At 42.3% G+C, this 72,089-nt stretch overlaps 1 long non-coding RNA gene across 1 annotated transcript; it reads right to left on the bottom strand.

Annotated features, from left to right (window-relative positions):
• Positions 1 to 21,486: 21,486 nt before the first annotated feature.
• Positions 21,487 to 64,535, bottom strand: LOC118966731. Its single transcript, XR_005053611.1, has 3 exons — positions 63,976 to 64,535; positions 62,828 to 62,880; positions 21,487 to 22,477 (listed from the first exon to the last, which is right to left on the bottom strand). It is a non-coding gene; the product is annotated as an uncharacterized LOC118966731 (long non-coding RNA).
• Positions 64,536 to 72,089: the final 7,554 nt, after the last annotated feature.

Below are 72,089 nucleotides of genomic sequence, written 5' to 3'. Positions count from 1 at the left end.
CCGTTAAAATGGCATCACAGAGAAAGGGACAGGGTTTTATTCTTTCTGGATTCCATTAGAATGACATCACAGAGAAAGGGACAGGGTTTTATTCTTCCTGGATTCCATTAGAATGACATCACAGAGAAAGGGACAGGGTTTTATTCTTTCTGGATTCCATTAAAATGGCATCACAGAGAAAGGGACAGGGTTTTATTATTTCTGGATTCCATTAGAATGACATCACAGAGAAAGGGACAGGGTTTTATTCTTTATGGATTCCATTAAAATGACATCACAGAGAAAGGGACAGGGTTTTATTTTTTCTGGATTCCATTAAAATGGCATCACGGAGAAAGGGACAGGGTTTTATTCTTTCTGGATTCCATTAAAATGACATCACAGAGAAAGGGACAGGGTTTTATTCTTTCTGGATTCCATTAGAATGACATCACAGAGAAAGGGACAGGGTTTTATTCTTTCTGGATTCCATTAAAATGGCATCACAGAGAAAGGGACAGGGTTTTATTATTTCTGGATTCCATTAGAATTACATCACAGAGAAAGGGACAGGGTTTTATTCTTTCTGGATTCCATTAGAATGACATCACAGAGAAAGGGACAGGGTTTTATTCTTTCTGGATTCCATTAGAAAAACATCACAGAGAAGGGGACAGGGTTTTATTCTTTCTGGATTCCATTAGAATGACATCACAGAGAAAGGGACAGGGTTTTATTCTTTCTGGATTCCATTAGAATGACATCACAGAGAAAGGGACAGGGTTTTATTCTTTCTGGATTCCATAAGAATCACTTCACAGAGAAAGGGACAGGGTTTTATTTTTTCTGGATTCCATTAGAATGACATCACAGAGAAAGGGACAGGGTTTGATTCTTTCTGGATTCCATTAGAATGACATCACAGAGAAAGGGACAGGGCAACAAGTCTTACAATTCCAACTGTTGAATCGTGTATCTGTTCCTAGTATCTGTTCCTAATTATACATCTACCCTTTTTGGCAAAGCAGAGATGCTGAATTTGTTTGTTGTTGCCCGCCCTACAGAAGTCTATATCAGTCCGCTAAAAGTAGTAAAGACCAGCTATTTTTATAAAGAAAGAAAATTCAGCAAAAAGTAATACATATTTGAATATATTTGTTATTTATTTAGATTTTTCAGGGAGTGCTGCAGCACCCTCAGCTCCCCTACTCCCCGCGGCTATGCTGATGAGCACCTACATTGGAACGCAGTGGCTGTACAATAAAATGCTATACATGACGTCACAGCTCTGTATGGGATTCAACTGACAGCTGTTTTAAACTTGAGAAACTCCACAAGAAGATGCCCCCATCCCTCCCACTAATTGGGCTGCTTTTGCACATTTTTTGTTTTCTGAGTGAGGGAGATTCTGTAAATCAAGAGGATTCGATGTGTTAGGAAAGATGAAATGTGGAGTATTATAGTAAATATCGCTTTGATGTCACACAACCATAACCAACCACAACCAACTAGGTACTTCACGTTTCCATAAAATAAAACCTATACAATTTACAGTATCAATGTTTATGATCGCTATGTTTGTTGTACAGTAACAAGGATGAAATGCTGCCTTACCTTATGTTGTTCTGAATAGAATGAGCTTATGTTTGCCGTATTGTGTAGAAAATTTGCCACAGAACACTCATCTGAATGCTGTCATGACTCCATTCTATGCGCATCAAAAGTACTATCTCTGAAGTGCCTTGTGAAATACTTTTTTTTTTTACTTAGCCTGTCATGTTGGTAATAGAACAAGCTTTCAAATGATGCCCACCTGATCCAGATTGTGATTTAAAATGATGATGGCAATGCAGGGCTTTTTTCCAAACAAAAAAACGACAAGTGTACTTGCTTTAGTTTCTCAACGGCACAGCTAGGAGAGCAAAAAAAACACACCTAATAGTTGAAGGCTCTTTCCTTGAGTCATAAAAGTGCATTTAAATTACTTAGGAAGTGCAGACTTTGGAGAGGTGTGTGACCACTTGGAGACACCATTTAGACCTCTCACTCAAACTCTTGTCATAGTTTTTGTCACACCCTGATCTGTTTCACCTGTCTGTGCTTGTCTCCACCCCCATCCAGGTGTCGCCCGCCTTCCTCATTATCCCCGTGTATTTATTCCTGTGTTCTCTGTTTGTCTGTTGCCAGTCTGGTCAAGTTTACCAGCATGTTTTTCCGTGCTCCTGTTTGCCTAGTCTGTTTTTCTAGCCCTCCCGGTTCTCACCCATTCTGCCTGCCCTGACACTGAGCCCGCCTGCCTGACCATTCAGCCTGCCTTGACCTCGAGTCTGCCTACCCCCACTGTACCTTTCAGACTCTGACCTGGTTTATAAACTTCTGCCTGTCCCCGACCTGCCCATTGCCTGCCCCTTGTATTTCAATAAATATCAGAGACTCGAACCATCTGCCTCCTGTGTCTGCATCTGGGTCTTGCCCTGGGTCGTTATAGTTTTGTCTTATGATGCACTACCCCACATTTTAATTATGTTACTGAATGCATCCAGAATATTTTCAGATTCCGTTATCAACAAATGCTGCAAAAAGTACAGTATGTGTAAAATGCACATAAAATCAACAAAGTCATGTTTGGATTCAGTCTTGTGGCAGGTGAACTGTTGTGTCCTCACCTTTGGTCAAATAATTTCTGCATAATCTCCCTTTCAATTGCTACCATCGTTATGCATATGCTTCATATATTTCTTCTGAAATAAATATTTACATTTAGCCCTATCCATATAGGCCAATTCCCACGTGTGTAAAGGGTTAACCAATATGGAGAATAAAGATATTTTTATTTAACATTTTTGCTTATTTTTCTCCTATGAGCTCTCTGAAAGAACATGATGCAGGGGAAATGATGCTCTCTATGATGCTCTCTATGATGCTCTCTACTCAGTCAACATAAACAGCTTCTGATGCAAAAACAAATATCAGGGGGAAAAAGTAAAAGGGACTGACATTGTCTGATTAATAATTCCCTCTCATCAAACCGTCACATTCGAAACCAAAGATGGGAGAGAGGAGCCCAAACATATAAACACTTTATATATTTTATTTTATTTATACCCGTTTTTAATTATGCAGTGGAATAGTTGCATTTGAAACGGAAACCACAAAAAATAAGTGTCTGTTGCTATTGGGATGAGACATGATTCTTTGGCAGTTTGTCTCAGTCTCGGGCCAGACATTATATTTAATGCTGTGTTCAATATTAATTTTAGGACTTGTTGAGGCCAGGAAACAATCATACGTCAAGTTGAATGCTAATATTCCCCAGAAAACACTCTCCATTAGACATTCATCACAGGAAATAGTGAAGGGATGATACACATTTGTGAGAAGGGTGCCTTGATATGACTATACGGGTTTGCTACCATCATTTAATCAGTCTGTTGTCTCAGAAACATTTCCTGTGCAGCAGGAAATGCAAATTGTGGTGTATTCAAGGTTTAAAAAGGCTTCTAACAATTGTAATTTCCACTTAAAGATGATCCACATAATAATTCACATTTTCTGGTGCTGCAGGATTGTTTTCCTGCTGTGAGAATCAGTGTAATGTGTATCCACACCTTTACAGTTCATATTTCTTTATTGATCCTAACAGTCCACTCACCTTCATGCTACAGAATTATTGCATAAGAGTTGGTTTGCACGCGTTCAAATATTGTAATAAGCTTAGCTATTCCTGCAAGATTATTTCTGAGTCCGTTTGTTTTGCAGTAGTGGATTAGGTACTGAGGAACTCACTAAGTCAAGCTGCCATCAAAATATTTCCTGACATTTCTGAATGGTGTGAAATTTAAAAAATGTATGAATACATTTCATCCTTCGGGACTCATCACCAGTTATATTCTTTCACTCTCTTTATTTCTGCTGAGGCTGAGAATTTGGGTTTTCACCCAGACTCTTCCTTCTGTTCCGGCCATCATCCTCTGTAAACATCAGTCTGCAGGCGTTTAATTATGCCTGGCACTGGAGAGAGAACCCAGAGAGAGGGAGAGGGAGAGCAAGGGAATGAGGGGGAAAGAGAGAGAAGAGAAGATAAATAACACCCCAGTGCCTCCTTGCCCATATATTCCTACCTTCCTGTCTTTTACACAGAAAAAGGCACACATATTTCAAGTCAAATAGAAGGTGTTTTAAATAAAGCTTCAATATATTATTAATCAAAACCAAGTGATGCAGGCCCACCTCCAACTCTACCAATATCTCCCAGTGCCAAGCAAGCTCTGGGGTGCTGTGTGTGTGTGTGTGTGTGTGTGTGTGTGTGTGTGTGTGTGTGTGCGTGCGTGCGTGCATTCGCGTCTGCACACACACAGCCTTGCAAATAGTTCAAAGTCTGAGTCTCACCCACAGCCTGGTGGGTTTCTGTGCATTTTGACATAATAGAGCATAATAGAGCATTTGCCAGGATGGAGACATACTGTAGTTTGAACCACATTTACTGATATAAAGTATCAGGCACAAGAGTGTGAATACAATGAATATGTCAATGTGAAATTTTCCCATTACTTTAAAGTTTCAAGTTGTATTGTCACATACACAGGATACAGCATGTGTAAAACAGTACAGTGTTTTACACAGTGTTGTACTGCCCTCAGAACAGCTTCAATTCTACAGGGAATGGACTTCACAAGGTGTCGAAAATGTTCCACAGGGATGCTGGCCCATGTTGACTCCAATGCTTTCCACAGCTGTGTCAAGTTGGCTGGATGTCCTTTGAGTGGTGAACCATTCTTTATACACACAGGAAACTGTTGAGAGTGAAAGACCCGTCAGTCAGCGTTGCAGTTTTTAACACAAACCAGTACATCCTGGCACCTACTACCATACCCCGTTCAAAGGCACCTAAATCTTTTGTCTTGCCCATTCACCCTCTGAATTGCACACATACACAATCCATGTCTCAACTGTCTCAAGGCTTAAAAATCCTTCTTTAATGTAACACTCGTCTGAAGAAGAGGACCAAAGTGCAGCGTGGTACGTGTTCATGATAATTTATTCAAACTGAACACTGACACAAAATAACAAAGTGGAACAAAACAAACAACTTCTGTCTGGTGCAGACACACTCCGGCCGCAACACCTGACTCTAAAGGGGAGGGTCCGGGTGGGCTTCCTTTAGGGCGGCGGCTCTGCGCACTGTGTGTCCGGTGCGTCTGCACAGCCCAGTGCATCCTGTGCCTGCGCCCCGCATATGCAGGGTGAAAATAACCATTCAGCCAGGACGGGTTGTGCAGGCTCTACGCTCAAGACCTCCAGTGCGCCTCCACGGCCCAGTGTATCCTGTGCCTGTCCCCAGCAGGACAGGGCCTCCTGTATGTCTCCCCAGCCTGGTGAGTCCTGTGGCAGCTCAACGTAAAAGACTGCCCATACGTCTCCTCCCTCCAGTGATGGACCATGGCAAAAAGCCTCCAGTGATAATCAATGGCAAGAAGCCTCCAGTGATGATCCATGGCACGAAGCCTCCAGTGATGATCCATGGCACGAAGCCTCCAGTGAGGAGTCATGGCACGAAACCTCCAACGAAAGCCTCCAGTCCAGAGCCTCCAGTGAAGGCCTCCAGTCCGGAGCCTCCAGCGAAGGGCTCCAGTCTGGAGCCTCCAGTGATGTCCTCCAGTCTGGAGCCTCCAGCGACATCCTCCAGTCCGGAGCCTCCAGCGACGTCCTCCAGTCCGGAGCCTCCAGCGACGTCCTCCAGTCCGGAGCCTCCAGCGACGGTCTCCAGTCAGGAGCCTCCAGCGACATCCTTCAGTCTGGAGCCTCCAGCGACTTTCTCCAGTCCGGAGCCTCCAGCGACAGCCTCCAGTCCAGAGCCTCCAGAGACGGCCTCCAGTCCGGAGCCTCCAGAGATGTCCTCCAGTCCGGAGCCTCCAGAGACGGCCTCCAGTTCGGAGCCTCCAGAGACGGCCTCCAGTCCGGAGCCTCCAGAGACGGCACCCAGTCCGGGGCCCGCAACGAGGGTTCCCAGTCCGGGGTTCGCAACGAGGGTTCCCAGTCCTGGGCCAGCAGCGAGGGTGCCCAGTCCGGGGCCCGCAGCGAGGGTGCCCAGTCCGGGGCCCGCAACAAGGGTGCCCAGTCCGTGGCCCGCTACGAGGGTCCCCGCTACGAGGGTCCCCAGTCCGGGGTCGACGTCGAGGGTCCCAGCACTAGAGGTGTCACCAAAGTAGGGTGAGCCAGTGGTGGAGCGGGGTCTGCGTCCCGCACCTGAGCTGCCACCGCGGATAGATGTCCACCCAGACCCTCCCCTATAGGTTTAGGTTTTGCGGTCGGAGTCCTCAACTTTGGGGGGTGGGGGGGGGGGGGGGGGGGGGGGGGGGGGGTACTGTCACGCCCTGACCTTAGAGATCCTTTTATGTCTCTATTTTGGTTTGGTCAGGGCATGAGTTGGGGTGGGTATTCTACGTTCTATGTTGTGTAGTTCTATGTTTTGGCCGTGTAGGGTTCTCAATCAGGGACAGCTGTCTATCGTTGTCTCTGATTGAGAACCATACTTAGGCTGCCCTTTTTCCCACCTGTTTTTGTGGGAAGTTGACTTTGTTTAGGGCACATAGCCTTTAGCTTCACGGTTTGTTTTTGTAGTGTTTATTGTTTTGTTCGGCGTCATTGTCCAAATAAAGAGAAAATGTACGCTTACCACGCTGTACCTTGGTCCTCTTCTTTTAACGGCTGTGACATTTAACCTGTCTCCTCCCCTTCATCTACACTGATTGAAGTGGATTTAACAAGTGACATCAATAAGTGATCATAGCCCAGTGCATCCTGTGCTTGCCAAAGTAACCATCCAGCCAGGACAGGTTATGAAGGCTCTACGCTCGAGACCTCCAGTGTGCCTCCACAGCCCAGTGTATCATGTGCCTGCTCCCAGAGCCAGGCCTCCCGTGTGTCTCTCCAGCCCAGTGATGATCCATGGCAAGAAGCCTCCAGTGATGATCCATGGCACGAAGCCTCCAGTGATGATCCATGGCAAGAAGCCTCCAGCGAGGAGTCATGGCACGAAGCCTCCAGGGATGATTCATGGCACGAAGCCTCCAGCGAGGAGTCATGGCACGAAGCCTCCAACAACAGCCTCCAGTCCGGAGCCACCAGTCTGCACCTTTTGGGGGGGTACTGTCACGCCCTGACCTTGGAGAGCCGTATTATTTCTCTATTTGGTTAGGTCAGGGTGTGATGTGGGGTGGGCATTATATGTTTTGTTTTCTATGTTTCTTTATTTCTATGTTTTGGCCGGGTATGGTTCTCAATCAGGGACAGCTGTCTATTGTTGTCTCTGATTGGGAATCATACTTAGGTAGCCCGTTTTCCCTACTTTCAGTGTGGGTAGTTGACTTGTGTTAGTGGCACTTAGCCCTCATAAGCTTCACGGTTATTTATCTTGTTTCTTGTTTTGTTGGCGTCATTCCATAATAAAGGAAAATGTACTCTCACCACTCTCCACTTCTTTCGACGGCCGTGACACCCCCCTTGGCATTTCTCCTATTTTGTTGCCTTACAACCTGGAATAAAAATAGATTTTTGGGGGGGTTTGTATAATTTGATTTACACAACATGCCTACCACTTTGAAGATGCAAAATATGTTTTATTGTGAAACAAACAAGAAATAAGACAACAAAAACAGAAAACGTGAGCAGGCATAACTATTCACCCCCCCAAAGTCAGTACTTTTACGAGCCACCTTTTGCAGCAATTACAGCTGCAAGACTCTTGGGGTATGTCTCTATAAGCTTGGCACATCTAGCCACTGGGATTTTTGCCCATTCTTCAAGGCAAAACTGCTCCAGCTCCTTCAAGTTGGATGTGTTCTGCTGGTGTACAGCAATCTTTAAGTCATACCACAGATTCTCAATTGGATTCAGGTCTGGGCTTAGACTAGGCCATTCCAAGAAATGTACATGTTTCCCCATAAACCGCTCGAGTGTTTCTCTAGCAGTATGCTTAGGGTCATCGTCCTGCTGGAAGGTGAACCTCCATCAGTCTCAAATCTCTGGAAGACTGAAACAGGTTTCCCTCAATAATTTCTCTGTATTTAATTTCATCCATCATTCCTTCAATTCTGACCAGTTTCCCAGTCCCTGCCGATGAAAAACATCCCCACAGTGAAGCACGGTGGTGGCAGCATCATGCTGTGGGGATGTTTTTCATCGGCAGGTGTTCTCGGGGTGATGAGAGTTGTTGGGTTTGCGCCAGACATAGCGCTTTCCTTGATAGCGCTTTCGCTTTCCTTATGTTTGGGGAGTCTTCCACATGATTTTGGTGAACACCAAACATGTTTGCTTATCTTTTTCTTTAAGCAATGGCCTTTTTCTGGCCACTCTTCCATAAAGCCCAGCTCTGTGGAGTGTACTGCTTAAAGTGGTCCTATGGGCAGATACTCCAATCTCTGCTGTGGAGCTTTGCAGCTTCTTCAGGGTTATCTTTGGTCTCTTTGTTGCCTCTCTGATTAATGCCCTACTTGCCTGGTCCATGAGTTTTGGTGGGCGGCTCTCTCTTGGCAGGTTTGTTGTGGTGCCATATTACTTCCATTTTTTAATAATGGATTTAATGGTGCTCCGTGGGATGTTCAAAGTTTCTGATATTTTTTATAACACAACATTGATCTGTAGTTCTCAACAACTTTGTCCCTGACCTTTTTGGAGAGCTCCTTGGTTTTCATGGTGCCGCTTTCTTGGTGGTGCCCCTTGCTTAGTGGTGTTGCAGACTCTGGGGCCTTTCAGAACAGGTGTATATATACTGAGATCATGTGACAAATCATGTGACACTTAGATTGCACACAGGTGGACTTTATTTAACTACTTACGGGACTTCTGAAGGTAATTGGTTGCACCAGATCTTATTTAGGGGCTTCATAACAAAGGGGTTGAATTCATATGCACGCACCACTTAAAATATTTCTCCGAATTGTTTGAAACAAGTTATTTCTTTCATCTCACTTCACCAGTTTGGACTATTTTGTGCATGTCCATTACATGAAATCCAAATAAAAATTCTTGAAATTACAGGTTGTAATGCAACAAAATAGAAAAAACAGGGGATGAAGGGGGATGAATACATTTGCAATGCACTGTACATCCATACAACCACAGGGTAAATAAAACTAGACACTGGTGGAAATTATACTGTACACTGAAACTTTGGTTTTACATAATAGTTACATAATAATAATAATATTTTTTTTAGTTGGATAAACACTCCAAACAGCCTACCTGACCGCTTGGAGGTGTCCACATGGTCCTAAAGCAAACCATTGCCTCATTTTGTATCACATTCCAGTGATAAAACTGGGGGGGGGGGGGCAAAAATGCAATTTCACAATGTGGGGCGTCCCCACTGGAAGTTGCACCCCTGGCTGAAATGCTAAATGTCTATTACAGTTGCTAGCTTGCGGTAAAAATGCTAATTAGCATAATAAAGAGGAGTTCATCCACAGTACATGAACGGCAAGAAATATGAACTCACATTTCTGTAGGACGCACACTGGCCTTGGCTAAAACAAAGTATGCTTGGTAAAGGTAATCACAGGAGATGGCTGGAACTTGGCTTGTGTACTTTCTCTAGTTACTTCCATCTCCTCAGTTAGAGCTCACCAAGCATGCTCTGCTCCACATCACCGGTGGGCGGAGCTACAGCTCTCCTATGATGAACTAATATTTACTCTCGATAGTCTTTCGTACAGGTAGTGTGTTGTTTAAGAACACTTTAAATACAAGTAAGTACCCCTCAAGATACACTTTATTTTGCCTAGCTAAATCATGTGTAACACCTAGTAATTACATTGAACTTACATGTACTATGCTTTGAAATAGTGTGTTTTTCCTCACCTGGGATGACCAAGTTAACCCAGATGGTACACTTTATTTTGGTGGCAAGTACTAGCAATAATGTTGAGTGAAGATATATTTTCTACAGTGCACATTCATGGGTAAGTCATTCGAGCCTATTGAGCATAATCTCTTGGACACCCAGCGCATCCACGAGGGGTCACAACCTTTGTGACAGTTGTTAATGAATTGGATGCTGCCGAGAAGAAACAAAACACACAGTTGGTGAATTTAGTGGAAACCTGTCCATTTGTAACAAGCATGGTAACACGCATTCATACACCTTTGTAATTACAGACTGCAATTATTACCGGCTACATGTTGCTAATACAGTGTAACTATTGGTTGTTACAGTTAACTACAAGGATGAAGCACCAGGCCTGGAAATGTCTGCCAAATAAGAAAGGCACTGTCACTGTAGCATACAATCACACCAGTAAAGGATGGACTATCTGCACAATAAGGATGCAAATGTGAGATAATGGCATCAGACTGAACAGCCCCCATGTTACCTTAACATTATCATTAGCAGTGGGTTACAATTATTTAGCAAGCTAGGCAGGTCATGCAAACAAATGATTAGCCTAGCAAGCAAAGGAACATACATGAGTACAAACACCCATCCCTGCAAACATACTTTACTGTCAACACTGAAACAGGGCTACTTACAGTGCCTTGCGAAAGTATTCGGCCCCCTTGAACTTTGCGACCTTTTGCCACATTTCAGGCTTCAAACATAAAGATATAAAACTGTATTTTTTTGTGAAGAATCAACAACAAGTGGGACACAATCATGAAGTGGAACGATAATTATTGGATATTTCAAACTTTTTTAACAAATCAAAAACTAAAAAATTGGGCGTGCAAAATTATTCAGCCCCCTTAAGTTAATACTTTGTAGCGCCACCTTTTGCTGCGATTACAGCTGTAAGTCGCTTGGGGTATGTCTCTCAGTTTTGCACATCGAGAGACTGACATTTTTTCCCATTCCTCCTTGCAAAACAGCTCGAGCTCAGTGAGGTTGGATGGAGAGCATTTGTGAACAGCAGTTTTCAGTTCTTTCCACAGATTCTCGATTGGATTCAGGTCTGGACTTTGACTTGGCCATTCTAACACCTGGATATGTTTATTTTTGAACCATTCCATTGTAGATTTTGCTTTATGTTTTGGATCATTGTCTTGTTGGAAGACAAATCTCCGTCCCAGTCTCAGGTCTTTTGCAGACTCCATCAGGTTTTCTTCCAGAATGGTCCTGTATTTGGCTCCATCCATCTTCCCATCAATTTTAACCATCTTCCCTGTCCCTGCTGAAGAAAAGCAGGCCCAAACCATGATGCTGCCACCACCATGTTTGACAGTGGGGATGGTGTGTTCAGGGTGATGAGCTGTGTTGCTTTTACGCCAAACATAACGTTTTGCATTGTTGCCAAAAAGTTCAATTTTGGTTTCATCTGACCAGAGCACCTTCTTCCACATGTTTGGTGTGTCTCCCAGGTGGCTTGTGGCAAACTTTAAACGACACTTTTTATGGATATCTTTAAGAAATGGCTTTCTTCTTGCCACTCTTCCATAAAGGCCAGATTTGTGCAATATACGACTGATTGTTGTCCTATGGACAGAGTCTCCCACCTCAGCTGTAGATCTCTGCAGTTCATCCAGAGTGATCATGGGCCTCTTGGCTGCATCTCTGATCAGTCTTCTCCTTGTATGAGCTGAAAGTTTAGAGGGACGGCCAGGTCTTGGTAGATTTGCAGTGGTCTGATACTCCTTCCATTTCAATATTATCGCTTGCACAGTGCTCCTTGGGATGTTTAAAGCTTGGGAAATCTTTTTGTATCCAAATCCGGCTTTAAACTTCTTCACAACAGTATCTCGGACCTGCCTGGTGTGTTCCTTGTTCTTCATGATGCTCTCTGCGCTTTTAACGGACCTCTGAGACTATCACAGTGCAGGTGCATTTATACGGAGACTTGATTACACACAGGTGGATTGTATTTATCATCATTAGTCATTTAGGTCAACATTGGATCATTCAGAGATCCTCACTGAACTTCTGGAGAGAGTTTGCTGCACTGAAAGTAAAGGGGCTGAATAATTTTGCACGCCCATATTTTCATTTTTTGATTTGTTGAAAAAGTTTGAAATATCCAATAAATGTCGTTCCACTTGTTGTTGATTCTTCACAAAAAAATACAGTTTTATATCTTTATGTTTGAAGCCTGAAATGTGGCAAAAGGTCGCAAAGTTCAAGGGGGCCGAATACTTTCGCAAGGCACTGTACATTACTTAACGCACACAGTACCACAACAACAACTTCTTTGTTATCAGATTAGCCCCACCCAGTAGACAGGCACCAGCAAGGTAATTAGAGGACACACAGGAGCAGCTAGTGCTTCGTTGGCATCTCAATCGCGGTCTGTAAGGGCCTTTTTTATATCCTGACCCTACACACCCTACTTAGGCAGTAGTGCTGACACATAACATTGGGAGTACAGTACAGCGTTTCTGTACCAGTGACTGGTGAGATATGGTTCTCCTCCTCTTTAATAACCAGCTCATGTTTAAATCAAATACAATATGTAAAAACACCACTGGAAAACTCACCACTGGGCCTCTGCTCTAGACATTATGTTTCCCTCCCTGTTGTGCTGTCTATCTGCCTCAGCATCTTCTCTCTGTGCTTCTTTTGTTGTCTGTCTGTCTATCTGCCTGTCTGATTATGCCTTATACTTTATAAAAACCACGCTAACAACTTAGTCTATATTAGTAAGTTAGTGTCTGTCATATGTGTTTCTCTGAATCAACACCTACCATAATTGTTAATTACTGCAGGGCTCCAGATGAACCTTTTCCCCTGTTGGTACTGGTGCCACTAACGTTTACAGTTGATGGCACCAGCCCATGTTAAAAAGTAATTCATAGTGCTTTATTAAGGAGTGTAATAATTAGACTACTGAGGTATTCAAGAAATAAGTTGTTTAATTTCATCTAACACGTTCAAGCAGGAATGCATGACTCAAGATATGTTGATGTGCCATCTAATCAAGTGACTAACATTCATTTTGGGTTGACAATTAAACAACAGTTGCTATATTTTATTGTCGATTGTGATTGTTTATTGTGATAGAGATGAATTACATACGTCTTTATATGCACTAACTAACATCATAGGCTTATTAATTTGGGGTTCAACACAATGAGGAAGTGGAAACTCAAAACATATTAACTAGATTGCTAACTCTAAATATAATAGACTACCCACTGCTAGTAGCCAAGCATTCATCCAACAGTAAATGTAATGTCCTAAGAAAAACTTTGCAGTTGCAGGCTACTACCCATGAGACCTATAGGCAATTTTGGTATTGTCACGACTTCCGCCGAAGTCGGCTCCTCTCCTTGTTCGGGCGGCGTTCGGTGGTCGACGTCATCGGCTTTCTAGCCATCGCCGCTCCATTTTTCATTGATCCATTTGTTTTGTCTTGTTCTGCAAACCTGGTTTGCATTTCCCAATCACCCTGCATGTATTTATTCCTCTGTTCCCCCTCATGTCTTTGTGTGATATTGTTTGTGTTACGTGTCAATTTTGATGCGCCAGACTGGTTTCGTATTATTCCATGTTTTGTCACGAGGTATGTTTATTTGTTTGAACATAATTATTGTGACTGTTTGCGCTTTTTTGCACTTTTGCCAATTGTCTGTTGGCTTCTCCTGCCTCAATAAAGTGTGCGCCTGTTCACAACTCTCTGCTCTCCTGCACCTGACTCCGCTACCAGTACGCACACCCTTGACAGATATCTTGTAGTTGTCACTGTATTAGACTCAGCAGAGGTGATTAGATGATGTTCAAATGTTGAAGGTGAAATGGTGCAGGAATGGTGGAGGCAGCTTCTGTTTTCTTTGCGACTTGTGGTAACTCTCTGTGGTAACTCTAAATCAATAGTTGTTCAGTAGTCCAAAAATGTCGGACTTGTTTGACCATGTTGTAGGTTATGTAACTGTTTGTTACATGCAATATGTTTCATGGACTTCACCGAACAGATGTTGCTCTCCGGTTTTATGATGAAGCAAAGGTGTGGTTAAATGTATTCTGCCACTGTGTCTTCTTATTGTCTCAGCCTTAGGCCTATATATCAGTGTCAAAGCATAACAGGTTATAGAGTAAGCATCGTACAACAAAGGTTGTAATATGGCTTTTTTTCCCTGGCTTGCCTTCCCTAGTGATTTTTTTAAATTTTCTCCACTACTACTGTTCCATTCAGAAAAAGTCTTTATAGCATAGTATTACTGTTGTATCGTATTAACTCTTCCAATGTGGATTAGAGAACATTTATTGAATCTCCCTCCTATTCTTATGAATGGCTCACACAATGGTTATTGTTGCTGTATATGAAAAGCCTGAGATGATCACATATGTGAGCACAATGTGGACGGTACATAAAGACAGGTGTTTTTAAAGGATGATGGAGCAGTTCAGTAAAATAATGAGGGCCAACAGGATTTCTGAGGGAGCTGGGAGCCCAACCTATCTCCAATGAACTGCATGATCTTTCTTTATGCTAAACCACATGTGTCATCATCCATCCTCACATTGTGTCTGGTTACTTATTTCACTGAGCTTTTTCTCTAGGGCCAAAATAAGATGGTTCTCAGAATGGTTCTTGCACAAATGGGCTCTGTGCTGCCCAGGATGAAGATACTGATAGCAGTGGAATGGAATATGAAGGGCATGCTCTTTGCAATTTGAGTGTGCGTGTGTGCATACGTGTGCGCATGTATGTATTGTAAGTGTGCATGTACAGTGGGGGTCCATAATTATTGGCACCCTTGATTAAGATACTGATGCAAAAAATACTGTATAAAATAAACAATACACATACTGAGCTATTTTGTATGCTCAATACATTTTTTGTGAAAATGATATTATAATATACTAATACAATTGCTCAGAGAAAGAGATTTTGTTTAAGAAATAATACAAAACGTCTAACAAAGATAGGGGTCAAAGTGATTGGCACCCCAGTATTCAATACTCCAGCACCCTCCCCTTGAGAGGACAACGACACTGAACCTTTTTTCTACAATGTTTTATGAGATTGGGGAACACATTAGGAGGGATCTTAGACCATTCCTCTATACAGAATCTTTCCAGATCCTTGATATCCTTTGTCTGTGCTTATGGACTGCCCTCTTCAATTCAAACCACAGGCCATGAGACACAATTTAGATGTTGTGGTCAATTAACCATTTCTTTATGGATTCTGATGTGTGGTCAGGGTTATTGTCTTGCTGGAAGACCCAGTTGCTGCCAAGTGTCAGTTTCCTTGCAGAGGCAACCAGGTTTTTGGCAAAAAAAAGTCCTGGTACTTAGTAAAGTTCATGTGTGGCTGTGGCTCGTGTCTACTATGCAACATAACACAGTGAAGTACCAGCAAAGTCCATTACTGAAGTGCCGCATATTTGCCCACGACCTTCTCACCATGGACCAAGTAGGAGAAGTGTGTGGGCAAATATGCTGCACTTCTCCCCACACACTTCTCCTACTTGGTCCATGGTGAGAAGGTTGTGTGTGGGCGTGTGTGGCTGGTGGGTGTAATGTAATGGAGAGATTGCAATAAAAGCAATAGCAGCTGACCTTACATTTCCTGGCAACTCCAACAACACAAGTTGTGTAACCTCTCTGAGGTTCAGGTGAGAGACTTTATTTGAGTTTTGTAGGGTTCTGATTTGTGATGGTAATCAAGATATGGAGAACAAATGTCAAAACACTTGAATCCAATTAAAGTCTTTCATTTACATCGCGACGAAAGGTTGTTGCTCAGACAAACACCTCACCAAACCTAGGTTTGTCATCTCCTTATTTACTGTCAACTTACACAACATGTACATTCTCATTGGTCAGTACAGAATCACTTTGTGAATTGGTCAACATGGCAACATATGGCTTCTAGATAATACTGAAGGTCATGTATGAATTGGTATATCTTATCCTCTTTGTTTCCCATGAGAAGTGCAAAGAGGCCCATACCTTTCCGAGAAGAGTTATCTAGCACACATGCAATGAACATACTACTAGGTGATGTATCCAAGCATCTTGTATGTTAGAGGGAGAAGCATGTTTTAGCCCTGTTTAAGAGATGTACATATAATCACTTCCCATCCGACTGTCATGGCAGGATAAAGTTCAAGGTCACATGGATTTAGAAGTATACGTTAAGGCAGCCCACATAGCACTGAAAGTCTTCATATTCTTCCTTATTGAAGGGTATCTGCAATATTTAATGCAACTCTTTTGAAAACGTTCAGAGAGAAAATCCTTCTCTAATGATGCATGTACTTCAGGTAACCTGTTTTGCAGGGATCGCCATATTCATTGTGACATTCTGGAATGCCACCATTTTGAGAACAATGTGCCATTTGGAATGGTGATCCAGGCCTTCATTACACAGTCATACACCCTCGTTGGCTACCCCTATCCTAAAGCTGTGCATGCATCTTTTAAAGTGTCACACACTCCATAGAGAGGAGAGCAAATGCTGTATACATGGAGTGTTGAATATGTATTAGTTTCAGTTTGTCACCAGTGTTGATCTTGGGGGTTGTGTGTGTATGTGCGTGCATGATTGTGTACTGTACACGTGGGTGCATGTGTGTGCACACTGCGGCGTGCGTGTTTTTGTGTGTGTTGTGAGTGTGTGTCTCGTGTGGTGGCAGGGGCACTTCAACAGGCAGCAGCAGGAGCTGTCATAGCAGCCTCTCACCCAACCCCATGCCTCATTACTACCTTGGAGAAGCACTGGGAGCTCTGCATGGCACTTTCGACCTTGTTCAACTCACAAAACTTCCCTCAAACTGTCGAGTTACCCCACAGTTTGACTGGTGTTGACTCTCATGGGTAAACTCTGTGGCTTCTCTTCGGTGTGAAAAACTTTAAAGTTGTCTGCAGTGTAAATGCATCAACTACTCTGCAACCGACTCACCGTGACAGAGAGAGTTTGGCACATTTGAAAAGAAAACAACATTTGACTTCCAGTATTTTCCCATTTTCAGTTGGAACTGCTTGAATCAAGTCACACTGAATAGAAAGGCATGGAAAGGAAGAGTCTAGGTAGGACAGTTATGGTATGTTTATCATTACACTGATGGTCCTGTGAATAGGCCGTAAGTGTCTCTTGGATGTACAGTATATGGATAGAGACTTTTATCAAGCTCTAAATCCATTCTCTCCTCGGGTATTATGAGAGACAAGACTGTATTCTAATAGGATCCCATGATGCCAATAGCCTGCGTGTGTCACGTTCTGACCTTAGTTCCTTTGTTTTGTCTTTGTTTTAGTATGGTCAAGGCGTGAGTTTGGGTGGGCAGTCTATGTTCTTTTTTCTATGATTTGGGATTTCTGTGTTTGGCCTGGTATGGTTCTCAATCAGAGGCAGCTGTCAATCGTTGTCCCTGATTAAGAACCATACTAAGGTAGCCTGTTTTCACCCTTGAGTTGTGGGTGGTTATTTTCTGTTCTGTGTTTTGTGTATTCACAGTACAGGACTGTTTCGTTTCGTTCGTTGTCACTTTATTATTTTGTTTCCGTGTTCGATTGTTCTATTAAATCAATATGGACACTTACCACGCTGCGCATTGGTCCTCCTCTTCTTCCACCAACAACGGCCGTTACAGCGTGTAATGAACTCTCCAGCCTGAGGCTACACCTTCTGGGTGTCTAATGTGTGCCACAGGATGTTCACTCACTCACTCCTTCTCTCTCTTTATACTCTCTGCATACATACGTTTGGTTTGCTCATGGCAGAACTAGGCTTGGTGAAGCAACCGTCTGTACTCCCTAAAGACCTTCGCTTGAAAAATAATAAGAAAAAAACACTTAAAATAGTCTGAATTAATGTAAGATAAATCAAGAAATCTGTCATTAATTTTGATGTTTTTTTACAAGGTCTTAGCTGCACAATTTTACCTCTAGTTAAGATGTTTGGTGCAGTATTTCTCAAGTTAATAAAGGTGCATGAAAACTTGTCGTCTCTCGTTGAATGACAACACTTCATGTTCCCACTCCTACTAGGAGTAATACCTGTCACGTCCCGACCTTAGTTCATTTTTTTATATCTCTATTTTAGGTTGGTCAGGGCGTGAGTTGGGGTGGGCATTCTATGTTTTTCATCTATGTTTGTATTTCTATGTGTTTGGCCTGGTATGGTTCCTAATCAGAGGCAGCTGTCAATCGTTGTCTCTGATTGAGAACCATACTTAGGCAGCCTGGTTTCGCCCTTGAGTTGTGGGTAGTTGTTTTCTGTCTCTGTGTCTGCACCAGACAGAACTGTTTCGGGTTGGTTTATTTTTGTTATTTTGGTCTTAGTGTTCTGAGTTTAGTAAATATGAACATGGACACTTACCACTCTGCATATTGGTCCGATCCTTCCTACTCCTCCTCAGACGAAGAGGACAGCCGTTACAATACCGTTGTCCAATTCACAGACGAATGGGCAAGAACATCCAGAAAAAAAAACTGCCGAAGACCAAAACATACAAAAATGTCATCATAATACATGCGCAAACTGTTTCGACTGGAAAGTACAGTGGCTTGCGAAAGTATTCACCCAGCTCGGCATTTTTCCTATTTGATTGCCTTACAACCTGGAATTAAAATAGATATATTTTTTTTGTATCATTTAATTTACACAACATGCCTACCACTTTGAAGATGCAAAATATGTTTTATTGGACACAAACTAGAATTAAGACAAATAAACTGAAAACTTGAGCATGCGTAACTATTCACCCCCCCCCCCCCCCCCCCCCCCCCAAAGTCAATACTTTGTAGAGCCACCTTTTGCAGCAATTACAGCTGAAAGTCTCTTGGGGTATGTCTCTAAAAGCTTGGCACATCTAACCACTGGGATTTTTGCCCATTCTTCAAGGCAAACCTGCTCCAGCTCCTTCAAGTGTTGCTTTAGCAGTATGCTTAGGGTCATTGTCCTGCTGGAAGGTGAACCTCTGTCCCAGTCTCAAATCTCTGGAAGACTGAAACAGGTTTCCCTCAATAATTTCTCTGTATTTAGCGCCATAGATCATTCCTTCAATTCTGACCAGTTTCCCTGTCGCTGCCGATGAAAAACATCCCCATAGCATGATGCTGCCACCACCATGCTTCACTGTGGGGATGGTGTTCTCGGGGTGATGAGACGTGTTGGGTTTGCTCCAGACATAGCGTTTTCCTTCATGGCCAAAAAGTTCAATTTTAGGGGAGTTTGGGGAGTCTCCCACATGCCTTTTGGCAAACACCAAATGTGTTTCCTAATTTCTTTAAACAATGGCTCTTTCTGGCCACTCTTCCATAAAGCCCAGCTCTATGGAGTGTACGGCTTAAAGTGGTCCTATGGATAGATACTCCAATCTCCGCTGTGGTGCTTTGCAACTCCTTCAGGGTTATCTTTGGTCTCTTTGTTGCCTCTCTGATTAATGCCCTCCTTGCCTGGTCCGTGAGTTTTGGTGGACGGCCCTCTCTTGGCAGGTTTGTTGTGGTGCCATATTACTTCCATTTTTTAATAATGGATTTAATGGTGCTCCGTGGGATGTTCAAAGTTTCTGATATTTTTTATAACCCAACCATGATCTGTACTTCTCCACAACTTTGTCCCTGACCTGTTTGGAGAGCACCTTGGTTTTCATGGTGCCGCTTGCTTGGTGGTGCCCCTTGCTTAGTGGTGTTGCAGACTCTGGGGCCTTTCAGAACAGGTGTATATATACTGAGATTATGTGACAGATTATGTGACACTTAGATTGCACACAGGTGGACATTATTTAACTAATTATGTGACTTCTGAAGGTAATTGGTTGCACCAGATCTTATTTAGGGGCTCCATAGCAAAGGGGGTGAAAACATACACACGCACCACTTTTCCTTGTTACATTTTTTTCAGAATTTTTTGAAACAAGTTATTTTTTTCATTTCACTTCACCAATTTAGACTATTTTGTGTCCATTACATGACTTCCACATAAAAATCTATATAAATTACAGGTTATAATGCAAAGAAATTGGAAAAACGCCAAGGGGGATGAATACTTTTGCAATGCACTGTATATAGTAAGCTTTACCCCTCTTCCGCCTCTTTCTCATATCTTTAATGTCTTTTCAATACTGTCTGCTAGCCTTTACACTGCCATAGAATTGCAAGGGGGAGTAGAGGCTTCAAGAGGAGAAGGCAATAGGACATCCATTTTACACCAGAGTAGAATGTTGTTCTTTGGCTAAAGTTCAGCGTTCAACACCATAGTGCCCTCCAAGCTCATCACTAAACTAAGGAACCTGGAATTAAACATCTCCCTCTGCAACTGGATCCTGGACTTCCTGACGGGCCACCCTAAGGTGGTGAAGGTAGTTAACAACACCCGCCACGCTGACTCTCAACACTGGGGCCCCTCAGGGGTGTGTGCTTAGTCCCTTCCTGTAGTCCCTGTTCACCCATGACTGCGTGGCCGCGCATGACTCCAACACCATCATTAAGTTTGCCTATGACATGATGGTGGTAGGCCTGATCACCGACGACGATGAAACAGCCTACAGGGAGGAGGTCAGAGACCTAGTGTGATGCCAGGGCAACAACCTCTCCCTCAATATCAAAAATAATAAGGAGATGATCGTGGACTACAGGAAATGGAGCGCCAAGCACGCACCCATTCACATCGACAGGGCTGTAGTGGAGCAGGTCAAGAACTTCAAGTTCCTTGGTGTCTAAGGACCTATCATGGTCCAAACACACCAACATAGTCGTGAAGAGGGCACGACAACACCTCTTCCCCCTGAGGAAGCTGAAGAAAAAGATTTGGCATGGGCCCTCAGATCCTAAAAAAGTTATACAGCTGCACCATTGAGAGCATCTATAGCAACTGCTTGGCATCCGACTGCAATGTGCTACAGGGGGTAGGGCGCATGGCCCAGTACATCACTGGGGCTGAGCTCCCTGCCATCCAGGCCTTAAACATATTCAAAGACTCCAACCATCTCTTCTCTGTGCTAGCACATGGCAAGCGTTACTGGAGCACCAAGTCTAGGTCCAAAAGGCTCCTGAACAGCATTTACCCCCAAGCCATATGACTGCTGAACAATGAATCAAATGGCCACCTGGACTATTTGCATTGCACCCATTGTTTTGCACTGACATTCTTGTACTGACCCTATGCACACTCACTAGATTCTACCCATACACCAACACATACTACACTGACACTCCAACACACACATACACATGCACACACACACACTACATACACTCTCACATACTGTCCATACATGCATATTGACATCACACACACACTCAATCAATCATAAAAATAGTTTCACACTCTTCACATACGCTGCTGCTACTCTGTTTATTATCTATCCTGATTCCCTAGTCACTTTTACCCCTACCTACAGTACTGTACATATTACCTCAAATACCTCACACCCCTGTGCATTGACTCGGTACGGGTACTCCTTGTATATAGCCTCATTATTGTTATTTTATTGTGTTACTATTTCCTTTTTTTTTCTTTTATTTGCTATTTTTTAATTCTTTCTAACACTGCATTGTTGGGAAAAGGTTTGTAAGTAAGCATTTCACAGCAAAGTCTACACCATTTTATTCAGTGTATGTGACAAATACAATTTTATTATATTTGATCATCAAAGAGATTAGACGAACCAAAACAAGGTTCTTGAAAGGATGCAACTAAAACGTCTGAAGGAGCCTCTGGAAAAAGAAAGAACCCCAATTTAGTTTATTGGGAGCTCTCATACACAGTATGTGGTAAACATCGTAGAAGGTTCATGTCTGTTCGACTAATGGAATATCGAGAACAAGAAATGCCTCAAGAGTTGCTTCTCAGTGCTCAAAATAGACTGACACAACAATACTAACTATCACAAATAACTGTGGACATATCAATGTTTAGTAATGAGAGATGTCTATTGTCAGCATGATATAAGTCAGCACAATCTCCATCCCATCTACAGTATTCACCCATGCCAGACCCCCTCTATGACTAGATACTGTACATCATTAGGGCCAAGCTTTTCCCTTTCATACTCAGGAAAACCTCCTGTCCCTACACATCACACATGCATCCAAAATGTGTTGGTATTTGTTCCCCCCAGATAAGACATTCAGAAGAGAGGTTGGTTGAGCTCCAGTCAGTACTCTCAGTCAGTGGCCTACATAGGTCCCAGCCCGGAGGAGAATGTTCCCTCTCCACATCTGGCCTGCTCATAATCTCCCAGTTTATTACGGGAAGCAACAGATAGCCAGCAGGGGGAAGTTAACAGAGATACTAGAGACATGCTCCACTTTCTCATATTTCTCAGTGCATTTTGTGTCACTTGGCTTGGTGTAGTTAAAGGATATTCCCAACGCATTGGATTGCATTGGGAGCGGTTTAGGATTCTGTAGGTGTTTCTATTTTAGTGGAGGAGAGCATTGATGTGACCCTGAGGGAAGGTTGCTAGTATTGCTGCCAGTGATCCTGTCAAACCCGTGTCCACCCAGTGGTTGATGATGAAGAGAGACCCTGGTACATCCGTGCCCTGTAGCTCCACAGCACTCTTCTGCAGCTAGCTCCTCTCTACATGGACCAATGTAGAGATGCCATGTCCTCCACTGGGGAGGAGAGAGGGAGAGAGAGAGAGAAAGGGAGAGAGAGTGAGAAGAGAGAGAGAAAAGAGAGAGAGAGAGAAGAGAGAGAGATAGATTGACATTTAGCCAATATTATAAATCCAGTGGTGTGTATTCATAAATGCAAAGGGAAGCCAGGCTTCCCCCCAAAATGTACCTACAAATAGAATAGAATAAAAACATAAAATAATCTATGTTTCGTCTCTCTGTTTCATAATTTTCCTTCAATTCACAAGAGGCTGAATGTATCTCACCGGAGAAAGCAAACAAACAGCGCCCCTCTGTCTCTGTATGTGTAGCCCATCTATCTGATGCTGTCTGGTCAAAAAAGAGTATGACATTGTTGCTGTCCATAGCATTGAATGCAAGTGAAGCCAGTGAGCATTTGGCCTCACTTGATAAAAAGTATAAAATAATAGCCCATCAACATTGAGCTAAACTGAGTGAGCTCAACCGTGAATGGTCCTGGAGCACCAAAAAAAAGTGTCAAAGGAAGCCAGTTTGGATTTGGCTTCACACCAATCACATCACATTGAGAGCAAAACGTCATTGACAGAAAAAACTTGAATTGTTGCATCTCGTTGTGTTGTTGTTGTCTTCCCGTGGCCAGCTAGCTAGCTAAAATGGTCCCTTTCCTAAATTAGCCATGGATGGAGATAGGGATTTCGACTTTGGTTTTACTTAATCCGACCTACTGGCCAATGATTGTAATGACGATTCTGATCCAACCATAAATTCATACATTGTGCCCCTGGCCTGAGTGGATTGATATATTCAATATGTAGCTAGATCTAGGTAGGCTAATGTAAACTAGCTGAAAAGAGTGTACTGTATGACAGAGTCATAGACCGTTTAGGCAACATGAAAGAGAAGAGGATGGCATTGGCACTTCTCTACAAGTAGGGCGAGTCAACATGTTTTTTCCTACTCGCACGCACACACACACACACACACACAAATGCTTGACCATGCTATAGGCCATGTAGCTGTTTGTTACATGCAATATGCTTTGTGGACTTCACCGGACAGAGGTTGCTCTCTGGTTTTCTGATGAAACAAAGGTGTGGTTGAATTTATTCTGCCACTGTGTCTTCTTATTGTATCAGCCTTAGGCCTCTGTTTCACGGTGGCAAGGCATATAAACTAACAGGTTATGGAGCAAACAACGCAATTATCACAACAATTTTATTTTAAACAATTTTTTCACAAAATTTTATTTTGGCTTGGCTTCCCCAGTGACTTTACCCATGCACCACTACTGTATAATAGATGATGGTGGAAATTAACAAGCATACATAATTATTTATCCTCATCCTTATAACCTAGAGCTTTAGAGAGGGAGGGAGAGACAGAGAGGGAGAGAGAGAGGGAGGGAGAGCATTGATGCACATCCTGTACCGCATTCACTGTGAAGCACCGTCTGTACGTAAGGGAAAGGGATGGCAGTGGCAAAAGGTGCATACAGGCATGCACTGTGAAGCACCGTCTGTACGTAAAGGAAAGGGACGGCAGTGGTTAAAGGTGCATACAGGCATGCAGTGTGAAGCACCGTCTGTACGTAAGGGAAAGGGACGGCAGTGGTTAAAGGTGCATACAGGCATGCAGTGTGAAGCACCGTCTGTACGTAAGGGAAAGGGACGGCAGTGGTTAAAGGTGCATACAGGCATGCAGTGTGAAGCACCGTCTGTACGTAAGGGAAAGGGACGGCAGTGGTTAAAGGTGCATACAGGCATGCAGTGTGAATGCTGACGATAGGTTGCACTGGCTGGCAGCAGAAGGGGATAAACAACACCAGAGCAAACAAGTAAACATTCTGCTGCAGTTTACAGAGACAGAATCAATGACAATAAGATCAAAGAAATACATGTATTACTAATAATTAATAAATAAAGAGTTTATTATCAATATATGTGCTCTTAATGTGAATACAGTAGCCTAGTGGTTAGAGTGTTGGGCCAGTAACCGAAAGAATGCTGGCTCAAATCCCCGAGCGGACAAGGTAAAAATCTGTAGTTCTGCCCCTGAACAAGGCAGTTAACCCACTGTTCCCTAGTAGGCCGTCATTGTAAATAATAATTTGTTCTTAACTGACTTGCCTACTTAAATAAAAAAAATTGATAGGTAAGATAAAAAAAAATACAGTGATAGGCTACATATGATCAATGGCATGAAAGGAACTAAACTTTTAGACTAAATTTCAAACTATACTGAATATCTCAAGGCGCTGTAAGTCTGAAGTGTGTGTGTCTTTCCATTGAGAGGCAGCCAGGTAGTGTTGTGTTGTTTACTGTAAGACAGACAAGCAATGAGAGGGTAAAGTGGTCTGGAAGTGGAGGCTGTTCGGTGTTGGCCCTCTACCCTTCCTGCCGCTGATTTCCCCCTGGATGCTTATGGTGGGCGGTGGTTGGGAAAAGCAAGGAACTTCTACAGACCACGCAAAGCCAAGTAATAAGAAATCAATCTATGCAAATGCTATCTCCATCCACTACAGTGCTTACAGTCGAGTAGTTTAAGACCCTGATTTGTCTGGATGAGCTGCTCAATACCGACAGTGAGGTAAAACACAAGGTAGTGGTGTTTTTGGCATTAACAAACTTACTTTATCTAGCACGTAGAGCCAACGCAAAATTCATATTTTCCCTCACACAGTTTCACAATTGTCAAGCTTAATTGATCACTACAATCTTAGAAGAACGCAAATCTCGACGCAGATCTGAAATTACCTTCCCAGCTTGTCTGGGACAAGGAAAAGTACAGAGAACGATTGCCCAGGTGAGCCTTCCCTGACCCCCACAGCCCTGCTGCTGCCCAGTGGAGAGCAGAGACTCTATCTCTATGGCCTAACTAAGATTACACATTCCCTCCAACACCACTACATCCTTCCGAACTCCTCTTTGTCTATTCCCAGGCTCCTACAAGCTGTCAATGTTAATCAAATCGGCAGGGAGAAAATTAAAGTGTCTGTGTGAGCAGGGCCTATGTGTGTGATGACCTACATCACCTAGAACCACTGTTGCTCGGACTGGGGACGACCTGACCAAGAAGGATGAAGAGGAAGATGAAAACATTGCCCTGAGATATTGAGGGGGACAGGAGAAAGAGAGAGAAAGAGGGGGAAAGAAAGAGCAAGAGATTGATAGAGAGGGCAGGAGAGAGAGAGGGAAACCCATACACAGAGAATTCAAGAGAATACATTTGGTATTGTATGTGAGAGAGAGAGACAAGAGATTGAGGAAAGAGTGGGAGAGGGAGGACAAAAAAATCTAGGACAAGAATGATGAAGTGAAAGGTTATTGTGAGCATCAGGTGAAAGAGGGAGGGAGAGAAAAGTGAGAGACAGAGGCAGAGAAAGAAAGATGGGGAGTGTTTCAGCTGAGGAAAACAGATAAACAGTCCATGACCTTTTCAAGAATTCCATCTGTAAGAGCATCATGAGCTGTCTCTCAGCTGGTATGCTTTGTGCCACTGTCACCTGTATGTTTCCCATTTCAATTCTCTCTCCCATTCTGCAGAGACCTCAACCTGTGTTTGCTGCCTTCCCGAGTATTTCTACCATATTACATCAGTCACGGTCAATAATGACTTATTCCCTGTAAGACAGGAATATTTTGTTTTACAATGGTGAGACTGATGTCCAACCAAAATACTATATGTGATTAGCTGAATATATGATGTCTACGATGTACTTCATAATAAAAAAACTACTTTTTTGTAAATAGCACTAAACACATGACATGAATACAATCACAATTTTCTCACACTGATAATGACAATCCACAGCCCTGCATGGGTAAGAAAATACAGTGTTGTCCTTTAAATCTACCACATACTATGCCTTCGGAAAGTATTCAAACCCCTGCACTTTTCCCACATGTTGTTATATCAGCCTTATTAAAAAATGTTTGAAATTAAAATGTTATTTTACCTCATCAATCTCCACACAATACACACTGACAAAGCAAAAATGTGCAAATTTGTTCCTAAGTAAAACCTAAATAAAACCCAAAATATCACATTTACATAAGTATTCAGACCCTTTACTCAGTACTTTGTTGAAGCACCTTTGGCAGCAATTCTTCTTGGGTATGATGCTACAAGTCTTCTTGGGTATGACACTACAAGCTTGGCACACCTTTATTTGGGGAGTTTCTCCCATTCTTCTCTGCAGATCCTCTCAAGCTCTATCAGGTTGGATGCGGAGCGTTGCTGCACAGCTATTTTTAGGTTTCTACAGGATCACATCCGGGCTCTGGCTGGGCCACTCAAGGACATTCAGAGGCTTGTCCCGAAGCCACTCTTGCGTTGTCTTGTCTGTGGGCTTAGGGTCATTGTCCTGTTTGAAGTTGAACCGTCGCCCCAGTCTGAGGTCCTGAGTGCTCTGGAGCAGGTTTTCATCAAGGATCTCTCTGTACTTTGCTCCATTTATCTTTGCCTTGATCCTGACTAGTCTCCCTGTCCATGCCTCTGAAAAGTACCCCCACAGCATGATGCTGCCACCACCAAGCTTCACCGTAGGGATGGTGCCAGGTGTCCTCCAGACGTGATGCTTAGCATTCAGGCCAAAGAGTTGAATCTTGGTTTCATCAGACCAGAGAATCTTGTTTCTCATGGTCTGAGAGTATTTAAGGTGCCTTTTGGCAAACTCCAAGCGGACTGTCGTACCTTTTTAATGTTTTTTATTTAACCTTTATTTACCTAGGTAAGTCAGTTAAGAACAAATTCTTATTTACAATGATGGCCTACCCCGGCAAAACCCTCCCCTAACCCGGACAACGCTGGGTCAATTGTGCGCCTCCTTATGGGACTCCCGATCACTGCCCCCCCACATATACACACTGCTGACACGGTCTATTATCTCTCCTGTTGCCTAGTCACTTTACCCCTACCTATATGTAAATAGCTACCTCAATTACCTCGTACCACTGGACATCGACTCTTGTACTTTTATTTTTACTTGTTATTGTTATTCGTTATTCACTGTGTATTTATTCCTCGTGTCACTATTTATTTCACAGTTAGTCTACACCTTCTTTTTTACGAAGCATGTGACAATTACAATTTTATTTTATTTGACTCGTAAACCAAACCCAGAAGTTTTCTGAGAAGAACATCCTCAGACCACGGGATGGTTTGAGGATGTGGTCTCTGTTCCACAACATGAAAACATGATCTTGTAAGCCTTTTTCGGATTTCCCTGTGCTGTACCCTGGCTGAAGAGCAGATAAGTTCGTCTCTCTGTGTTGAATGTGAGAGATAGTAAGCTTCACACACCTGTTACTCTGCCAAACAGATGTGCTCATGACAGTCTCACCTTTCCATAGAGGGGTCATAAACGGTTTTATAGGCCAAACCATTCGAACGCTACAGATGATTTTGTGAGAAGACCGATTTTTAGGATGTCTCATGATCTGACTAACACTGCTCTAGTTCTGCCACCTTCACCGCAGATGTGGAAGAGTGACATGGGTTGAGACACATCCAACTGAAAAAAAACGATATCTCTAGCTTAAACTGACACGGACATCGACCTTAGTTAAAGGAGATGTTTTCACTACTTGCATACTATTCCATAATATGGGGCTTGTGAAAGGGGTATTTTTCTACACATGAGAGGATCCTGACAAGAAAATCGTCACAAAATTGTTTGTTTCACTCTATGTCATCCAGCTTTACGGCAGTCGTTTGAACTCTCCGTCCCAGACATCCTAATTTCGAAGAGATCTTCTCACAAAACCAACTGTCCAGACCGAACCTTTAGAGCTACAAACTAACCTGTCAGCAATATCGAAAGGGGAGACTGTCACAAACACAAAGGTGTTGGTTGTTTTGTTCTACAACGCACAGAAGCTTCAGGGGAGTAGTCTGCAGGTAACCTAGCACTGGGATGTAAAACTGGGGGTAACACTTTACTTGACACCCAGTGTCATAACACTGTAGCGACCCGCACAGACAGCTGTGTGTTATGTGTTAGGCTAGTGGGTGGTTGTGTTGTACTTACCAGTACCCAGTGTTCGCGGGGTCCGACATGCCAATCAACCTGCTATCTGCCAATCACAGGAATGCCTGGAATGTTCTGATGCCTGGCATCCTGGCGGTTGGCGGAGTGGCGTGGAGGGGGGTTGGGCAGGGGGATGGAGCATTGAAAGTTAAGACCAGGTTTAGCCTTTCTTCTCTCTCTTACGTCTGGGCTTCACAAGAGAAGGTCACGATTACCTTGTGGGTTATCTATCATTTATTTGGCGTGGGCTACGGCCAAACAGTAGCCTGTGTAAAATTGGTTTAATAAACCGTCAATTTGTAAACTCAATCCTCTGTCTGGACAATTGTTCCTTTATGAACTAGTCAGGTCATTACAACACGTTAAGTGATAAAGCCGTGTTCATCTAATAGCACAACCAAATGACCTGGATTGCAGTTGAGATTAGGCTACATTAAAAGTACATGTAAGTGATAATGCCCGAGAAGCCGGTGTTTGGAGGATATTTGTCTTCGGCCAGGAAACCATGCCAATATATCCTCCGAACACCGACTTTGAAGGCGTTATCCCTTTTCTACAATGGGCTACCAACATATTCAAATAATGATTGATATATTTTCATTAAAAACGTTATTTGGATTCATTTATTCATACTATTTCATCCTTCCACAAGATATAGTCCCGACACAAATCTAGGGTTGCTACACAAGCCGGCTAGTGATTCGTTCTATCGGTTCGGTTGCCAGAGACGCGTCCCAGTCGTTAGGTCTCTTTCTAGTTCCATATCTACAGTATGGACGCAACCCAGTAATTTACAGTCACGTCAAACAGTGCAGCCAGAATAACAACAAAGTAGCTACATTTGCATTTGTTTAAGCTGTTTTCGAGTGACATTTATTTGGATACATCCATAACAATGAGCTAATGATGCGCGATTTCGCCTGGCACAGAAAATGTGCTCTCTTGTCAGGACACTGTTGTTCAGAGGGACTAGCGAAAAATCACTTCAAACTGAAGCTAGAAAGACTGCAAACTAGCTTCATTTCACTTTGTTTTACCTGTTTTCTATTGAGATTTAGTTGAAGATATTTATAAAAATGATTTCAACTCATGATTTCAACTGGCTGAGAAAAGCTACCTGCCTGTCTGTCTCATTCCGACTCCCGACACAATCATGCGACAGCTGGAGATCTGAATTGAATATTGAAACAATGTTGCAAATGTCGGAGAGGCAGACTGCGAGGTTTATACAAATATCCACTGTTGAAAACTAAATGTTAGTCTAAAAGAAATGTGAGATAATGTCTAGATGATTTTATAGTGGAGATCAAGTTTATAATTTGCCTGACCGGGTTGATAAAACAGGAGATTGCGCAGCCAGATGGAACAAGTAAATAGAAATTTTAACGTCATAGATTTAGCGGGTGGTAACTTGTAGAATGGACACCGGCTGGAATGTGCTTTTAACCAATCAGCATTCAGGATTAGACCCATCCGATGTATAATATGTTATAATAGCTAACATAACTTGTCATAACCTATCATAATATGGTCATAGCACTGTCATGACCCATATATTTACACCTGTTGTGACATATATTGCGTTATTTTTTGGCTGGTCATGACACCCACATTTATTCAAAATATGTTTTTTCCCAGCTAAGGTTCCTTTCGTTTGAAAGTTAGTTTCTTAAATCTTTTGTTGTTGTTGTAATGAATTATTTTCATAATATTTTAAATAACTTGAAGAAAATATATTTTATGACACTGTCATGAAGCATTATGACCATCCTGTGTCACTTTACTTGGACTACCACGTACAGTACATGCCCTTATATCAGTCATCAGTCAAAAAGAGGGTGTCTTGTCCTGCTCCTGAAATCTGCTCCAGCATTCATCACAGGCATCAGCAACAGAGCATTGAGGTAGGTGCATGCCTGACATCAATGTATGCACAATTACAATGATAATTTAATATGGTCAATGCCTTTTGTGTTAGGTTTTGTGTGTATTGACACTCTTATGTAGCGGATGCCTGGTTATTCTTTAAAAGTGCCTTCTTCACCATCTTAAATAAGCATGCCCCATTCAAAAAAAATTGAACCAGGAACAGATATAGCCTTGGTTCACTCCAGACCTGACTGCCCTTGACCAGCACAAAAACATCCTGTGGCATACTGCATTAGCATCAAATAGCCCCCGTGATATGCAATTTTAGGAACCAATATACACAAGCAGTTAGGAAAGCTAAGGCTAGTCTTTTCAAACAGAAATGTGCATCCTATAGCACAAACTCAAAAAAGATCTGTGACACTGTAAAGTCCATGGATAATAAGAGCCCCTCCTCCCAGCTGCCCACTGCACTGAGGCTAGGAAATACTGTCACCACCGATAAATCCACGATAATTGAGAATTTCAATAAGCATTTTTTTACGGCTTGCCATGCTTTCCACCTTGCTACCCCTACCCCGGGTCAACTTCCCTGCACCCCCCACAGCAACTCGCCCAAGCCTCCCCCATTTCTCCTTCACCCAAATCGAGATAGCTGATGTTCTTAAAGAGCTGCAACATCTGGAACCCTACAAATCAGCCGGGCTAGACAATCTGGACCCTCTCTTTCTACAATTATCTGCCGAACTTGTTGCAACCCCTATTATTAGCCTGTTCAACCTCTCATTCGTATCGTTTGAGATCCCCAAAGATTGGAAAGCTGCTGCAGTCATCCCCCTCTTCTAAGGGGGAGACACTCTAGACCCAAACTGCTTCAGACCTAAATCTATCCTACCCTGCCTTTCTAAGGTCTTCGAAAGCCAAGTTAACAAACAGATCACCGACCATTTCGAATTCCACCGTACCTTCTCCGCTATGCAGTCTGGCTTCCGAGCTGGTCATGGGTGCACCTCAGCCACGCTCAAGGTCCTAAACGATATCATAACTGCCATCGATAAGAGACAATACTGTGCAGCCGTATTCATCGACCTGGCCAAGGCTTTCGACTCTGTCAATCACCGCATTCTAATCGGCAGACTCAACAGTCTTGGTTTCTCAAATGACTGCCCTGCCTGGTTCACCAACTACTTCTCAGATAGTGTTCAGTGTGTCAAATCAGAGGACCTGTTGTCCGGACCTCTGGCAGTCTCTATGGGGGTGCCACAGGCTTCAATTCCCAGGCCGACTCTCTTCTCTGTATACATCAATGATGTCACTCTTGCTGCTGGGGATTCTCTGATCCACCTCTATGCAGACGACACCATTCTGTATACTTCTGGCCCTTCTTTGGACACTGTGCTAACTAACCTCCAGACGTGCTTCAATGCCATACAACTCTCCTTCCGTGGCCTCCAACTGCTCTTAAATGCAAGTAAAACTAAATGCATGCTCTTCAACCGATCGCTGCCCGCACCTGCCCGCCCGTCCAGCATCACTACCCTGGACGGTTCTGACCTAGAATATGTGGACAACTACACATATCTAGGTGTCTGGTTAGACTGTAAACTCTCCTTCCAGACCCACATTAAGCATCTCCAATCTAAAATTACATCTAGAATCTGCTTCCTATTTCGCAACAAATTATCCTTCACTCATGCTGCCAAACATATCCTCGTAAAACTGACTATCCTACCGATCCTCGACTTTGGCAATGTCATTTACAAAATAGCCTCCAACACTCTACTCATCAAATTGGATACAGTCTATCACAGTGCCATCCGTTTTGTTACCAAAGCCCCATATACTACCCACCACTGCGACCTGTACGCTCTCGTTGGCTGGCCCTCGCGTCATACTTGTCGCCAAACCCACTGGCTCCAGGTCATCTACAAGTCTTTGCTAGGTAAAGCCCCGCCTTGTCTCAGTTCACTGGTCACCATAGCAGCACCCATCGCAGCACGTGCTCCAGCAGGTATATTTCGCTGGGCACCCCCAAAGCCAATTCCTACTTTGGCCACCTTTCCTTCCAGTTCTCTGCTGCCAATGACTGGAACGAACTGCAAAAATCTCTGAAGCTGGAGACTCTTATTTCCCTCACTAACTTCCTGCACCATCTGTCAGAGCAGCTCACAGATCATTGCACCTGTACATAGCCCATCTGTAAATAGACTCATCCCCATACTGTATTTATACATTACTTTTGCTCCTTTTGCTCCTTTGCTCTTTTGCACCCCAGTATCTCTATATGACATATTATAACAGGTTATGACAAGTTATGATAGCTGTTATGACATATTATGACATGGTTATGACCATGTCATAACGTGTTATGATGCTGGGTGTCAAGTAAAGTGTTAACAAAATAGCAGAAGGTGTATAGGGGCACAGATTATCCATTATATTGACCAGATACTCCCAGTTTGCGTATGAATGTCAATGAGAGAGTGTTCGAATTTGGTTGACAAAAAAATGTAATGTCTTAGTTGATAGAATTCTAAGTTTCGCAGTGTTTAGGTTGTTACGAGTGTACTGATAAGTAGGACACATGACATCCCGGCAAAAAAATAATAAAAACACTTCATATCGGAGTTGTGCTTGTTGTTCACACCCGTATCTGCCCTCTCATTGGCAAGAGTCCCACCTGATCTTGCCTCCTCCCAGGCTAACTGCCTTCCATTTTTTAAGACATTTATTTTCATTGTTAGATCGGCCACTTCAGTATCTGCTCAAAATAATGGTTAATCGGGGGCACTGCATAACTCGTGAGGGACAACATGTTTAGTGTTGCCTTGTACTTTTGTTTGTTTTTTATACCTACATGGGTCCTAAAATAAAACATTCTAAATGGCTAAATGGTCAATTTGATGATGTAAGGGATTTCCTCCTCTTCTTCCGAAGAGGAGAGGCGAGAAGGATCGGAGGACCAATATGCAGGGTGGTTAAAGTTCATAGTTCTTTAATCAGAGAAACTATACATGAACAGAATACAAAACAAGAATCGTGAAAACCCGAAAACAGTCCCGTGTGGCACAAACACTGACACAGGAGACAACCACCCACAAAATACCCAAAGAATATGGCTGCCTAAATATGGTTCCCAATCAGAGACAACGATAAACACCTGCCTCTGATTGAGAACCACTCCAGGCAACCATAGATTTACCTAGAACACTAAACTGAACACAACCCCATAAATCTAATAAACCCCTAGACAAGATGAAACACAATAAATCACCCATGTCACACCCTGGCCTAACCAAAATAATAATGAAAACACAGATAACTAAGGCCAGGGCGTGACAGATGACCATCTTAAAACAATTCCATATTTTAGATTAGTAGATATTGTGATCTAAGGGCTTAAATTTACAGGGAGGAACAAATGCAACATATTTATACAAGGTTTGTCTATTTTGAAATTTGGTTACCATGATGACATAATCCTGTGATAGAAATGTCACCCCGAAAACAACATGGACTCCTGGCCAGAGCCTGTGTTCCTCAGAAGGACTGTGGTGCCCCACTGGGGTATTGTCACTCACAGATTCCACTGAGCAATGTGAATAGGTTCTATTACATGGAGCCAGCCAGGGAAAAGCAGGGAGAGCGCTACTCTCCCCTCTGGAATTTGTCAACTGAAATTAATCAGATAAATCTTTCCCTCCATGTATCTCTGATTCATTCTATTACACAATTCACAGCAAAGGCTTTTTCAGTCGCAAACATGTTTTTTTATTCCCCAGACTGCACAATGATTGGTTGTGTTGGCCGCAGTGAAATATACAAAAAACATAACAGTAACAGTTCCTAAGAAAAATAGCTGCCTCAGCCTTGAAGGCTCCCTTTGTTGGTTGTTTTTCAGACAAGGCACTTGAGCAGGCAGGAGCAGTCAACCATTGCCTTTCCCCATAATGACAGTTCCAATATGCCCCCTCCTCACTGTTATTTTACTTGTCACATGTTTACTTTTGCATATAATTTACATTTCTTGTACAGTATATGGGTGATTGCTCAGTGTAAAGGCCTCAGCAAGTCAGTCGCTGCTCTCTACGGGCTCCTGTTCTGTTGCACTCCACAGTAGCTTTCTTGTCTTCTGCTGTTGACGTGATTCTTTTTTTTATAATAAAAATAAATCGGAAGTATTTTACACGTAGATTCAACATCACAATAAGTTGACAAATGGATGAAACAATGTTGTTTCAACCAGTTTGTGCCCAGTGGGGAGAGTAGCTCTCTCCATGCTTTTCCCTGGCTAGCTACATGTAATAGAACCTATTCATATTGCTCAGTGGAATCTGTGAGTGACAATACCCCAGTGAGGCACCACAGTCCTTCTGAGGAACACAGGCTCTGGCCAGGAGTTCATGACCCAGAATAATCCCTTTAGCCACATGAATGAGTAAAGTTGGACTTTTAAGCCCCCACCCCGTTAGAATCTTGATCAAACTAAACACATCAAAGTCAAAGTGCCAAACAAATTTCCATATGCTCCTGTGAGGGGGAAGTCGAAGGAGAGGCATGGATAAGCCCACAGCTGCAGTTGTGAAACTGTATTTGGGACTTTGCTGGAATTCATCAGATACATCTCTCTCTCTCTGTTTCTCTGATTCATGTTATTACTGTGACATTCGTCGTCAGAATGAGACCAAGGTGCAGCGTGGTAGGCCTACATTCTTCTTTAATATAAATGTACACCAATAAACAATACAACGACCGACCAGCTTCGTTGTGCAAACTACATGCACTCAAAACAAAGACAAGATCCCACAACATAGGTGGGAAAAATGGCTACCTAAGTATGATTCCCAATCAGAGACAACGATAGACAGCTGCCTCTGATTGGGAACCACACTCGGCCAAACACAAAGAAATACAACACATAGAATGCCCACCCAAATCACACCCTGACAAAACCAAATAGAAACATAAAAAGGCTCTCTAAGGTCAGGGCGTGATAATTACAAACCACAGTGTGTCCTGCAGGCTTTTGACTGTTTTTGTTTTAACAACACCCTGAAAAATAGATCCAATGTAATTGCAGAATTTTTGTTTAATCTTTCACCAATTGTTTTCATGAAGATACAATGCTTTTATGATCTCCAGTAAATATATACTATTAATTGAGATGAAATGAGTAATGAAAGAAGTCATGATATCAGCCTTCAAGTTATCAATAACTGTAGAGTCTGCAGAATTTACAGCAAAGGCTTTTTAAATCGCAGACATGTTTTCCCCCCAGACTGCACAATGATTTGTTGTGTTGGCCACAGTGGAATATACAAAAAGCATAACAGTAACAGGTCATAAGAAAAACAGCTGCCTCAGCCTTGAAGGCTCCTTTTGTTGGTTGGTTTTTCAGACAAGGGACTTGAGATAGCAGGAGAAGTCAACCATCGCCTTTCCACATAATGACATTTCCAGTGTGCCCCCTCCTCGCTGTTATCTTACTTGTCATATGTTCACTTTTGCATATGATTTACATTTCTTGTATGTGGATGATTGCTCAGTGTAAAGGCCTCAGCAAGTCAGTCGCGGCTCTCTACGGGCCCCTATTCTGTTTCATCCACACTAGCTTTCTTGTCTTCCGGTGTTGAAGTGATTCATTTTTTTTACTTGTTTTTCCACTGCCAGGCAATTAAATCACAATATTAATTCAAACAGCCAGACAGTGTAACTGAAGTAAAAATATTATCCTCTTATAAGCACCAGATAATGAAGCAAACTGTTTCTCTCTGAAAAACAACAATGCCTGGCTTAATAAAAATATAATGCATTGTGCTTAGATCAACAAGAGCTCCGGTCTGACACAGTCTGACTTCAGTATTCAATGTTTGTCCAGAGGGGGATAAACATCAAGTTGTGACTGTTAAGTTTAGGCAGTCATTCTGATTGGTCAAGTTAAGGGTAAAGGTTTGGGATAGGGTTCAAACAGAAACAACTTGACAGTTAAGTTTAGGTATTAATTCAAACTGGTTAAGTTAAGGGTTAAGGTTTGGGATATGGGTCAAAACCCTAACATGTAAACAAGTGCCTAGCACTGGAATTGAATTTACAATCCTCAGAGCTGGAGCTTGTGGCTTATGCCCATCGACTATCTCCACCCACAACACCCTAGCAAGCCGCGAGCCAATGGTAATAGTGCTCACCGTTGCCCCTAGTGGCCAGTATTGAAGGCTTTCCCAACGTCCTGGGGACCTGGACGAACGTCAAATACTGCATTGGATCTGGTGTGACCTGGCTGCATTAGATTATGCCTTGATGGCGTATAACAAAGGTGAAGTCAAAAGAACAAAAGTATTTTGACGGCTCTTGTCAATGATTTAGAAAGTCAAATTACAGGCATTAAATCTGACTCATCATAACTTTGGCTCATAATTATGTCCTCTTTTCCTCACCAACCGTCGGGGAACAACAGTCGCTCTTCTTTCTGATAATTTTCCAATAGCAATCTCTGGTCGGGAGCCAAAGTCCGTCAAGCTCTGTATCAATGTGGTGCTAATCACTTCATCAAAGCCAAAAAGCATTCAACACTGCCTGAAGTGTAGTTCAACAGTATCTGATCAATTCTTGACAAAAGGTGACGACCCAGGCTAAGGAGGAGGTGTAAGACAAAAGGATTTTTAACAGCTACACTCATCGAATAGATGAAGGGCACGCTTTTTCATTGACTGAGAACTCCCGAAGATGTCATTATGAAGCTCAAGCTGGAGATCTGAGAGTATTAATTAAGATTCCATCAGGACAAAGAAGACGTATTGGGAGGTCGAGGGGAGGTGAAATTATGTTTCTCAAGGTGAAGGAATACTGAATTCATAAAATTCCTCAGTAACAAACTTTTCAAACTCGTACTGTAGGCCTAGTTCTCCAATGGTGACGGTTTAAAAGACATGGAGATATCTCAAGGTCAATAGACCCCAAAGCTTGTTTTACCACTTATAGCAATCCAAGTTCTACAGTACCAGTCAAAAGTTTGAACACACCTACTCATCCAAGGGTTTTTATTGATTTGTACTATTTTCTACATTGTAGAATAATAGCGAAGACATCAAAACTATGAAATAACACATATGGAATCATGTAGTAACCACAAAAGTGTTCAACAAATCAAAATATATTTTATATTTGAGATACTTCAAAGTAGCCACCCTTTGCCTTGATGACAGCTTTGCACACTCTTGGCATTCTCTTAACCAGCTTCATGAGGTGGTCACCTGGAATGCATTTCTATTAACAGGTGTGCCTTGTTAAAAGTTAATTTGTGGAATTTCTTTCCTTCTTAATGCGTTTGAGCCAATCAGTTGTGTTGTGACATGGTAGGGGTGCTATACAGAAGATAGCCTATTTGGTAAAAGACCAAGTCCATATTATGGCAAGAACAGCTCAAATAAGCAAAGAGAAATGACAGTCCATCAGTACTTTAGGACGAGAAGGTCAGTCAATCCGGAGAATTTCAAGAACTTTGAAAGTTTCTTCAAGTGCAGTTGCATAAACCATCAAGCACTATGATGAAACTGGCTCTCACGAGGACCTCCACAGGAAAGGAAGACCCAGAGTTACCTTTGCAGAGGATAAGTTCATTAGAGTTACCAGCCTCAGAAATTGCAGCCCAAATAAATGCTTCACAGAGTTAGGGTTAGGGTTAGATCAGGCCTTCATGGTCGAATTGCTGCAAAGAAACCACTACTAAAGGACACCAAAAATAAGAAAAGACTTGCTACCTCCAGGCTGTGTAAGGGCTATTTGACCAATAAGGAGAGCAATGGAGTGCTGCATCAGATGACCTGGTCTCCACATTCACCCTACCTCAACCCAATTGAGATGATTTGGGATGATTTGGACCGCAGAGCGAAGGAAAAGCAGCCAACACGTGCTCAGCATATGTGGGAACTCCTTCAAGACTGTTGGAAAAGCATTCTTCATGAAGCTGGTTGAGAGAATGCCAAGAGTGTGCAAAGCTGCCATCAGGGCAAATGGTGGCTACATTGAAGAATCTCAAATATAAAATATATTTTGATTTGTTTATCACTTATTTGGTAACTACATGATTCCATATGTGTTATTTCATAGTTTTGATGTATTCACTATTATTCTACAATGTTAAAAATAGTACAAATAAAGAAAAACCCTTGAATGATTAGGTGTGTTCAAACTTTTGACTGGTACTGTATATCGACAGTAATGACAGGGAGATGTCACCTCCCCTGCTTAATGCTAGTGTGCTTGACAGAAGAAGCACTTTAACAGTGAATAGACATTTATAGCAGGTGTGAGTGACTGGGTGTATGTCGTCAACATAATGAGTTGGCGTTCGTAGAGGGAGCACCCAGAGCATCAGGAGCAGCAGGTCTGATTCCTAGATTGTGGATTAATCAGAACTAAATGTGCTGAGCCACACCCGGCCACGACCCCTGCCACTGACCCCCTCCGAGCCTAATGAGGTCACTTCTGTTGGCCCGCTGGAGGCGCCTGGCGTGGGATAGGCTACCTTTATCCTCCACGCTGCGTCCTGTGACATCTCCATAATAGATGGCTTCCAGACGATGGCAGGAAATGAACTAATCCACCAGGACCCAGGCGGGCAAGCAGCAGGCAACCTTGACTTGCCTGCAACACAGGAGAGAGAGGAGCGGCAGGCCGTACGCCTGTCTCATTGTCTCACTGTCTGCACAGCGCAGTTTGGTACCGGTGAATGATTATTAATGTACAATACGGGTGCCATAATAATATTATTGTGATGGATAGCAGGGAAAGGGTAGATTTATGCTGTTGTGTGCTGGCGGAATTAATGGCAAATTGTCAATCAGGCAGTCTGTGCTGATGTCACTGCTATTGGTTGGCAGGGTTTATCAAAATTGTTAAAGCGAGACAATTGTCCTTCTGCCTCAGGGCATAATGGAGATTTGAACGAGGATGGGTAGGATTAGACGTAGGATTCTCTTGTCCTTCGCTTGTAAACAACTTTACATGTAATGACGTTGGCCATCCATGTGTAAAAATGGCCAAAATATGTCAACTGCAAGTTACAGCTAAAAGATGCATACTGAGACCAAGCAACCACCAGATTTCAACATTCACAGTGACAATAGTCAATCATTGCTATAAGTGTAAAACATTTCTAGATATTGTATGTATTTCCCCCTCTTTTACTATGAAGTGACTGGCTTGGCCAATCTAAATTGATGTGCAATTCTACATGGGCAGTTAATTCATGGCCAGATGGCCGGGTTGGGTAGGTTTCTTTCTAAATGTAATCCTTGCAGTTACTTATCCAAAATTGTAATCAGTAAGGTAATCTGATTAGTTTCCATTACTTTTGGATTACTTTCCCCTTAAGAGGCATTTGTGAACCCAACTGTGGTTAGTGACGACTATGATTTCCCATAGCTTTGTAGCCAATTCAGTTGTAGAAATTCCATTACCGATTTTCAGAATTTTGCATTTTAGTCACTTAATAATTTATTAACAAAATTTATATCAGTAAACACACTATCACTAATTGATAGGTCTACCTTTACTTGTTACTTCTGTGAACTTTAATTATCCTTCCAGAAATGAGAAAATATCTTAAATATGTGGGTTTTTGGTAACGGAATTACAAGGCAATGTTTCTTAAACTTACAGAAGGCAGAAAAACTTCTCCAAAACGAAATATAAGTGTTGATAAAAGTTGTCAGTGGTCTTCAAAATGATTGTGTTTTGATGTATTTCTAATATATATATATATATATATATATATATATATATATATATATATATATATATATATATATACCCCTTTTTCTCCCCAATTTCATGGTATCCAATTAGTAGTTACAGTCTTGTCCCATCGCTGCAACTCCTGTACGGACTCGGGAGAGGCGAAGGTCGAGAGCCCCCAAAACACAACCCAGCCAAGCCGCCCAATTAACCCAGACGTACTAATGTGTCTGAGTAAACACTGTACACCTGTGACCATGTCAGCATGCATTGTGCCCGCCACAGGAGTTGCTAATGTACAATGGGACAAGAACATCAATGCCATCCAGACCGTCCCCCAACCCGGATGATGCTGGGCCAATTGTGCGCCGCCCCAAGGGTCTCCTATGTCGCGGCCGGCTATGACAGAGCCTGGACTCGAACCAAGATCTCTAGTGCCCTAGACCACTGAACCGTTTGGGAGGCCCTTATTTCTAATACCTTTAAGACGTTTTCAAGTAGATGTTTTCTAAGGCCCCTTTTCCATCTGTCGGAACAGAAATCAAAGCCTTTGCTTATTCCTAGTTTGCAGGCTGGAAAGAACTGAAATATAGATTTTTTTGCTTTCATTTGACACTAAATTTGACATGCTCCATGAATTTCACATGTTGTTGGGTCCTATTTTTGCTAGTAACATAACTGATTACATTTATGTTTTTTTAAATCAGATTGCTTGTAATCAGTTACGCCCCAACCCTGACAGATGGTAACACCTTTCATTTGACCTAAAGTAACACTAAAGTAATTTACTGTAATAAGGGATTTTTTAGTATGACTGGGATTTACACTCAAACATGGTATATTTTGCCTAATAACCAACCCAGCTAAAACCCAGGTGTTGCTCATTAAAGATCCATCTAATTGCTCATGGCTTTCACAAAGTAAACATTTACATTATGCTACAATTAATAACATGCAAAGTTGGGCTGGATGAAATGCCCAAAATATATCATTTAAGGCATCTCTTATTTAATGGTTTGTAACGGCAGTGAAGCAAAAATAATCACTTCAGTGCACCACTGCTGGGGGACAACTCTCCCACTCACTCATTCACACTCATTCATTGGGGTGGCCAAGATCGAGTCCCCTGGCTGACAAGGTAAAAATCTGTTGTTCTGCCCCTGAACAAGGCAGTTAGCCCACTGTTCCTAGGCTGTCATTGAAAATAAGAATTTGTTCTATACTGACTTGCTTAAATAAAGATAAAAAAAACACATGTCTTGTTGCTGAGTGAACTCTTATTTGTTCATGGTGTTCCTCAGACATGAAGTTGTAGTTTAAGATTGTAACTCTCTACAGGTGAATAAAACTACAGATGCATTTGAGGTCTATGTTTTCCAGGGATTTTGCCTATCCCACTATATTGGTAGAATGCTAAACAGCCAGTTAAAAACAAGAATGTTATAACTTTACCATCGAGAGCCTGTAGCTGTTGTAATAGATGGCTTCTACCACAGCGTATTAGCCCCCTCCTTTAATTGGAGTGGAAGTGGTTGTGGGAAACACATCAAACGTGGTTGTGTGTGTGTGTTTGTGTGTGTGTGCACACATGTGGAGGAAGGCCTATTTAGAGATGCACTGAGCCCACAGGAACACAACACTGTACAGGTGGAGCACCTCAGGAGGCTCCCCCCTCACACAGGCAGCCTTTGAAGATGCTTTTGGAGTAAAGTCTGAATAGGTATTACCAATGGGAATGTATGTACACAGTGCAGGCATGAATACTCATACTGAAACACTGCTGCATACACAGAAAGTGTGATTTGCAATACAAATTGATGTCCAGTCAGATGTATGCATCCAGTACATGTATTGAGGCACAGTGACGTGCACAAAAGCAGGATAATCCTAGATTTTGTCCTTGAATGAAAGATGAAAGTTTTACACGCTTCAGTTCATACTCTGTGTCCCCTCTCCCTCTCCTCTCTCCCTTCTTCCTCTGGTGACAGATACGGACAGATGGTGGCGATCCAGAGCGCTCTGCTTTTCCATTTCATCCCAGGTGAATCCGTGGGTTAATAAGCGGTGGCGAATCGATAATCCAATCGAAGGTGGTCAAGTAAAACAAGATCTGCTCCAGTTGGGATGCAGCTGAGGTGATTGAATGTGACATGTTTTATTACCAGCCTTTATTACCACTGCTTCGGAGCTCAGGACGAATTAGGGGCTCTCGCCCTGGACCCCTTTGGGACAGACACTATCTGTAATGCTGATGAGCTGGCATTGACCTGCATCCCTAATCAGGGGCCCATCCTGGTGCTCTCTGGCCCTCAGGTCGCCAACCTTTTAACGGAGGAGGCCCAGTCCAGGAAGCAAAGCCTCAGGCTCAGCCATGTCAGAGAAAATGGTGCTGGAGGAAGGAGAGAGGGGAGATGCGAGAGGAGAGAGGAGCTAAGGTTATCTCTCTGGCACAGAAACACCTGAAAGTAATACAACTTTTTCTCATGACAATGTACCTTCCACATTATACTTCTCTCATAACTGAATAACAGAATTGTCATGCAACTCTGGTTTCCCTTGAAGCACTGTAAGAAAAAACAGAAGATCAATATCAGAGTTTATAGTAAAGGTATGATTATTCTACAGATCAAGTCTCTGAAATGGGAGTGTTATTGCTCCAAAACATTTTTTGGTATCTTCCTCATTTAATAGAGCTATAATCTCTTCATAAGGAAATATTACAAATACCTCCCTGTACCTCTACAATAATACTCTGAACTGATAAGAGACAATGTTTAAAAGAACATTACTCAATAATCAGACTAAGTGCTTAGCATTGCTCCATTACTCAATTTCTCTGATGTTAAGAATACCAAAATCGAAAAATCTCATTAAAATAGGCCACCACCTGCATATTGGTGATGAATAGCACAAACCAGGGCTTATTTTATTACCCATAATGATGTTGTGCTTTTGCCAGGGGTAAGAGACTCAGGCAGGCACACAAATGAGAGAAGAAACCAGAGAAACTTCCTGGGAAAGCACCGTCTGCACTTCAGTCTGCCACGTGCCTGCTGCATCTGCTCTCCCACACTCCGGTGTGGTGCTGAGAGGGGCTGAGAGGGACTTGGCAAACAGTGGCATCTGTTGGGTTTCAGGCAGAAAAAGCGCTTTGGGTCCCCTGCTTTCGTGTGCTATGTTCCCTGATGTTTGGAGAAGCAAGGTGAGCTGTGTTTAATTAATGAGAAAGAAAGGCGATCAAGTTGTTGTGGGCTTTTTCTCACCACGTACAACAGCAGGGGTTTCCTGTCCAGGCTGCATCTTGAGGAAGGCAAACACAGTGACGGGAACTGAAGCTGAAGCTACAGAAGCCTTGTGTTTCTGTCATCTCTGGAGTCTTTCTCTCTCTTTTTCTCTGCATAATCCTGCCTGCTCTTCATGTACCATGTGTCACTTAAACCTCTTTGTTATGTCTGGTTGATTTGAAAGTGTTTATGAAAATCTTTCTGCCTGCCTTTCATCCTCAATTGTCAGGTGTGGGAGTGCTGCATGTAGTACCTGTACTTTACAGACATATGGCTTTGATGAGAATGTAAACAACAACAAATTAGCCATATGTCCATTCAACAGGTGCTGTTGACGTATTGGGAGGCTGTAATGTTATCAAACTGGTCACACACTGGTTTAATCAATGTTGTTTCCAAGTACTTTCCATGAAAGTGTTTGTCTTTGATCTTAGGCTGTGTTATTTGGGGGGATGGGACGTGTGTCCTGCCAGTGTCTCCTGCTGATGGGTAATTAGGTTCTGGAGGGGGGTTGGACAGTCCCACACTGTGCTCTGCTCAAACACTCTGTGACAGTTCCTCATATCTGGACCTTTTCTGGCCCTTTTAAAACCTATGTCCTCACTAAGCAGTGCCAAGGCATGCAAGGTTTACCACAACCTTCCTTCTCTCTAGTTTGTTTGCTCTCTCTTTCTCATGTTTCTCTTGATTAACTCTTCCTGCCATCTTTGTTCTCTCTGCCTCTCGGTTTCTCTCTGTTTTTTTCTCTCTTTATCTCTTACCCACTCTCTCCCTCACTGAGCTAAAATCATGGGCTGCTCCTTGCCAATAAGGCTCTATCATCGTGTCCCCAGCCATTCCACAGTGACAGACCAACCTGACCGCAAGGCGCTACAGAAGGTAGTCTGTACGGCCCAGTACATCACTGATGCACCAAGTCTGGAACCAACAGGACCCTGAACAGTTTCTTTGTTGTTGTTTTTTATTTTAAATGTTTTTTACACCTTTTTCGTGGTATCCAATTGGTAGTTACATTCTTGTCCCATCACTGCAACTCACGCACGGACTCGGGAGAGGCGAAGGTCAAGAGCCGTGCGTCCTCTGAAACACAACCCAACCAAGCTGCACTGCTTCTTGACACACTGCCTGCTTAACCTGGAAGCCAGCCGCACTAATGTGATGGAGGAAACACCATACACCTGACGACCGTGTCAAAGTACATTGTGCCTTAGACAACTGAGCCACCCGAGAGGCCCCCCGAACAGCGTCTACCCCCAATTCATAAGCCTGCTAAATAATTTGTTAAATAGTTAACCAAATACCTACCAGGACTATCTGCATTGACCCTTTATGCACTAAATGTTTTGACTCGTCACATACACTGCTGCTACTGTTTACTATCTGTCACTTTATTCTTAGTTATACTCTATGTACATACAGTATCTACTTCAATTACCTCGTACCCCTGCACAACAACTCGGTACTGGTACCCCTGTATATAGCAAAGTTATTGTTACTCATTGTGTATCTATTTTTACTTTTATTATTACGTGTTATACTTTTTAAATGTTTTTCTATTTTCTTTCTCTCTATATTGTTGGAAGGGCCAATAAGTAAGCATTTCACTGTTAGTCCACACCTATTGTCTGTGAGGCATGTAATTAGTACAATTGTATTTGATTTGATTTGAAAGACAGACAGAGACAGACATGACAATACATGAAGCCTGGGCTGAAGTGACAAACAGGCCTGGCTATGCCACATGTATGAGGTAGGGGGATGATGGGAGAGAGGGGACCGCACATGGCTGCCAAGCCACTGACATTTTCCTGTCAACCACAGCCTTCTCTGGATTCATCAAATAAAATTTCTGTGCATCACTGTCCCCTGACTCATTCCTGCTACAACTTTCTCTTGAGTTTTGTCTTGCCATCCACATTTTGGAGCTTGGAGGAGAATCCTATCCAGTGAGTGTTGGGACATAATTGATGTGGACTCTTATTTTGACTGGCGTGTACCCAACATGCGTGAGGTGAAATGCACTGACACAATCTTCTCCCTACAAAGATTTTGTTGTTTGTACATAACAGTTAAAGCACTTCAACTGTGTATATATATATGCAACCTGCAACCTGCGTTCAGAATGACTGTCAAGGTTAGGAAAATTGCTAAACCCTTTAACCTGCCTAAATGATTACCATCCCATAGCACTCACATTAGTAGCCATGAAGTGCTTTGAAAGGCTGGTCATGGCTCACATCAACAGCATCCTCCCGGACACCCTAGACTCACTCCAATTCGCATACCGCCCCAACGTGCCTCCTCCACGCACCAGGCCTCCTGTGGCAGCCCCACGCACCAGGCTGTCTCTCTGCCTCTTCCCTCCAGATTCTCCCGTCTGTCCTGAGCTGCCAGAACCGCCCGTCTATCCTGAGCTCCTAGAGCCGCCTGTCTGTCCTGAGCTGCCAGAGCCGCCCGTCAGTCACGAGCTGCCAGAGTCGCCCGTCAGTCAGGAGCTGCCAGAGCCGCCCTTCAGTCAGGAGCTGCCAGAGCCGCCCGTCAGTCAGGAGCTGCCAGAGCAGCCCGTCAGTCAGGAGCTGCCAGAGCCGCCCGTCAGTCAGGAGCTGCCAGAGCCGCCCGTCAGTCAGGAGCTGCCAGAGCCGCCCGTCAGTCAGGAGCTGCCAGAGCCGCCCGTCAGTCAGGAGCTGCCAGAGCCGCCCGTCAGTCAGGAGCTGCCAGAGCCGCCTGTCACTCAGGAGCTGCCTGAGCCGCCCGTCACTCAGGAGCTGCCGCCCTTCACCGGAGTCGTTTTTCACTCCGGCGCTGCCGTAGTCTCCCATCTATTTGGGGCCCGCTGTTAGGGTCCCCAGTACGAGGTCGGCGGCGAGGGTCGCCGCTCCCAAGGCGCCACTTAAGTGGGCCAAGACTATGGTGGAGTGGGGTCCACGTCCCGCGCCAGAGCTGCCATCGCGGACAGACGCCCACCCAGACCCTCCCCTATAGGTTCAGGTTTTTTGCGGCCGGAGTCCCCACCTTTGGGGGGCGGGGGGGGGGGGGGGTAGTACTGTCACATTCTGACCTTAGTTCCTTTATTATGTCTTTGTGTTAGTTTGGTCAGGGCATGAGTTGGGATGGGTAGTCTATGTTCTTTTTTCTATGTTGTATTTCTGTGTTTGGCCTGGTATGGTTCTCAACTAGAGGCAGCTGTCAATCTTTTTCTCTGATTAAGAATCATACTTAGGTAGCCGGTTTTCCCCATTTTGGGTGTGGGTGATTGTTTTCTGTGTCTGTGTTTTCCACACAGAACTGTTTCGTTCGTTCTCCTTGTTATATTGTTTTTGTGTTCAGTGTTATTAAATATCTACATGGACACGTACCATGCTGCATATTGGTCCTCTTCTCCTTCACCAGACGAAAACCGTTACAGTGAGAGAGTTAAATCATCACCACTTTCAAAATGTTTATTTTAACACCAGTTCAGTGGGACTCATATGTTCACTGAAAATATAATACACTTTCAGATTTCATTTGTACACTATTGATTTCGCTGTGTTGATAAATTATAAATGTTTGAACAAAAGGTAGAAATGTTTACCTGCTTCAATGTCACTAAGGGTATTTTCACATATACAATAGTCCTCTTTAAAATAACTGATCTCAGTCCTCTTTAAGGTGAACTCTGGTGGTAAAACCCCCTAAATAACTAAATTCCCTTTGTATTCACAATGCCCTTTCTTTTGAATGATGACTCAACTCTTTTGCCAGTTCTCTTCACATATTTTGTGCGTTCACATTGCTATGTTTAGAAAGTAACCAAGATCTTTGTCCAACATTCACTCAATGCACTCTGGGTTTTTACAAAGTAGGACAAGCCATTCCATCAGAACGTGATAACGGACAGCTATATATACTTACCCACATTTCGGAAGCTAATAGATTGCATTTAGTTAAAAGATGAGCCATAATAATTGTAATCAGAAGATAGTATTAACATGTACATATGATTGGTAACGGAATAAATAGCAGAAGAATTCAGATTAAACAATGTTCACATTGCCCTAAAATATTAGGAATTCAAGGGAACCATACTTTGACCACCTCTTGAGATGGTCTCAGTTCAGTTCGCTTTGGGGAATCTTTTGAGGGGTCTGGTTCCTTTGGAGAGTTCACACTGGACAACAAATTAAGCGAACTGCACTGAGTTCACGAAAATTGTCTTAAAGGGACCAAGTGTGAAAACATCCTAAGATATTGGAAAGTGTTCAGTAATTCTGGCTACTGCCAGAACAAAATGCAATGAGGCTATACATCTCGTCAGGTTAAATAGTGCCTTTACCTTTTGAGATGGCACAATTAACACTGTTCAATACATCCATGCATCCTTCCACTACACCAAGCGCATTCTCTGCTGCTTCTCAGCCTTTATAGAGCTTGAGTCAATGCCAAGTTTATCCATGGACAAATGCTGAGAAACTAATGACAGTTACCCTCAAGTATCTTGTTACCATGGAGCTAAGTTCTTTTTAAATAGCAGGTGCTATTTAATTTAAAATGTCTTTGTTATGCAAATGAGAACAAAAGCTTAAAACACTAATCCTGCATTGGAGACAGAAAATATATTTTAGAAATAGGTGTGTCTTTGAGATTGCTGAATATTTGATACTGAAAGTGTATTATGATTCAGTGTAAGCTCTGCCCACACACAAATCCTGAGGTCCTCTGGAGCTACTGTGAGGTACCTAGTAGATTAGCAATGAAAGGCCGCTTTTAATGGGCAGAAATGGCCACCTGTGTCTTCCTAAATCTTCCCAAATCCTTCTTGGCTCCCACAGAAGGGCTCAGGCACAGCGATTTATTAAAGGCACCATGCAAACATTTTGGTCTGTTCTCATTTAAAACGCATGCCACTTTCTTAGTCTGTATGGATGGTACATAAAAATAGACACAGCACCGTGGGGATTCATTGTGCACTTATGATTCAATCAATCTTTCAATCTATAGCACTGTTGTGTACCATTTTATTAACCTTAAAATAGAATATCTTTCCTAATCATACACAATATTTAAAATATGACTATACTTATTTAAAGAATAGTAATATGCTGCATACAATATTCAAACATAATGCATGACTATAAATAATCCATAGTCCATGGCTGGAGGATGACTGTGAGGTTGAAGAAGTCTGCTAGTCAGTCCAACCCACTGTGCTGGTCACCAGGTGACCTTGCCTTAACTGCCTTAACCTACCACCACACTGACTCATGGCTCGGGGTCACTGAGCATCTATGGTCTGTTTACACATCAGATGGACACTATTCTGCACACATAGAACAAGAATATGTACAGCACTTCCAATTCGCTCATTCTACCCCTCTCCTCTGCCCTGCAACTCTACCCCAGGTCATTGTTGCAATGGCAATTTGTACTCATGCAGTTGTCTTACCTGGTCAAATATGGGTTAGACAAATAAGACTTCCGCCCGGCCTATGATAGTATACTTTTACAACCCTTATTTTCAAGTGAATACAGCCTACAATCCTGCAGAAACCTAAGTACATGGTAATTTCGGATTCTGATAGTGACTCATTCAGATGACTTCCATGGTTTGCTGATGTTAACAGATGTTCTACTCATTTGTCACAAGTTAAATGACAGCCTTGTTTCTTCCCATCCCTCTAACTAACAATAGAGGGAAAACAAAAAGGCAAACTATAAAGCATTCTGTTTTTTCTAATGTTAGGAGCATTGATTGCATGCTATTGTAAGCCCCTGTGCTTAAAAAAGAAGTCCCAAGTCCAAGAGTAATTAATCCGCTGAGGCGTCTGAGTTTTAATGATCTTAGGACTTAATGAATTATGTCAACAATTTAATTAATGAAATGCCAATTCTATTGGTTCAGATGGATATGTTTAATTTCCAGTCTCGGTGGAAGGCAGTCGATTGCAGGTTGTGAAAGAGTACCTGAGGAATAATAATTTAGTCTGGGGCCGGGGAACCGTGGACAGCTCCACTCTCTACTTAAATTTCTCTCAGTTTCAGTTCCCCCCATTAATTAACCAATCAAAGTTTGCCAAACACAGTGAAAACAAGTGTAAATAGTTTATATTTGTCGATAAATGTATCTCACAGCAAATAGATGGAATCTAGAACGTGGACCGTGGTTAATGGCGCTCCTTTTAAATTAAGTAAATAGATCAACCACGTTGACAACCTCCCCAAGTCTGAAGACAGGAGCACCTCATCACGTTTCCAATTAAAACTGAAATATATTAGGTTACATTACTTTGCCTCAAGCCCAACACGGCAATTTCCAATACAATAACATCATCCGCAGTAGCACATCAAATGAGAATGGCTGAACAAGCAATGAACAAATATACAGTATGTTGTCATATCATTTGTCAAGGGTTGATGATGTACTGTATATACCTTCTTATTAGTTTTTAGATACCGGTAGTTCATCAAGAAAAGTTCAACAATGACTCCATGGTCATCTGTTTTGTACTCTCCTTTTAATATCAGATGTAATAAAGGTAATACTATCACTAAATCCAAGTGTACAAGATAGTAATGCAGAACTATAAAAACAAGGCAACTGCCCACGGGGCACAAACTGATTAGTTATAATATATGTTTGAATTATTTAAACTTTATTTAACTAGGCAAGTCAGTTAAGAACAAATTATTATTTACAATGACGGCCTACCAAAAGGCAAAAGGCCTCCTGCGGGGACGTTGGCTGGGATTAAAAATAAAATATAAATATAGGACAAAACACACATCACGACAAGAGAGACCTAAGACAACAACCTAGCAAGGCAGCAACACATGACAACACAGTATGGTAGCAACACAATATGACAACAACATGGTAGCAACACAACATGGTAGCAGCACAAAACATGGTACAAACATTATTGGGCACAGACAACAGCACAAAGGGAAAGAAGGTAGAGATAACAATACATCACGCGAAGCAGCCACAACTGTCAGTAAGAGTGTCCATGATTGAGTCTTTGAATTAAGAGATAAAACTGTCCAGTTTGAGTGTATGTTGCAGCTCGTTCCATTCGTTAGCTGCAGCGAACTGAAAAGACGAGAACCCCAGGGATGTGTGTGCTTTGGGGACCTTTAACAGAATGTGACTGGCAGAACAGGTGTTGTATGTGGAGGATGAGGGCTGCAGTAGATATCTCAGATAGCGGGGAGTGAGGCCTAAGAGGGTTTTTTAAATAACCATCAACCAGTGGGTCTTGCGACGGGTATACAGAGATGACCAGTTTACGGAGGAGTATAGAGTGCAGTGATGTGTCCTATAAGGAGCATTGGTGGCAAATCTGATGGCTGAATGGTAAAGAACATCTAGCCGCTCGAGAGTGGACCGTGGTTAAATCAACGTTGTTTCAGCATAATTTGTCAACAAATTGTGATATGAAATCTATTTGGAAAATAACTTTTAATTTGTTTTGAGGGTGACATTTCAACCACAGGAGTATGCAATCATGGTAACCACATTTCAACATAGACAAACCTTGTATACAATATGTTGAATTTGTACCCTTAAAACAACGACAGATCTTCAACGCTACAGTGCCTTGCGAAAGTATTCGGCCCCCTTGAACTTTGCGACCTTTTGCCACATTTCAGGCTTCAAACATAAAGATATAAAACTGTATTTTTTTGTGAAGAATCAACAACAAGTGGGACACAATCATGAAGTGGAACGACATTTATTGGATATTTCAAACTTTTTTAACAAATCAAAAACTGAAAAATTGGGCGTGCAAAATTATTCAGCCCCCTTAAGTTAATACTTTGTAGCGCCACCTTTTGCTGTGATTACAGCTGTAAGTCGCTTGGGGTATGTCTCTATCAGTTTTGCACATCGAGAGACTGATTTTTTGTCCCATTCCTCCTTGCAAAACAGCTCGAGCTCAGTGAGGTTGGATGGAGAGCATTTGTGAACAGCAGTTTTCAGTTCTTTCCACAGATTCTCGATTGGATTCAGGTCTGGACTTTGACTTGGCCATTCTAACACCTGGATATGTTTATTTTTGAACCATTCCATTGTAGATTTTGCTTTATGTTTTGGATCATTGTCTTGTTGGAAGACAAATCTCTGTCCCAGTCTCAGGTCTTTTGCAGACTCCATCAGGTTTTCTTCCAGAATGGTCCTGTATTTGGCTCCATCCATCTTCCCATCAATTTTAACCATCTTCCCTGTCCCTGCTGAAGAAAAGCAGGCCCAAACCATGATGCTGCCACCACCATGTTTGACAGTGGGGATGGTGTGTTCAGCTGTGTTGCTTTTACGCCAAACATAAAGTTTTGCATTGTTGCCAAAAAGTTCCATTTTGGTTTCATCTGACCAGAGCACCTTCTTCCACATGTTTGGTGTGTCTCCCAGGTGGCTTGTGGCAAACTTTAAACGACACTTTTTATGGATATCTTTAAGAAATGGCTTTCTTCTTTCCACTCTTCCATAAAGGCCAGATTTGTGCAATATACAACTGATTGTTGTCCTATGGACAGAGTCTCCCACCTCAGCTGTAGATCTCCGCAGTTCATCCAGAGTGATCATGGGCCTCTTGGCTGCATCTCTGATCAGTCTTCTCCTTGTATGAGCTGAAAGTTTAGAGGGACGGCCAGGTCTTGGTCTTCCATTTCAATATTATCGCTTGCACAGTGCTCCTTGGGATGTTTAAAGCTTGGGAAATCTTTTTGTATCCAAATCCGGCTTTAAACTTCTTCACAACAGTATCTCGGACCTGCCTGGTGTGTTCCTTGTTCTTCATGATGCTCTCTGCGCTTTTAACGGACCTCTGAGACTATCACAGTGCAGGTGCATTTATACGGAGACTTGATTACACACAGGTGGATTGTATTTATCATCATTAGTCATTTAGGTCAACATTGGATCATTCAGAGATCCTCACTGAACTTCTGGAGAGAGTTTGCTGCACTGAAAGTAAAGGGGCTGAATAATTTTGCACGCCCAATTTTTCAGTTTTTGATTTGTTAAAAATGTTTGAAATATCCAATAAATGTCGTTCTACTTCATGATTGTGTCCCACTTGTTGTTGATTCTTCACAAAAAAATACAGTTTTATATCTTTATGTTTGAAGCCTGAAATGTGGCAAAAGGTCGCAAAGTTCAAGGGGGCCGAATACTTTCGCAAGGCACTGTATATCCATTATCAGAAAAAAACTGACTGGGCAGCACCTCCTACTGGAGAATATATCTATCTATGGCTACCCTTTGGTGTGCCATCCAGGGTTTTAACCAAGCCCAGTCGTGCTTACCTTTGATATTTGTCACTGACTATTACCAATGTGATATTGTTAGAATGATTGTTGCGATATCTCCACTAAAAAATGAAATATAAAGAACAAAAATATAAACGGAACATATAAAGTGTTGGTCCCATGTTTCATGTGGTGAAATAAAAGACCACAGAAATGTCTGCACAAAAAGCTTATTTCGCTCTAATTTTGTGGCTAAATTTGTTTACATAGGTGTTAGTGAGTATTTCTCCACTGCCAAGATAATCCATCTACCTGACTGGTGTGGCATATCAAGAAGCTGATTAAATAGCATGATCATTACACAGGCGCACCTTGTGCTGGGGACAATAAAAGGCCACTCTAAAATGTGCAGTTTTGTCACACAACACAATGCCACAGATGTCTCAAGTTTTGAGGGGGCAAGCAATTGGCATTCTGACTGCAGGAATGTCCACCAGAGCTGCTGCCAGATACGTCGTTTTAGAGAATTGGCAGTACATTCAACCGGCCTCACAGACCACGTGTAACTCAGGACCTCCACATCCGGCTTCTTCACCTGCGGGATCATCTGAGACCAGCCACCCAGACAGCTGATGAAACTGTGGGTTTGCACAACTGAGAATGTCTGCACAAACTGTCAGAAACCATCTCTGGGAAGCTCATCTGTGTGCTCGTCGTCCTCACCAGGGTCTTGACCTGACTGCAGTTCGGTGTCGTAACCTTCATTGGACACTGGCATGCTGGAGAAGTGTGCCTATCACAGATTAATCCCGGTTTCAACAGTACCAGGTAGATAGCAGACAGCGTGTACGGCGTCGTGTAGGTGAGTGGTATGCTGATGTCAATGTCGTGAACAGCGTGCCGCATGGTGGCGGTGGGGTTATGGGGTGCTTAAGCTATGGACAATGAGCATAATTGCATTTTATTGATGGCAATTTGAATGCACAAAGATACCGTGAAGAGATCCCAAGGCCCATTGTCATGCCATTCATCTGCCATCCCCATGTTTCAGCATGATAATGTCTCAACGATCTGTACACAATTCCTGGAAGCTGAAAATGTCCCAGTTCTTCCATGCATACTCACCAGAAATGTCATGCATTGAGCATGTTTGGGATGCTCTGGATCAACGTGTACAACAGCATGTTCCAGTTCCTGCCAATATCCAGCATTGAAGAGGATTGGGACAACATTCCACATGCCACAATCAACAGCCTGATCAGCTCTGTGCAAAGGAGATGTGTCTCGCTGTATGAGGCAAATAGTGGTCACACCAGAGACTGACTGGTTTTCTGATCCACACCCCTACCTTTAAAAAAAAAAAAGGTATCTGTGACTAGTGGTGGAAAAAGTACTCAAAAGTCATACTTTAGCAGAAGTAAAGATACCTTAATAGAAAATGACTCAAATAAAAGTGAGTCACCCAGTAAAATACTACTTCAGTAAAAGTTTAAAATATACTTACAGTAAGTTATGCAAACCAGACAGCACAATTTCTATTTTTATTAGTCTGTACGGATAGCCAGGGACACACTACAAAACTCTGACAATAATGTACAAACAAAGCATTTGTGTTTAGTGAGTACGCCAGATCAGAGGCAATAGGGACGACCAGAGATGTTTTCTTGACAAGTGCTTGAATTGGACCATTTTCCTGTTAAAATGTAACAATATGTAACAAGTACTTTAGAAATGTAGTGAAGGAAAAGTTGTCAAAAATAGAAATAGTAAAGTAAAATACAAATACCCAAAAAAACTACTTAAGTAGGACTTTAAAGTATTTTTACTTTACACCACTGTCTGTGACCAACATATGCATATCTGTATTCCCAATCATGTGAAATCCATAGATTAGGGCCTAATGAATTTATTTCAATGGACTAATTTCCTTATATCAGTGGTCACCAACCAGTTGATCCGATCGACTGGTCGATCTCCAAGCCATTCCTAGTCAATCACCAAACATTTATTTATAAAACCAAACTTATTTGTTTCATGGTACTGAGCATAGGTGTACTTGCTTCAGCAGCCCTAGCACCGGGAAGCCAATTGTTCCCATTTCATGTGTCTGAAAGTAGAACTCCACTTATTCGGCAGGCCCTGAGAGCAAATAAAGTGCACTTATAGGCCTACCGCTTGCCAATCAGATCATCGTGTCTGTACAGTTTCCTCACACCATAGACAGTATAAAGAAGCCTCGAACGAGCAAAGTTGATAATGTGAGATTTCAAAGTGTTTGAAACCATGACTAAACAGAGACTCAACAAACACAGAAAATAACTGCTGTTTTTATGAGTAAGTTCATGTTTAATTGTTATTCAGCACTGTTTTTGTTCAACAGTTTTATAAACCATAAAATACGCATTTCGATAAGCTTGCTTTGTTATTATTTGCAGCTTGTGTCTTTTTTAATATCGAGGCATATTACAATTTCGCTGATCATAGGAGTAACAACATGAATTGGTGCATGAGGCATAAATAATGCAGTGCGACATGAGTTTCGCCATCAACTGGAAGACTGTGTGCTCTTTTCTCAGCTGATGGGAGGGAGAGAGGAGGTGAGTCGGGTGAGAGACAGCCTCACCACTGCTCCCTACCTTGCCTCAGACTGACCATCAGATGCAGGCTATAAATCCAGTAAAAAAAATCTCATTATTATGTTCACTCAGCTGTGCATCAAAGTAATATAACAAATGATCTATTACCATTGTGATCATATACCTAAAGCGGTGGGGTCTGCTGAGGGGATGATGGCGCATAATAATGGCTGGAAAGGAGCGAATGGAAATGGCATCAAACATATGGAAACCATGTGTTTGATGTTGTTGACACCTTTCCACTTATTCTGCTCCATCCATTACCATGTGCCCGTCCTCCCCAATTAAGGTGCTACCAACCCCCTGTCCTACAATGTTGAAATATAATTTCCAAATGGTCTGAGAAGATCAACATTGGAAGGGCAATTCAAGCAGAGCCAATATACAGTGATAATGTATTGGGCCTATAGCCTACTGCACAAACCTCATTGTTGAACAACTGTTTTTAATTGGTTAATGTTGCAGAAGCTTATGTTTTTTTGGTCTTTTTTCACTTCCGAAAAGATTGGTGACCACTGCCTTATAGTATATGAACTGTAACTAAGTAACATCTTTGAAATTGTTGCGTTTACATTTGTGGTCAGAGTAGATTCACTGTTGCAATCAAAGTAATTCCAAAGGCTAGGTTTAACAGAGCAAATTAAATGTGACCATACTTTATCACGCGTACATCATCAATGATGCTAGTTAGGCCTAAATAGCATTTGCAAAGTCAGTAACATACAGTATACAGTTTCTATTCATCCCAGTATTCAACTAAATATAGACAAAACATATAATTATATTTAGTGATATTGAAATGTCTTTGGTTGTCAATGCAACCAAATATCAACAACAGAAGGAGAAGTAACTTCTGCTTGGATAGTTCCATCTGTGTCACTGACTTAGTCTGGCTTTAATTCCAGTTTGTCTACAAATTAATAATTTACATGTTGGATTCACATCTCCATCTAAACCAAAAAGTTAAAGAATGAGATTAAGCAGGCGGCTCAGATGGAACGATCCAAGCAGTAGATACATCTCTATTAAATGTTAATATGTGGTTGTCTTGTCAACCAAACTAAATGTAATACTACTTTTGTAATACAGTAAATAGCCTAAAGTTGAGGCTATCTTACAAACTAACATTACCAAACCTTAAAATGAGTAACACATCCATGGCCCCATTTTGACATTACTGCAACTACAAATGTCTTCCTATGTAATCATATAAAGCTTGTATGTTCAAGATAGCGTGGTATACATATTGTAGATTGTGCACAAGTTTGTGGAGATCTTCACAATTGCTGTAATAATCTGGGCAACATCTCAAACGGCTTTGATCACTTGCATCTTGTCTTAATGTAATCTCAACTGCAATCCAGGTCATTTGGTTCTGCTATTGGATGAAGCACAGTGATAACATTGATAACATTGATCTGTCATGATCTGACATGGTTTTTCCATCGGTATTTGATTGTGCTTTTAGAACATTGGAAATTCAACAAACTTTTGAGTGGGTGAAAATAGTTTGTAATTTACAGTGTCAACGTCTCAACAGAAATATTACCCAGTTATCCACGTTGAAATGACGTGGTGTGCTCAGTGGATGGTCATATCTTTCTTCGCATAAATTATTCAGTCCCTCTCTCCTCGCAGCTCCTTTTCAAGTGTGGTGTACAGTGGCTTGCGAAAGTATTCACAGGTTGTAATGCAACAAAAGAGGAAAAAACTCCAACGGGGATGAATACATTTGCAAGGCACTGAAACTGACAAGCTGTGTTTACTCCCAGCATGACTGTTTTATTTATGGTGAATAATCTGTATTTGTGTGTGTGTGATCACTGACATATCACTGCCTTCACTCATGCAGGGCCCAATGGTATTGCAGATTCTTTTTTATCCTTGACCTCACCTTTAGGGTGAGGGTTGAGGAACATCAACAAACAAGGCTCTATTTGGGCGGATACTGAAAAAAACATTTGGTTTTATTATGGTGTCTCTGAGGGGATACAATGGTATTTTTTACATGTCAGTACAATAATTTACAGTACATAGCCAAGAAATGAAACTATTGTTTCCATTGAAATACCTTTTCCTTTGTTTATACAGATGTGCAGTAACATGGTAACCTGTATGGTAGCCTCGCAAGGTCATCCTTCCAAATCTCATCTCTTTGATAGTGAGCAAAGCTTAGGTGTCCAAGGCTAACAGTAAGGGAATCAAAGGGATTTTTATAGAGCAAATGCATAATTCGGAAGGCAATCTCTGTCAAAAGAGCAATTAGTAAGCTATAAAAACAAAGAGAGTCTCACGCTCCATATATATAACCTCCCTGTAATTTATTGGGTGAAAAATCACCAACGTTTCAGCATCACTGTGCTTTCTTCAGGCCTTTTTAAAAGAGCAATTTGTCAAATCAAAAGACACATCTTATTAATTATTGCTCTCTCCAAATTATCTTTAGTCCTGTTCCATAACTAGGGAATGTGAATCTCTGGCTATGGGTGAAAGAGCCATGCGGATAGATCAAAGTAGACCTGACACAATGATTCTATCACACTTTCATCAGGGAAGAGTGACAAAATTTGGAAATGCATTGTTTGTGACAGACCATTCTGCTCATGCTTGAGTCATGGGGAATAGGGACAGGATATTTGTCAAAGAATTAACACCACAGCATAATTCTAGAACAGCTTTAATATGTCTGAGCTGGAAAAGAGACCATATGCCTGTAATCCTCACAAATTCGTCAACAAAAAAAGCTATTGCACAGGAAACCATCTGAATGTGACAGACCATTGAAAGCACACAGATTTGACATATCTATCCTATCAATTTGTGAATGTTTTTTATTGTGATCATTGCACACAAAAATATCTTAACTTTATGTGGTAACCTAACCCTATAGGCCTGTAGGTACACTGAGTAGACTAGACTATGCACCTTCTGTTTAATGAGGGGAAGGACCTCAACCTTAACCTCAACCTTAGTTGATTAACGCACTGGTGCGTCAATCAAAGTAACATCATCAAAAAATCCCCATGAAAATCTGTCAGTTGAAGCTAGAGATATCTGTTTAATTTGCATTGGATGCATCTCAATCCACCGCATCCGCCAATATTGCGCTTCTGCATCTGCTGAGAAAGGTGGCAGAGGTAGAGCGGTGTCTGTCAGACCATGAGACGTTTTGCTCTACGTTGTCTGAAGGTAACCGATACGTACTGTAGTTTTGTATCTACCCAAAAAAGGGGTTAATATCTCCTTTTCATATACCAGCGGGCATTTGACGTGATAAAGACATATTTTTCTGGTTGAAATCTGATTGAACTATCGACCAAGGCCCAGTCTCCCAATTGCAATGTAACTTAAGCATTACGATGATCGTAACAGTTACATCGTTATTTATGTGCCAACTTTTTAAGTGTTTCCCAACCAAGCACGCATAGAGAATGTTAGCTACTGTAAGTGCGCCGTTAGACCATTTGCAGATACTGATAGGATCGAATTAAAAGCAACGCTGCTCTCAGATCAGCCTTTTCCATTCAAATCTTACCTTAATATTATAATTATTCTACAATACTGACGACGGATCAGCTCATAGAAAGATATTACCACCTATGGCTGCAAATATTGAGGCGGATTATTATGCTTACCAAAGAATAATGCACTAAAATCACAGATTAGGCACATTATTGCTAAAATCTTGTCACACATTATGAAACATATTTGGTGGCAAAATAAAACTCAATATGATTTCAATATGATTAATATTTTAATACAGTCATCTCTGTTTTCATTTGAAGCATTGTTTTATATTTCACTTGTTTGTAACAATTGCAAATACTTTTCCAACTTTGTATTTGTAGTCAACTTCGTTCTAAAGTTATCAGCGGTCACAGTCAGACAGATACCTAGCCTAAACATCTTGATTCTATAATTAGCGGATTCTGTGAATAAAGTGATGCGGAAGGACAAAAACCATCTAACGATGCACTTTGGCTGCTGTGAGAAGGTTTTTAAGAGGAACATTACTAATGAAGGCTCTGGGAAACAGATTGGCTACTAAAGATACAGTACATCGTAAAATGGTTCTAACGATTATCTTAACGCTAGGAAGGGTCTGGGAAATGAGGCCCAGTATGCTACTCAATTAATAGACACCAATCTACACCGACTATACAAAACATCTGCTCTTTACATGACATAGACTGACCAGGTGAATGCTATGATCCCTTATTGATGTCGCTTGTTAAATCCACTTCAATCAGTGTAGACGAAGGGGATTAGACAGGTTGAAGAAGGATTTTTAAGCCTTGAGACAATTGAGACATGGAATGTGTCTGTGTGCCTTTCAGAGGGTGAATTGGCAAAATATTTAAGTGCTTTTTAACGGGGTATGGTAGTAGGTACCAGGTGCACTGGTTTGTGTCAAGAACTACAACACTGCTGGGATTTTCACGCTCAACAGTTTCCCGTGTGTATCAAGAATGATCCACCACCCAAAGGACATCCAGCCAACTTGACACAACTGTGGGAAGCATTGGAGTCAACATGGGCCAGCATCCCTGTGGAACGCTTTCAAAATGTCGTAGAGTCCATGCCCCAAACACTTTCGACACCTCGTAGAGTCCATGCCAACCAAAAATGGAGGCTGTTCTGAGGGCAAAAGGGATGGAGTGCAACTCAATATTAGGAAGGTGTTCCTAATGTTTGGTATACTCCGTGTGTATAAACATGTCATAGTGTTTGTGGGCCATGCACCCATCTGATATAAGACGCTAGAACCATTACAATTATTACAATTGGAGTGATGTTCTTTTTCAGCAGGGTTTGCATGACAAACAACAGCTGGCAGAGTGCACCAAAGCAGGTTAGGGTCTCATGACATACTGTACCCAGTCAACCTGCTGGGCTCGGGCCTATACCGTTTGAGACTCGGAGAACTCAGCCTGGACTTGGACTCGGGGGGGGGGGGGGGGTTCATGCGGGTCGAGCTCTTCCCGAGTCTGGCAGAATCATATTACTCTGGGCTCTGGCTAATCGTACTCGGGCTGAGTCCACTTCAGCTTTTCGGATCCAATTCACTTTTTCAGGAGTAGGGCAATTTTAGGTTTTTATTCGGCAAGGTGATGAAATAGCAATTTAAAAAACAAAGAAACTTGATAACTTTCACCTCCAAGTCACAGAATTTGCTAGGTCATTACAAGCTAACATCTGGGACAGTCTCTGCATCCTATAGCTATCAGATATGGTCCCTAATTTAGAGAATCGCCGATGCTATAAATGCTTTTGCTTTTACTACAGGCTATGGCAGTATGTTTTTTGTAGTTGCACTCCACCCAATTGAAAAGGGCACATTCACTTCTATAACGTTTGTTCTAGGCTACCTGCATGTAAACATGTGCAATAATACAGGACACCCTTACAATTTAACAAATCATACATAGTCCTATATAATATTTCAATATCCAACTACAGTTCACCTGGATTTACAAAACCCATTTTTTTGCATTAATTTCCATCAATAATTAGTCAAAATATTGCACCTGAATTTGATCCTGGAAATATGACTAGGCTATTATATTTGATCTTAAAGCTTTTAAGCTATTAACAGAATGCATGGAGTAATTACATTTTAATTTCAGTAGCTAAATAAGGAGGTATTTTAGGCATATCAGTTCCAGCTAAAACTTGGATTGGTATCTGTGCTTTGCACACAGCAATAGATGCAATCTGTGCACGCAGGCAGCCTGTTTGAGTGTCAACATTCCATACAGTCTTTGGGACAGAGCGCCCGGTAGTCTACACAGCTGGAAAACAACAGTTTCTCAAAAGTTTTCTTTTTTACCAGTAGTAGCCATAGGTTGTAGCTAGTTACCAGGTTTTTTAAAATGATGTATAAATGGGTCTTTCAAAGCTTACCCGAATCAAAAACCATGGATTGATGGTAGCCTTGTTAGGAAACTGAAGGAGAGAGATGCTGCTTATAAACAGGGCAAGGTGATGGGGACAATTGGTTAAACAGTGCAAATAAACTCCTACATAGATCGATCAAGAGGTCAGGACACAGGTATAGGGACAAAGTGGAGGAGCAATTCAGTGGGTTTGGGCATGAGGTGTATGTCATAGGAGCTTCCAAAGATCACGGATTAAACAATCTCTTCACAGTCTCCGCTGTTCCATAAGGTGTATTTTATCTGTTTTTTTTAAATCTGATTTTACTGCTGGCATCAGTTACCTGATGTGGAATAGAGTTTCATGTAGTCTTGGCTCTATGTAGTACTGTGTGCCTCCCATATTCTGTTCTTGACTTGGGGACTGTGAAGAGACCTCTTGCATGTCTTGTGGGGTATGCATGGGTGTCCGAGCTGTGTGCTAGTAGTTTAATAAAGAGATACACAACTAAACAGAAGTCCAGGTGTGACAAAACTAGGGCCTGTAGGACCTGCCTTATTGATAGTGTTGTTAAGAAGGCAGAGCAGCGCTTCCTTATGGACAGACTTCTCCCCATCTTAGCTACTGTTGGACCAATATGTTTTGACCATGTCTTGCATGCCAGCATTATGCCAATCCTTAATTTATTTTATTCTATTTGTATGCTTAGTAGCTGTGTTTCCATCCAATTTGGCAACACATTTTCTCAAATCTGTATAAAGAAAATATGCTAATTTTCCCACCAGTGGTGAACATTTCAACATCTTGGCCATCTATGAACATCTATGAACGTTTGAACATCTTGGCCATGTACTGTTATAATCTCAACCCGGCACAGCCATAAGATGACTGGCCACCCCTCAGAGCCTGGTTCCTCTAGGTTTCTTCCTAGGTTCCTGCCTTTCATGGGAGTTTTTCCTAGGTGTAGTGCTTCTACATCTACATTGCTTGCTGTTTTGGGTTCTGGGCTGGGTTTCTGTATAGCACTTTGTGACATCGGCTGATGTAAAATGGCTTTAGAAATACATTTGATTGGTTGCAAAATCAGTGTGTGATGACACAGTGCACACAAAATGTACTTTTTTGCTTCCATTTTCATGTACCAAATAAAAATCTACATTTAATTGTTCAACTCTTCTGATAGTCGTCACAAAAACTGTTGCGTTAAATAGCAAATGTGCCTTCTCTGGTCATGGCACGTGTGCTCTAGCCAACATCTTGCAGATACAGGTAGTCTACATGAGATTATTATGGATAAGAGAGAAAATATGTTCTATTTGTCAAGCATCAATCATCATGCCACCAGAATCAGACCCCTGATATTCATTGTAAAGAAGCATCAAGATCACCATGCACGTTAATTTTTAATTTTTAAATGTTTTATTTAACCTTTATTTAACTAGGCAAGTCAGTTAGGAACAGATTCTTATGCGCCCCCACCACACTCAATTGCAGGGGAGATAGTTATGTTGAAAAGAAAGAGAAGAAAAAGCACAGCAAACCACACAAAATAACAAAGAGGAAGCATGCAAATTCCTAAAACAACCACTACATGCCAAGAGTATTCAAATATATGAATGTGCACAAAATCATATCATTACAAAACACCTTGTGATAAAATCCCCAACACACTGAAATGGAAGCAGTGAATTGAGTGTGGGAACCTTACCTGCTTGCCCTCCCAAGACACTGTGCGCGCCGGATCAACTGCTGGGCGGTGGCCTGTTAGAGCGGGAGAAACAGACAATCCACAAGATTAGTGCCATACAAGCATAGAAAAGGAACACAATTCAATCACACAATACAATCACACATCTAACAATGTTTCTCTTTATATGAATACCCTGTGGCAGAACAGGTGCTAGGATAAAAGGGACTAAGGGGGCAGTTGAAATTGTGAGGGGGCAAACATTTTGTTGGGGTTCTTGCATTGGAATTATATTGAATTCTGCTTTTTTAATCACGCTATACCAAAATAAACATAAAGTTAAAATGTCATTCATCATTGAGTGCTTTTGAAATCTGCAGCCTATCTCTGCTGCACTGTATCAGGACAATGGACAGCACCCTAAAACAGCAAGGCCGTTTTGTTTATGAATATAGGCTACAATATAGATAGGGCAATTTACTTATTACAAACGACCTATGTGAATGCAGCCGAACATACTGTCTTACCAAAATAATGCTAACTAAATACTGAAAGTTGTAGTGTAGTTGTTCATGCATGCAAACAAAAATACTGAATAGCAGGTTGGCTTAGAATACCAATAACTTGCGAACGAAGAAATGCGAACAGAACAAAACAGCAGATAGTAGGCCTAGTAATCAAAATATCAGATCGATAAAGGCATGATGTAATCTATATATAGACTAGTTACATTAACAGTAAACAAAAGGTAAACGGAGATCCAAAAAAACAAAACACAGCCTACAGCCTACTACAGTGAGATGCATAAATGTCTTGACAAATAAATAGGTTTATACAGGTCCGCTTCAAACATGAAATATCCTGCCGCTAGCTCATTAGTTCAGCAACACGTTGTGATATGGCACAATACACTTGCATTTACAGCAAGGGTAACCAATAGGCTACCAAGAAAACCATAATATAATGTATATACTGTATTTCTATGACAAAACATACTGATTCGTGCATTGGAATTATATTGAATTCTGATTAAATCACGCTATACCACAATAAACATAAAAGTGCAAATGCTTTTGACCAAGAAGGTTCAATGACCATGGACAGCGCCCTACACATTAAAGCAAGATTTTGATTAAAAAAACAACCAGATAGATTTTTTTCAGTTTTACCTTTTCGAAAGAGTTGCAGCCTCCTTGATGTTCTGTTGAACTTCCTGAGTAATCAATCATTCAATTCTCCCTGAAATCTTCTGGTAAGATCCCCCTCAAATGCCAGTTGGATTAGTTGAGCTTTCCTTGGGTGTAGCATGCTTCTTCTGTGTTGACTGAACATGTTTGTCAAAGTGGAAAATGAGTTCTCGCATGTACCAGTGGATGGCCCAAAAGTGTTTCAGTGCAGTAAGCACGGTCGGCATAGCGAAGACAGGCCCAGAGAATCATTGCAGGACATTTCACCATTGACAGCATCCCAACGTGCTGAAGAACATTATTTTATACTCAGTCTCTCCTCCTCTGTCCTTACTGTACTGTCCACTACATATTGCTGGAGATTTGTCGTTACATAAGGTCATAATTTGCTTGGAGCCTGTGCATCAAATCCTTTGGTACTATCAATGTTATTCTTCCAGTTAGAATACCCAGCTTGAGTGAAGGCCTTGTCTGTGTTAGCATTGGACCCAACACAGAACTTTCGACAAGGGACACAAAATGCCACATCGGCAGTAACCGAGTATTCCAGCCAGTGTTAGTGTTCAAAAACTGGAGAGTTGAGACTAAATCACGGACGTTGGACAGAGTGGATTTCAGTTGTAACAAAAGACAGTTTTAATGAGTCAGAGATATCTTGTCCCGCAGTTTTACGTGCACGGACCTAGTTCACATAACTCGGCAAGGAGCCAGGTGAAAAAGAGGCCTATACAATGGTTACATACATTTTTATACATAGAATAAAGTAGGTGGAGTCTTGTCGTTTCGGTCTTCTTGACTGGTCGGAGGGTTGGAGGCGGGCCTTGCTCTAGCCAGAGCGGGCCCCATTGGTGCACAGCAAAAGTTCTTTGCTCTTGGGACAGGCCAGTTAGAGGGAGATGAGATGTGTGTTTATATAAGGAAGAGGGGGTCAGTCTTATGGCTGGGTGTATGTGTTCTTACTACGGAATGTCTTTGTTTATATGAGCTATGTGTATGAATATTTATATAACAAATCCCCCTCTTCACGTCTATTAGACGTGAAAACTATAGCAGAAAGGTGGCGGTTGCAATCGTGGGTATACATAAGGTGGTGCTCCTAACCTTGTCTGGTTTGCATGGTGGGTCTGTAGGTGTAGTGCTACGTTTGGGACGGGAGTGATTGGAGGGAGTGATATCAGGAAAGGAGTTAGGGACATGTGTAGGGGTTGGTGTATGTGATGTGGCAGGGTGAAGTAGTTGTTCAATTAACCATGTGAAAGTCCTAGGGTTACTCCAAATATCAGTATGAATATCACAAATAAGGGACCAGATATCCCCAGCCTCACCCAGAGAGGGAGAAATTTCCCTCTAACTGGGCGAGGTTCCCTTCTCAGGGGAGGCGGAGTTTGATGCCGCATCACCTGAGGAAGGAGTGTCTTCATTTGGAATCGAATTTAGGCCGCTCAAATCAGCTCTGACTTCAGTCAGTGTTCTAGAAGGAATTGGGGCTGGGGTGCAATGTGTAAGGCGGTGCCAAGGTGTGCCTGATTTACCTTTGACCTGGACTGAGTGTGAAGTAACCTCCTTCACTTCGTACGGTCCAGTCCACCTGGGTTCCAGCCACTTTCTCTTGTGGACTGTAACCCTCACCCCGTCACCAACCTTTACCTTCAGTAGTGTCGTGTCCCCCGGCAGCTCCCCCTCCTGGACCTTGTGAACCTGGGTAGAGAGTGCTGCAGAGAGAACCGTCAGTTTTTTCACATAATTAGACATTACAATTTGTTGTACATCAAGGGCGGGCATATGACCTCCCTCCCTTGGTGGACCATGCATGACTCTACCAGTCATTATCCCAAAGCTATCTTAGCTTTTGGTTTGACGTTCCACCAGATTTTGGGATTGGGGCCTGTACACAGATCCAAATCTGTGGGTTATGCCAAATCTTTCTTCCACCTGTCTCAGGTGTTTGTTAAATGTGAGCCATTTGTCAAATTTGATTTGTCTTGGGATGCCATACCTGGGTATTAGTTTGGTTTGTAGCCACTTAAAGACTGACCTAGCATCCTCCCCTTTTGTTATTATTGCCTCTACCCATTTGGAGAACCTATCTACTATGACTAGGAGATAGAGTTTGCCTTTAGATAAATTTTCGGGGCCCATGTCGGTGTAGTCTATACTAATATCCTGAAAACATGCATTAGGTATTACGTATGAGCCCATTGGTGTTTGATATGGTTTCTTTGGGTTGTGTCTGTCACAACCATTGCATTCGTCACAAAATAAATCATCGTCATAAAATAAGTCAGTCATATTTTTTATGTGAGGGTGCCACCAGATGTGCGAGGCCTTTTTGGAGGGTCTTTAGTTTGCCTTCGTGTGTGGGGCCATGTGTTTCTCATAAAAGTTCTGGGTCCATCAGTGTGGCCTGCTTCATGGGCATGGGCTGAGTCTGTATAGATATTCAGTCTTTCCTTTTCCTCTGATGAGGACCTGCGTCAATCCGATGATTTCAGCTAATTTGGCCGATGCTGGTTGAGGGATGATGGCTGATTGAAGGGTGACATGTGAACCGTCTGGGAGTTGCTGTTTCCTTCTTCTGCCGTGGGTGGTGGGCATTTTTATGACCAGGGGATGGTGCTCCCAGTCATTCCCTGGAACTGCGGTTGGTTGTATGCGGGTTGCTGATGCATGGGTGTGGGTCCTGGTTGCTGATGTTCGTACTGTTGAGGTCTATTTCCACCCCTTTCCTTCCCATATGGACCTCTCGTAGAGTTCCACTGGCGTTGTTGTGGTGTGAGTGGGTATGGACACTCTCGTGAGTAGTGCCCTGGAGTTCTACAGTTGAAACAAACCCCTCTTTTTGGATGGCCTGGTATCCATTGCGGCTGGTATGCAAATTGTGGTTGCGGGGGATACCAAGGCCCCGGGTTGGCTGGTTGAGGACCGGCCTGCTGTTGAATCATCTGGGAGATAGTCTGGGCCACTATTTGAGAGATGTCTGTTTTGGTGCCTGTCTCCTTCGTTTCTTCCGCCACCATCTGTTTCTTAGGTTTTTCTCCTTGTTGTGCTTCCTTCAATTGGAGTTTCAGGAGTTGTACCTGGAGGGACTGCACCTGGCTCTCAGCACCCCCTCTTTCCTTGTTGTGCTGGGTCACATGGTGGTGCACATGAGTGTTGAATTGGGTCAGAGGAAGTGCAAACAACCCTACCGTTCCTCTGAGTTTGGTTTTAACATCTCCGGGACACCCGTTGACCACCATTTCCTTCCACATGCTGAGTGTGGTATCAGTGTGATCGAATGGTTCTTCGTGGACCGATCTCCATGTGGTCTTAGCCCTGTCCAGGTATGCTGCAGGTTGCTCACCTGGGTTGATTGTAAAGGAGGATAAGGTGGCATGGTTTCTTTCTGTAGGGTATGCTCTCCGTAGAACTTCCCATAATCTGGTACGGAAGTGGTCTATGGGCAGTGTTGGGGCCCGCCATCCAAGGTCAGCTGCTGTCATGAGGGCCTCCATGGTTCCGTGGTCGGTGGCTCTTGCTAGAAGTGCTTTCATGTCTCCTAGGCAGAGTTGCAGGCCTGACGTAAGTGTCTGCAGTTGAAGTAGCCACGCTGAAGCTCCTCCATGTAGGCTAGGCATCTGTCCCATCAGTGTTGTTAAATCAGTCATTTTCCAGGGCTGGTACTCCACAGTGTGTGCATCACCTGGTGTCGGTCGCAGGGGGTACTGTCCTGCCATCTCCTGCTCTCGCTCTCTTCTATCAGCAATTCTGGAGGACCGACGGAGTGTTTCGGACCCCATTGATTCGGTAACTTTGGTTACTGTTCCTCTCATTATGCTTTCCACACGGTAGGCTCCCTCTCTGTTGTTATCTTGGTTAGCTATTAGCTCCCTGAGTTCCTTAGCTCGAGCTATTGATGATTTCAGCAGCTCCTGCATCTTAGTCACGTTTGGAGCTCCCATCGGAGCTGGGGTGAGCACCATGTCAATTTCTTCTTCGTTTTCGATATCCATGTTCTGATGACAGTCCTTCCTATCCGTCTGATAGAAGTGGTTTGAATCTAATCTTGTTTGTAAGTGTCCTCTGGTTTCAGAGGTGAGAGAGTTCACAGAGGAGCATTGCGGCCTCCGTTCCTGGGGGAGGTCTCCTGCTCCTGGAATCCCAGTTTCGAACTGTTCACATACCATATGGCCAGCCGTTATCCCCAGGGTAATTTCTCCTTTTAACTCCCCTTGGTCTATTCTCAGAACTGGAGCCTGTATTGTGGGAGGTGCCCTGGGCAGGAATGGGTTGTGTGACGGGCTCCGGTGATTTTGTCCCTTTGAGTATGGCTGGGGCTGAACTGCCTCCATTGTCAATTGTGGATATAGTGAGGGAGAAACGGCCACAGGGGGAGCCGTGGGCAAGTTCTCAGGCGGAGCTTTAACATCCCCCGACGCCACAATAGCCACGCCCATCATGTCTGGTGTGTTTTTGGGCAGCACCCTCCTACTCTCCTGTATGGCCCATGTACCTATCTTGAGCTCCCCCTCTGCTCTCTCTCTCTCTCTTGTACCTACTTTTATGAACCTGTGTATGTTGTTTCTCTCCGCCTCACTCGCTTTTGCATGCTCTACTGCGTCCTCTAATTCTGTCTGCATATCTTGGAGTTTCCCCCCTGTAGGTGGTCCTCCGCTAAAATAACCTGCTTGTGTCCATCTTATCCGTAATCCTTTCCACACTTTCTCCACTTTCCCATACTGTTTTTTACCTCCCGCTCTATCAATCATACTCTGATCTAAATAATCATTGAATTTTAGTTTGGGCGTGGTAGCTGCAGACATTTTATCTAGTTCGTCTGATAATGTGTATAATGCGTTATTTAGGTATATTCAATCCTTACTATGTGGTGTTTATTTCTATCGTTGTATGCTTAGCCTGTCCCTGGTCGAGACAAAGGGGGTTATCAGTATGTGACGCCCGCCACGTGTGTATTTCACCGGTATTTTATTTGAATTTGTTCAGCGATTCGTTTAGGTATTTTCTATAAATGATTCTGCGATTTCCTTTTTGGAACAATATATCAGTGAATATATGCGGTTCTATAACAATTTTCAGAGTAATTCTAGGTCTTTAGGAAATATAGATAGAATGTCTAGACAACTAAGAGTTGTTCAGTGAATTATTTAAATACTTTCTGTAAACAATTCAGTAAATTCCTTTATGAACTTATATCAGTAAATTCGAGCGATTCTATAGCAATTGTCAGAATAATTATATATCTTTAGGCAATATCAACAGGAATGAAAAAAAACGAAAATCAGTATTCCATTCGATACTAAGGTGGCTTTGTCTACCAGCACGTGTGCATAATAGCCCAGTTACGTATCCCAACCTACTCCGCGACAAACGTTTCTTTCAATTTAATTTCCCCCATCTCCAAATCATGGAATGTCAACTCTGGTTCATCTTATGTTTATTGTTTGATGTGCAATAGCCACATCATTCCCGATCTCTGTCTAGTGGAAGGCCAAACTTACATATCCTATATCTATTCGACTACACCTCTAACATAACCAATTAAACAGTTTACAACTCATTCAATAGGATCTTTTACATGCAGATTCAGTCGATCTATTAATTAACTAAATCTCTAAACACAACCAATTAAACAGTTTAGAACTTATTCAATAGGAACTTTTACGCGCATACTACACTTCTACACAAAACCAATTAAACAGTAAGCACTTATTTAATAGGAACTTTTACATGCAGATTCAGTCGATCTATTAATTAACTAAATCTCTAAACACAACCAATTAAACAGTTTAGAACTTATTCAATAGGAACTTTTACGTGCATACTACACTTCTAAACAAAACCAATTAAACAGTAAGCACTTATTTAATAGGATCTTTTACATGCATACTGCACTTCTAATAATAGGCCAATTGATAAAAAATAAAAATACAAATAAAAAATAAAAACAAGCAAAACAAGATCTCCCCGATCAATGTCTTAGGTTCTTATGTAAAAAATTTGGGCACCGATTCATACTCACGCCCAGTACTTTCTGATCAAAATTTGGTTTAGGCTATAATACAATATGCAGATTTCGATATAACGGGCTCTGCTCACCTTTATATAGAGCGCTCCGATCAGATTTCCTGAGGCAAGATGAATGGCTGGGGAAGTCACTCTTCCGTCTGATTTTTTAGCCGTGATCAGTCTCGTCCTCTCACACTAACTTATAATAGATCGAATTCAAGAATAACCAAACTCTGCTACCAATTCTGTTAGTGTTCAAAAACTGGAGAGTTGAGACTAAATCACGGACGTTGGACAGAGTGGATTTCAGTTGTAACAAAAGACAGTTTTAATGAGTCAGAGATATCTTGTCCCGCAGTTTTACGTGCACGGACCTAGTTCACATAACTCGGCAAGGAGCCAGGTGAAAAAGAGGCCTATACAATGGTTACATACATTTTTATACATAGAATAAAGTAGGTGGAGTCTTGTCGTTTCGGTCTTCTTGACTGGTCGGAGGGTTGGAGGCGGGCCTTGCTCTAGCCAGAGCGGGCCCCATTGGTGCACAGCAAAAGTTCTTTGCTCTTGGGACAGGCCAGTTAGAGGGAGATGAGATGTGTGTTTATATAAGGAAGAGGGGGTCAGTCTTATGGCTGGGTGTATGTGTTCTTACTACGGAATGTCTTTGTTTATATGAGCTATGTGTATGAATATTTATATAACACCAGTCTCTTCCTCTGAACCAGTTGCTATTAAATTAACGTTTTTGGACAGAAAACGGGTAGAATTCTAGGCTAACCTGGGCCGGCTTCTCTGTTCCAAGATCATCAGGAACAGTCGGAGGTGGAGGCGGCAGTGGAGCCATTATCCTGGGGGAGCTTATGGAAGGTTGGGTAGGCTCTGCACACAGACAACTGGAGCGTGCCAGCATCATCGCTGCTGGGCTTGGCAGCGGCCTCGGTGGTTTGATGCTGCTGCTATTCGCGCTCCTTCTTTGTTTGGGTACTTTGACAAAGCCAATTTCTGATATCCATTGTGGCAGATTAGCTGGTTCGAGCTAGTTAAATAGGATAAGGCTAATAACACTAACGCTTTTTACAGCTAGCTAAGAAGCTAACTAAACTCGGTAGTGGTGGGGTGTGAGGCAGAGTTGAGTGAAGCAGCTTCAACTGTAAACTTGACCCCACCTTATAAATCAAAATAAAATATTAGAAGCGGAGGTGTATCACATTATTTACTTAACCAACCTTAGAGATGAGAAGTGTTTTTTCCCACTTTTTATGGAAACCCAAAGGAGTCATACCTAACCGCTCAGTGGCTTTCCATAGCACACACCGAAGCGAAACCTGTCCATTGTGCGCCAACCTGTTAATCATTTGAACTTTTTTGCTAGTTTTATATAGGGACCTACTGTAAAACTAAAACTGAGGGGGCTCGACTTTATACTGAGGGAGCTAAGAGCCTTTTAGCCACCTCAAGAAGTCGGGTCCAGAATCACTTGTTCAGTAATGCAAACTTTGCAGATTATAACATTTATGTGATACAACAGCATACTAATCAGCAACCAATTGATTACAAAATATATACAACTGTCCTGAATAGCCTACCTGAACCTGCATGACATTGGTATGCATCTCGTGATTTTAACAAATTATGAGTAGGCATTGCTTCCTAATTGTCTACTATTTGGTTGTCACTGGAAACGCTTATCTTCCCCTATTTTAGAAACTGGCCATTTTCACATATTCTGGTGTTGGGGTGGTGCTTGAGATTATGAAGTTGACATTTTTATTTTATTTCTCAAAGTATATCTGGAGGATGGATTTCCAAAAGTTGGAGGGGCTTTGGGGGCAAGGCTTCAGACCTTAACTGGGCTTGTAATACCCACATTAATTTAATTTAATGGAAGAGATAATTTAGGTTAAGAAAATTACTCTGACAAGTTGGAAGGTGTTGGGGCCCTGATTAGAAGCCATGCATGCAGGCATGCTAAGTGTGAGAGGTGGTTTGTGTATACAGTCGTGTGTCAGAGCTGGATAAGTGAACCCTCACCCTGCAATTGTCCATAAGAATTGACCATGTTGAATTGTAGTTGCATCAGACCGTAACAG

The sequence above is a fragment of the Oncorhynchus mykiss genome, chromosome 10, assembly GCF_013265735.2.
Source record: "Oncorhynchus mykiss isolate Arlee chromosome 10, USDA_OmykA_1.1, whole genome shotgun sequence".
Lineage (NCBI taxonomy): Eukaryota > Metazoa > Chordata > Actinopteri > Salmoniformes > Salmonidae > Oncorhynchus > Oncorhynchus mykiss.
Note: the sequence above shows the minus strand (reverse complement) of the source record. Positions and strands in the feature narration are given on the sequence as shown.